The following is a 71,734-nucleotide window of genomic DNA, read 5'->3' on the forward strand; positions in this document are numbered from 1 at the left end:
CCTCCGTATATAAAATCATCTATCCCAATGGCAAGTCTGCGTGGTTCCACATAAACCAGCTTAAGGCTTATGGCTCTCAGAACAACCATTCACACCACATCTCACTCGCAGCAGTAGATGAACCTGCCCTGCCCACGAACGACCTATTCCAACCCTACCCCAACCAGTCCAGCCCATCCTCACACTCTACTTCGACTCGACCCCCAGAGGCAGAACTCCACCTCTCCCTTCCTCCGACCAGCAGCGACAGCGATAGCGACAGCGATAGCGACAGCCCCAGCACCCCACAACACGATTACACCCCTGCACCAGGCCCCACTCCCAGCGACTTTGAACAAGATTCCAGCGGCCCCTTTGAGGCCACGTACATTAAAGCCCCTGATACAGACCCATCAGCCGATGATTCTGGATTGCCCACTAGCACCTCCGACCTCGACACAAAACATTGGCACTGAGACAATTCGTACAGACTCATCCGGAATGATGAGATGGACCCCAATTCGCCCCAAGCAGCTTTGGCACGACTACTCCAGTTACGAGTATGGCAACCGGGAGAAGATGATGACTTAGAGTCTGACTCCCACCAAACGAATCCCTTTGCGACTCTGTTCGCTATAGAGCAATGAGGTGTCCTTTCTGATGGAACCTGCACGATTTTTGTTATGTTAATTTGTTACGTTAAATGTTTGTTATTGTGAATGTTGAATGTTGTTTGTGCACTTAAAGTTTTTTTCACGGCCCCACGCCACCACTCTTTTAACGCCCACTGGCAGTTAATGGAACTAGTTTGTCCGCAGACAACTGATTATAGCTACTCTCCTGATTTGAAGGTAGCCACAAAAAGCAACACCCACGATCACAAATTCTTACCGTTCGTGTCCGGTCACTCAGGCAGTGGAGTAACGGCACTGGTCCCCGCTCTGCCTGAGGACCCCCTGGTCAGCTACGCTTGGGAAGAGCACATACGGCACTGGTCACCATCCTACCCAGTGATTCCAGCCATTCTTACCCGCCGCGGCCCATACGCACACCATTCGGAACTTTTGGTTCAAAACCCTTTGGTTTGTTTTACGATGACCCTTAGGTTACTTTCCATATGCTATTTACATCCTCAAACACTGGGATGGAACATTCACCGCATCACCCACACAGGCTGCGACACTGTTCAGTATATTTTTTTTCTCAGATGTCTTGCCCAAAAATATTTGTTTTTTTTTTAAATGAGGGAGTCACAAAGGGTGACCAATTATAATAGGTAATCGGTAATAAAAGGACAGACAGACATACGAGATCTTAAGCAAGATAATAACAGATATTATGCTGTGTGTCCACAGAAATCCAGAACCACAGAAGGCACAGGAAGACCACGGAAGGATGAAGAGAACATGAAGACGGACATCATAGTCTACATTTGGGGGGATAGTCTACATCGCGGGATCCCTACAGTTGCGCGTGGACGTGACCCCCCTGACCCCTACCCCACAGTCCGTGATTGTTTTCCACCCCTGCCACACACTGTACCCAGAGACAGCAACTGATACATCAACCTGGTGTGACAAGTTCATCACCTGGTATTTCCTGTCCTATGTTGTAGAAGCACTACTAGTTATTGTGATACTCTGCAGTGCCATTCAGACACTGAGACTTAGGAAATGGCAGAGGAAAGCCACCCGCACTCCGGTATATAACTTCAGACCCCCTATTTTCAGACTTCAGCAAACCCCCCCACTCTCTTTAAGTGAATTAAAGTGCATCGACTTTTTTTGTTTGTCTGTTCTAATAAAAAAACTATGTAAAAATCTGTGCTTGACTGCCAAACCAGAGAGACCTGTATTGCTGCTACTGTATAGTTTAAAATGCTGTGCATGCTTTTCATTGATTAAGGATAGTTTAGTTAAGGATAGTTAGAGGTTCCCGTGTTTTTATTTTGTAATGCATGTCTGAATGTCATAGCGCCCCGTAGAATTTTATAATGATGTGTGGATAGAAAGCAATTTAGGTAAAGTTCGAATTCATAGGACAGAGTAGTGTAAAGCCTGTCCTTGCTTATGGGTGCCCGACTTAGCAGGAGAACAAAGAAGATGCAGTAATATGATCCTTCACGCTTCGCATTGAGGATCACAAGGAGGGAGTGTAGCCATCTGGGATGGCCACTTCCAGAATACAAAATGGACGCTCGCAAAGAATGTAGGGAACTGTGGACAATGTTAGGAAAACAAGCAGGCACAGTGCCTGGATGTATATTCGGGAAGCAGTTACCAGACGGAATCGAAACTCTGGGTCGATTAGCATATTGATGGCCCATCTCTGGTAAACAAAGGACTAACACTCAGGTAGTTGATACTGTTGCAGACATCCCGGCGCCATTTTCCCCAAACCGAAAGCACAAACAAAGCCAGGCCAACGGCCACCGAAGACACGCCCAGCCATCGGGGCACCCACCCCTTTTATTGGTCAAGATCAATACCAGTGATCAAGAAGCGGCCCAATTAATTGGGGGCCAGGTTTAAGGCCCGCCTGAAAGCGGGCGCAGCTGCTCCGGGTATAAGAAGGAACCCCACGAGATACGCTCTCTTGGACTTGGCTCACAAAGCGGAGAGACCCGTCCACCAGCATCACCAGAAGCAAGTAAGTTCAAGGTCAACGCTCGCTAGCAGACGGACGACCTTAGCTGTTCTCCTGTACCTCTTCGAACCCATCAACCTCAGATCCGAACAACGGCCATTGTTCCTCTGACTGAGTGGGCACCCGAAGTTACGTTTAGGCGTTAGCGTTAGAGATAGTTTAGTTTGTAGTACTTTGTGTAGATCCTACTGTGTGTGTAAATAAATAGTATTGACTTTGAACTAACTAACTGGTGTATTGGCTCTTTGATCAGTATTCGGGTTTGAACCTTGTGGCGGTATTGCGAGATACCTGGCGAATCTAAGTGTATGCAAATTCGGATTAAGGAAGGCGACCATATTGACTGCCATATTTATAACCAGAGAAACAGAGCAACACTTTGCCCCAGATGGTGTTGAGTTTCTTGAGTGTCGATGAAGCTGCACTCACCTAGGCAAGTGGAGAGCATTTCATTATAATTTTGACTTGTGCCTTGGAGATGACGGACAATTCATTTTTTCCCTATTAAGGGGCAATTTAGCGTGGCCAATCCACCTACCCTGCACATCTTTGGGTTGTGGGGGAGAACTCCAAATGGACAGTAACCCAGAACCGGGATCGAACCTGCGACCTTGGCGCCGTGAGGCAGCAGGGCTAACCCACTGCGCCACTGTGCTGCCCCACCACAGTATTAATGTGGCAAGTGTAGTTCAGATTCTGGCCAATGGTAATTTCCAGGATGTGAGTACCGGGGAATTCAGTGATGGTAACGCTATTAAATGTCATGGGGAGATAGAGTCTCTCTTGTTAGAGATAGCCATTGACTGGCAGTAGTGTGGTGTGAATGTTACTTGCTACTTGTCAGCCAAAGCCTGGATATTTTCCAGCTCTTTCTGCATTTGGACATGGACTGCCTCATTATCTGAGGAGTCACAAATGGTACTGAACATTGTGCAGTCATCAACCCCTCTTATGTCCTTGTGATGGACAGAAAGTCATTGATGAAGCAGCTGAAGATGGTTGGGCCTCGGACACTACCCTGAGGAACTCCTGCAGTGGTGCCCTGGAGCTGACATCCATCTTCATGCCAAGTATGACTCCAAATAGCAAAGGGTTTTCCCCCAGATTCCCATGCCACACTCCTCGATGCCATACTCGGTCAAATGCTGCCTTGATGTCAAGGACCAGGGCCGGCTCAAGGCACCGGCAACTCGGGCTGTTGCCCGGGGCGCCATGTGCTAGGGGGCGCCAGACTCGGGTCCCGTGCATGCGCAGTTGGGCCGGCGCCAACCAGCGCATGCGCGGTGGCCGCACTCCCCCAGTGTGGCCGCACTCCCCCAGGGCGGCCCCCCCCCCCCGGTCCGTCCCCTCGGTCCGCCCCCCCCGCTCGGTCCGCTCGCCCGCTCGGTCCGCCCGCCCTGCCCCCCCCTCGGGTCCGCCCGCCCCGCCCCCCCCCTCGGGTCCGCCCGCCCCGCCCCCCCCCTCGGGTCCGCCCCCCCCCTCGGGTCCGCCCCCCCCTGCCGGCCCCCCCCCCCCGCCCCCCCCCCCCCTCGGGTCTGCCCCCCCTCGGGTCCGCCCCCTCTCGGCCCCGCCCCCCTCTCGGCCCCGCCCCCCCTCGGCCCCGCCCCCCCCCCCAAAGGCGCCGAAGTTCAGCTTCCCCGGGGCGCCAGCAACCCTAGGGCCGGCGCTGTCAAGGACAGTCACTCTCACCTCACCTTCAGCTCTTTTGACCTTGTTTGAACCAAAGTAATGAGGTCAGGAGCTGAGTGACCCTGGCAGAACCCAAACTGAGCATCCATGAGCAGGTTATTGCTGAATAAGTGCTGCTTGATTGCACTGTTGATGACTCCTTCCATCACTTTGCTGCTGATGGAGAGTAGACTGATAGGGTAGTAATTGGCCAGTTGGATTTATCCTGTTTCTTGTGTACATGACATATCTGGGCGATTTTCCACACTGCTGAGTAGATGCTAGTGTTGTAGCTGTACTGGAACAGCTTGGTTAGGGGTGCAGCCAGTTCTGGAGCACAAGTCCTCAGTTCTATTGCCGGAATATTGTTCAGATCCACAGCCTTTGCAGTATCCAGTACCTTCAGCTATTTCTTGATTTCATGTGGAGTGAATTGAATTGAGGGAGGACTGGCATCTGTGATCCATAGAATCCATAGAATCCCTACAGTGCAGAAGGTGGCCATTCAGCCCATTGAGTCTGCACTGACCCTCTGAAAAAGCTCCCTACCCAGGCCCACTGCCCCGCCCTATCCCCATAAACCCCATAACCGCAGTTAACATGCACATCTTTGGACACAAAGGGACAATTTAGCATGGCCAATCCACCTAACCTGCACATCTTTGGAGTGTGGGAGGAAACCCATGGGAACAACATGCAAACTCCACACAGACAGTCACCCAAGGCTGGAATTGAACGTATGTCCCTGGCACTGTGAGGCAGCAGTGCTAGCCAGTGTGCCACGGTGCCGCCCATGCTGAGGACCTCTAGAGGAGACCGAGATGGGTCATCCACTCAGCACTTCTGACTGAATATTGTTGCGAATGTTTAAGCCTTGTTTCTTGCACTGATGTGCTGGGCTCCTCCATCATTGAAGGTGAGGATATTTGTGGATCCTCATCCTCCAGTGAGTTGATTAATTGTCCATCACCATTCTGACTGGATGTTGCAGGACTGCAGAGCTTACATCTGATTTATAGGTTGTGGAGTTGCTTAGCTCTGTCTATAACTTGCTGCTTATGCTGTTTGGCATGCCAGTAGTCCTGTGTTGTCGCTTCACCAGGTTGACACCTCATGTTTCAGTATTCATGATGTTGCTCCTGACATGCTCTCCTGCACTCGTCATTGAACCAGGGTTGATCCCCTTTTCTGTGTCCAATTAAGGGGCAATTTAGTGTGACCAATCCACCGACCCTGCATATCTATGGGATGTGGGATGTGACCCACGCAGACAATAATAATCGCTTATTGTCACAAGTAGGCTTCAATGAAAAGCCCCCAGTCGCCACATTCCGGCGCCTGTTCGGGGAGGCCGGTACGGGAATGGAACCCGCGCTGCTGGCATTGTTCTGCATTGCAGCCAGCTATTTAGCCCACTGTGCTAAACCAGCCCCTTGCTAAATCAGCCTCTGTGCAATATGCAAACTTTGACAGTGACCTGAGGCCGGAATCGAACCAGGGTCCTTGGGGCAGTGAGGCAGCAGTGCTAACCACTGTGTCACTATGCCACTCTATGGGAGGTATTCTCAAGGTAAGACCCAGATTTTGTCTCCATAAGGACTGTGTTATAGTCACTCCTATCGATACCGTCATGGACAGAGGCAACTGCAGCAGACAGGTCGGGGAGGATGAGGTCACGTTTCTCTTGTTGGTTTCCCCACCAGCTACCGCAGACCCAGTCTAAAAGCTATGTCCTTTAGGACCCGGCCAACTTGGTCTTTGGTGCTGCTACTGAGCCACTCTGGGTGATAGACATTGAAGTCTCCCACCCAAAATATATTCTGTGCCTTTGTCCCTCTCAGTGCTTCCTCTAAGTGATGTTCAACATGATATAGGGCTGATTCACCAGCTGACGGTGGACAATACATGGTATCAGCAAGAGTTTACCTTGCCTACGTTTGACCTGGTGCCATGAGACTTCATGGGGTTCACCGCGATGGAGCTTCAGGCATGTCCACAGTGGAGGGGAATAGAGAAGGGGGTTTCTGAGCATTGAGTGTCCCAATATGTGGACAATTCTTTTTGTTATATGTATGGACTCGATCTCCAGTATGAGTAGGATTATGGAGATGCTGAGTAAGTTTGGCTCTTTTTCGGGATGCAAGTTAAACATGGGGAAAAGTGAGGTGTTCCCCGGGAATTTCCAGGTACAAGGCAGGGGCCTGGAGAAGTTGCCATTTCACTTGGTGACGTTGGGTTTTCGGTATATGGGAATACGGGCTGGACTCTGCTGCGCCAGTTGAATGTGGCCAACTTGGTAGAGGGGGTGAAGGAGGAATTTAATAGCTCGGATATTCTCCTGTTGTCCCTAGCAGGGTGAAAATGAAAATGACAATCCTTTCGAAATTGTTATTTATTTTCTGGAATCTTCTGCTTTGCCTGCCTAAAACTTTATTTGGGAGAGTAAATAGGGTCATTTCAGCCTTTATATGGGCAGGTAAGGTGCCTTGGACTCAGAAAATAATTGCCCCTCGGATTCAGCTAACCTTTTTTCAGAGGGTCAGGGGGTCGGGGGTGGGGTTGACGAATTTGATTAACTATTATTCGACCGCACATGTTGCGAAGGTTTGGAAAAGGGTCATGGATGTGGGTCGGTTTTGGGGCGGATGGAGGAGGCTTCGTGTATAGGGACAAGACTCTGAGGCACTGGTGATGGCTCTGCCTCCATTCTCACCGGCCAAATACTCTGTGAGCCCAGTCGTGGATGCCTCATGAAGAGTTTGGAATCAGTTTATAATAATCTTTTATCAGTGTCACAAGTATGATTACGTTAACCCTGCGATGAGGAAGGCAGCCGGGTGGCGCAGTGGTTACCACTGCTGTCTCACGGTGCTGCGGTCCCAGGTTCGATCCTGGCTCTGGGTCACTGTCCGTGTGGAGTTTGCACATTCTCCCCGTGTCTGCGTGGGTTTCGCCCCCACAATCCAAAGATGTGCAGAGTAGGTCGATTGAACACACTAAATTGCCCCTTAATTGGAAAAAAATGAATTGGGTATTCTAAATGTATTTTTAAAAAAACACTGCAATGAGGTTACAGTGACAATCCCCCAGTCGTCACATTGCGGCGTCTATTCGGGTACACCGAGGGAGAATACGGTGGCGCAGTGGGTTAGCATTGCTGCCTCACGGCGCTGAGGTCCCGGGTTCGATCCCAGCTCTGGGTCACTGTCCATGTAGAGTTTGCACATTCTCCCTGTGTCTGTGTGGGTTTCACCCACGCAACCCAAAGATGTGGAGGGCAGATGGATTGGCCACGCTAAATTGCCCCTTAATTGGAAAAAATGAATTGCGTACTCTAAATTTATTTAAAAGAAAAGAAATATCACTCAATGATTATTTATTGTGATGTTTAGTACTTAAACTAGTTATGGTATACATTTAATACAGCACTTACATTTCCACAGTACCAGGTTAAATTACGACCCCCATTTAGAGGGATAAAATCTTAAAACTCACCAACTATCACTTACCTGCTCGCCTAATTAATGCCTCTGAGCTGCAGCTCCCAGGTATTGCTGTCTCCCATTCCCACTCTTGGACTAATCCTTGTTTTGTAAAAGACCAGAACAGAACCCCCTCCCTCGTTGTGCTGAACTCCCTCACTTACCAAATTCCACAAGTTATGAAATGAAAATGAAAATCGCTTATTGTCACAAGTAGGCTTCAAATGAAGTTACTGTGAAAAGCCCCTAGTCGCTACATTCCAGCGCCTGTTCGGGGAGGCTGGCACTCTGCCTTGCAGTACTCAATTGAGTTTGACTTTGTGCTACTTATCTGATTTATCGCTTAACCCACGATGCACTTTCAGGAGGACCTTCTCCCTATTCCTTGCTGCGTCATTGTTTTTCCAACATGGGCCATGATGATGGGTTTTACCACCTTCCTTTTCCAAGTTCCTTCTCAGCCTCTAAGAGCTAACTGACACCAGGTAAGCAATGCAACCATTGGAATTCTCCTTCTTGGTTGCAGAGGTTGCTGTTTATCACTCTAATCTATTGCGACATCAGTTCCATTCTGCTCAACCTCTCCTAAATCCCCACTACTGGGCTCCTTATCATTCAAGCCCTCCCTTTCCTGAATCTCACGCTCCTTTCGAGCATGAAAATGTTATGAATATACTGTCCAGAAAATCCTCATCCCAATGGGCCAGAGTCTCTCCAAGTGACACTCAGCTCAATAGCTGTTCACCTCATAGTGAGTTTGCTTCACTATAGCCCCTTAGATTTCACGGCAAAACCTGCAAGTAAGAGTGAGAAACCCTGGGGTAATATCCCCTTATTCCCTTCTCAATTTCTGTGGTGGCTTCAGCCTAAAACTCCAACTGCTGGTGACGCCTGGGTCATGGTCCCTTTAGATGGAAATCTATCACTTGGCAGAACGGATGTGTCACTCCCCACCCTCTCTAATTGGTTAGCAGCCAGCAGGTGAAATGATAATGATCTCATTCAGAGCCTGGGAAAATCCTGACAATTAATCAACTGGGTTCCCGATCCATATATGGTTCCATCATTGACAGGGTCCAAGTTATAAAAATTATACCCACAGAATTGAAATTATGAGCGATACAGAAACTAAACTGTGAGAGATGCAGAAACTATACTGAGAAATACTGAAACTAAACGATGAGAGATACTGAAACTGGACTGTGAGAGATATGGAAACTAAACTGTGAGAAATACTGAATCTAACCTGTGAGAGGTTCAGAAACTAAACTGAGAGAGATATGGGAATGAAACAGTAAGAGATACAGAAACTAAACTGACATATACAGAATCAAAATTGTGAGAGATATGGAAACTAAACAATGCGCAATACAGAAACTAAACTGTGCAAGATACAGAAACTAAATTGAGAGGCACAGGACTGAAAGTATGAGCAATACCAAAATTAAACCGTGAGATATACCGAAACTAAACTGAGCGGTACAGTACTGAAAGTATGAGCAGTATCGAAACTAAACTGTGAGATACATAATTGAAATTGTGAGCGATACAGAAACTAAACTATGAGAGATACAGATTCTAAGACAGTGGAGATGGACACTAAACTGAGAGATATATGGAAACTAAACTGTGCGCAAAACAGAAACTAAACTATGAGATATACAGAAACTAAACTGAGAGGTGCAGGTCTGAAAGTAGATTATAGAACAGTACAGCACAGAACAGGCCCTTCGGCCCTCGATGTTGTGCTGAGCAATGATCACCCTACTCAAACCAACGTATCCACCCTATACCCGTAACCCAACAACCCCCCCCCCCACCTTACTTTTTTTTTAGGACACTACGGGCAATTTAGCATGGCCAATCCACCTAACCCGCACATCTTTGGGCTGTGGGAGGAAACCGGAGCACCCGGAGGAAACCCACGCACACACGGGGAGGACGTGCAGACTCCGCACAGACAGTGACCCAGCCGGGAACCGAACCTGGGATCCTGGAGCTGTGAAGCATTTATGCTAACCACCATGCTACCGTGCTGCCCTGCAATACCAAATGAGCACTGAGCAATACCAAAACTAAACTGTGAGATATACAGAATCAAAACTGTGAGAGATATGGAAAGTAAACTATGTGCAATACAGAAACTAAACTGTGTGAGATACAGAAACTAAACTGAGAAGTACAGGACTGAAAGTATGAGCAATACCGAAACTAAATTGTGAGATATACAGAAACTAAACTGAGAAATACAGACTGAAAATATGAGCAATACTGAAACTAAACTGTGAGATATACAGAATCAAAATTATGAGATATATGGAAACTAACCTGCAATACAGAAACTAAACTATGCGAGACACCGAAACTAAACTGAGAAGTACAGGACTGAAAGTATGAGCAATACTAAAACTAAACTGTGAGGTATACAGAATTGAAACTGTAAGGGATACAGAAACTAAACTGCGAGAGATACAGCATCAAACTATGAGCAATACTGAAACTAAACTGAGAGATGCGGAATTGAAACACTGAGAGCTACATAAACTAAACTGTAATATACAGAAACTAAACTGTGAGACATACAGAAACTTAACTGTGATACAGAATTGAAACTGTGAGAGATACAAAATCTGAACTGTGAGAGATACAGAAACTAAATTGTGAGGTACAGAAACTAAACTGTGAGGTACAGACATTAAACTGTGAGAGATACAGAAACTAAACTGAGTGATACAGAATTGAAATTGTGAGAGATATAGAAACTAAACTATAATTAGATAGTTCTGAGAGATACAGAATTGACACGACGAGCAATATCGAAACTGAACAGTATTAGTTCAGAGATACAGAATCGAATTGCAAGCAATAGAGAAACTAAAATGAGAGATACAGAATTGAAACTGTGAGTAACACATAAACTAAACTGTGAGAGATACAGAATCAAAATTGCGAGAGATGTAGACACTAAACTGAGAGATATGGAAACTAAACTGAGATACAGAACTGAAACTGTGAGAGATACAGTATTGAATCAGTGAGAGATACAGAATCAAAATTGTGATATGTACCAAAACTAAACTATGCACAATACAGATCTAAACTGTGAGAGATACAAAAACTAAACTGAGATGTACAGGATTGAAAGTATGAGCAATACCAAAACTAAACTGAGAGTTGCAGAATTGAAACTGGGAGTGATAAGAAACTAAACTGTGAGAGATACAGCATCAAAACTGTGAGCGATGTAGACACTAAACTGTGAGAGATACAGAATTGAAACTGCGAGAGATACAGAAACTAAACTGCAAAACACATAAACTGAACTGTGAGCGATACAGAAAATAAACAGTGAGATATACAGAAACTAAACTGTGAGAGATACAGGATTGAACCTGTGAGAGATACAGACACTAAACTGTAAAACACATAAACTGAACTGTGAGCGATACAGAAACAAAACTGTGAGAGATACAGAATCAAAAGTGTCAGAGATGTAGACACTAAACTGTGAGATACAGAATTGAAACTGTGAGAGATACAGACACGAAATTGTAAGATACAGAAACTGAACTGTGAGCGATACAGAAACTAAATTGTGAGATATACAGAAACTAATCTGCAAAAGATACAGAATTGAAACTGAGAGATGCAGACACTAAACTGTGAGAGATACAGAATTAAATCTGTGAGCAGTGCACAAACCAAACTGTGGGAGATACTGGGTGAGATTCTCCATTAGCTGATGCCACAATCGGGTAAGGCGATTCAGTGGAGAATCGTTTCCAACACCAAAATCGCAGCAGGCACCGATTTGACACCAAATTGCAATTCTCCAGCACCTCAAGAGTTGTGTCAATGCGTTCCAGAATGCATGTACAGTGGACACCATTTGCATATCATTAGCGGGCCGACCGGGTATTCTCCGGGGCCTCCGTGATTCTCCTCCTCCAATGGGCCGAGTTCCCAATGGCGCGGTTCACTTGTGCTTTTAAAAACCATGAAACCGACATGGTGGCTGCTGAGGGAGAGAGGGGGTACAGAAGGTGTCCAACATCGCCATAGTGTGCTGACAATGGTGCCGCTGGCTGGGGCATCTGCCAGGGCTGGGGAGAGTAGTGCGGGGTGGCTGGGAGGTGGGCTGTGGGGTGTGGGTTGACAGGCATGGAAGACCATTGTCGCAGTCTGCAAGGCAGCCGTGCAGCTGCGCACACTGCTAACAGCCCACTTTGAACTTAGTGCTATGGGTCGTATAGGTGTCCCCCCTGGGTGCCCGCTGGCCCCGGCTGACCCATCAGCTGTATGGCCGCACTCCAGCACAACCAGTGCCATCTTGTTGGTTGGGATGAGTGTGTGGGGGGAGTGTAATGATCCGGCAGGTATGTTGCACTGTCCCACTGCTCAGCTGAAGTCTCCGACGGCATGCCCAGTCCAGAAGGTTCTCAAATGGCAGGCACTGCCTCTATACACAAGGCTTGATTCAATGACTCCTTCCCACCTCCTCCCTCCACGGCCTATTGGCTCCCCATTCTCCTCAGCTGCCTCCTGATCCTCTGGAGCAGGTTCTGCTGCTGCAAGGGCGCCCTCGAGCAGCTCCAGCTTGTACAGCCGCAGTGCATCCCCCAGGGCTGTGGTGACTAGGATGAAGGTCACCATTTCTGGTTGGATTCCAAAGTCCATTATCTGTAGGGGGTGAAAGTCAGACATGTTAGCATGGTGCATACCCCCGTGCCCAGCCCAGTCTAATAGGCTACACAGTGCCCCTGGTCTGCCCCCGCATGTTCCCCCCCCCCCCCCCCCCATTACTACACCCACACCCAGTAATTCCCCCAGCACTCTGTCCTTCACACCCCTGGCCCCATCACTGCCCAGCACCGTGGTGTCCTCTGGCCATGGCATCCATCCCTGCAGCCAGGGGTACCATTGGCTGGTGTTACCTATGCCAGTGGTACACTCCGCAGCCCCCGGCCGGCATCCTCCTGTAGGTGTTTCCCTTGGGTTGGCCGCATGCTGCCCCACTGGTGGTTGGAGGCCGCTTGGTGGGGGGATGGTTGGTGGGGTGTAGAGTGTGGAGTGGAATGCAGTGGTGGTGGGTGGGGAGTGGTGTGCAGGGGAGGTGGGGTGGAGGGTGAGATATGGGATGTGGGGGATGCTGAGGTGGGTACACCCATATGGGCATTGTCACTCTTCACAACCACAGGCCATGTTGGGTGGTCAATGGGGTACGTAACAAGATGGCTGCCTTGCAGGCTGTGACAATGGTGATCCATGGACCCAGTCGCATGGGGAAGTCTCACCCCATGGTCTCAATCCCCTGGTCCCCTGGTTCCCCCCCCCCCGCTGACCCCCCCCATGAGCCTGGCATACATCTCCCCCCCCCCCCCCACCCAGCTGGCCCAGCCCGTGGCAGGTCCTACAGCACACGGTCATGCCTCTGCAGTCCTACCTCTTCTCTCTCTCTCATTGGCCATGGTGCCTGTTTCCCGATTTTTAAAACCTTCAGTGAAACACTCCATCGGTAACACCCCCCATTGGAGGCGGAGCACTGCGGACGCCCCGGAGAATACCGGGTCAGGCCCGTTAATGATATGTGAATGCTGTTTACTGTACATGCGGTGAAGAACACATTGACGCTGCTGTCGAAGCTCCAGAGCACAGTATTCTGGCAGGCGCTCAGTGCGCCATGATTTTGGCCTCAGGACTGATTCTCTGCTAATCGCCTTTCCCGATTTCGCCGTCAGCCGACGGAGAATCCGCCCACTGAAATTAAACTGTGAGAGATACAGAAATTAAACTGTTAGAAACATAGAATTGGAACCATGAGAGATGCAGAATCTAAATAGTGTGGGATACAGAATCTAAACTGTGAGCGATACAGAATCTAAATTGTGTGGGGTACAGAATCTAAATTGCATGGGATACAGAATCTAAACTGTGAGAGATCCAGAATCTAAATTGTGTGGGGTACAGCATCTAAATTGTGTGGGGTACATAATTTAAATTGTGTGGGGTACAGAATCTAAATTGTGTGGGGTACAGAATCTAAATTGTGTGGGGTACATAATTTAAATTGTGTGGGGTACAGAATCTAAATTGTGTGGGGTACAGAATCTAAATTGTGTGGGGTACAGAATTTAAATTGTGTGTGGTACAGAATCTAAATTGTGTGGGGTACAGAATCTAAATTGTGTGGGGTACAGAATCTAAATTGTGTGGGATCCGAATCTAAATTGTGTGGGATACACGATCGAAATTGTGTGGGATCCGAATCTAAATTGTGTGGGGTACAGAATCTAAATTGTGTGGGATCCGAATCTAAATTGTGTGGGGTACAGAATTTAAATTGTGTGTGATACAGAATCGAAACTGTGAGAGATACAGAATCTAAATTGTGTGGCGTACAGAATCTAAATTGTTTGGGATACAGAATCGAAACTGTGAGAGATACAGAAATTAAACTGTTAGAAACATAGAATTGGAACCATGAGAGATGCAGAATCTAAATTGTGTGGGATACAGAATCTAAACTGTGAGCAATACAGAATCTAAATTGTGTGGTGTACAGAATCTAAATTGCATGGGATACAGAATCTAAACTGTGAGAGATGCAGAATCTAAATTGTGTGGGGTACAGAATCGAAATTGTGTGGGGTACAGAATCTAAATTGTGTGGGGTACAGAATCTAAATTGTGTGGGGTACAGATCTAAATTGTGTGGGATCCGAATCTAAATTGTGTGGGGTACAGAATCTAAATTGTGTGGGGTACAGAATCTAAATTGTGTGGGGTACAGAATCGAAATTGTGTGTGATACAGAATCGAAACTGTGAGAGATACAGAATCTAAATTGTGTGGGGTACAGAATCTAAATTGTGTGGGGTACAGAATCTAAATTGAGTGGGATCAGAATCTAAATTGCATGGGATACAGAATCTAAACTGTGAGAGATCCAGAATCTAAATTGTGTGGGGTACAGAATCTAATTTGTGTGGGGTACAGAATCTAAATTGTGTGGGGTACAGAATCTAAATTGTGTGGGGTACAGAATCTAAATTGTGTGGGGTACAGAATCTAAATTGTGTGGGGTACAGAATCTAAATTGTGTGGGGTACAGAATCTAAATTGTGTGGGATCCGAATCTAAATTGTGTGGGGTACAGAATTTAAATTGTGTGGGGTACAGAATCTAAATTGTGTGGGGTACAGAATCTAAATTGTGTGTGATACAGAATCGAAACTGTGAGAGATACAGAATCTAAATTGTGTGTGGTACAGAATCTAAATTGTGTGGGGTGCAGAATCTAAATTGTGTGGGATCCGAATCTAAATTGTGTGGGGTACAGAATCTAAATTGTGTGGGGTACAGAATCTAAATTGTGTGGGGTACAGAATCGAAATTGTGTGTGATACAGAATCGAAACTGTGAGAGATACAGAATCTAAATTGTGTGGGGTACAGAATCTAAATTGTGTGGGATCAGAATCTAAATTGTATGGGGTACAGAATCGAAACTGTGAGAGATACAGAATCGAAACTGTGAGATATCTCACAGAAAAGATCCCGGGTGAGCGATACAGCAACTTACTGAGAAATGCAGGAGCTAAACTCTAACAGCGAAACAACACTAAATTGAACGGGAAGAAACAGAAACTAAAATGTCATACAAAAACGGTGCAGATACTAAACTAGGATGTAAATGGAAACTAAACTGAAAGCGAAGACAAAATAAACCAGAGACTCGGAAATGCTACTGGGACAAACAGAGAAACGAAACTGAGCGACACTTTGAATAAGAAAAGGACAAGAGAGAGAAATATTGGGACTAAATTGTGACTTGTTTTAAAAGGATGGATATGGAGTGAGGAAGAGAAAAATAACTGAAAGAGAAAAGGAAAGATGGGATCCTAATCAGAGAAATGTGGGTGAGAGAGGAGAGAGCAGGAGACAGAGAGAGTAAAGTGGATGAGAGAGAGAGAGAGAGGGGTAACGCAAAGCTCTCGGCCTCACATCTGGAATCCCCATCCATCTCCTCCCGCGACAGGAAGTTTTCACACTTCACGATACATTAACTTCAGCTCTCCGATTCCTTGGGAACAGGAGGCAGGCAGGAAGATGAACAAATGCTCTCTAATCTGAAGACCTGCACCCAACTGACCCCAGCTCCTGTAGAAAGAAAACAAACAGGAATCTCCCCAGCCCACAGCCAGAGCTGAAAGTCACTGTGGCAAATATATTCAACATCCGAAACCATCAGCAAATGGACATTTCTTAAAGAAAAAATAAATGTTGTCTTCACCGTCCCTTCGTTTAATTGAATCTTGATTTTTTTTAAAAAAGAGAATTGATCCAAATGCTGCTCGTCTCACTGGCAACACCCAACAGCCAGGTTAAAGGTCTCGCCAATCTTTTAATTAACTTTCTATCTCCGCTTTCAAACCTCATCATTCCTCACTTAGGAAGTTCCTTCTCAAATGTTAAACTTTATGATCCGTCCTTGTAATGAATTGGAGCCCCCTAGAGGCATAAATTGTCTGAAGACGGGGGGGGGGGGGGGGGGGGTAAGATGAAGGCTCGGAGCAAACTGCACATGGGGAGAGCGAGAATGGAAGGAATTAACGTGGGTAAGAAAGTGAGGGGAGGGAAAAAGATCGAAGCTGAGAAGTTCGAGAGGAGGGAGAGAGAGGGGGAGTGAGGAAGAGAAGAAAATGAGAAGACGCAAAACTGAGGAGGGAACAAGTGGGGCGGGGGTGAAGCGAAGGGAGGAGTAGCTATGGATAGCAGAGGAAAGGAGAGTAGGACAGAGGATAAAGCAGTGGGATAGAGAGGGTGGATTTAGTTAGAGATTTAACATCCGCATTGAAGTGGCAGAACGGGCATTAATCTAACACATCCCAGTGATGGCTCTGAAACTTGGTGCAATGTTACAATAGAGGAACAACTGTTCCTCTGAGCTGCTGCTACCTGACTCCAGCCTTGTTCTGATGCAGCTACCAATGATATGCACAAGTCTCGCTGTCTCTCCCAGGCTGGGTTTCATTGCACTGAACTTTATTCTAGCCTTTATATACTCTGCTCTTTCAGTGTTTACATCGTTCTCCAGTCAGCTGGTGTGTTTAATTCAAACAAACGACCCTGTCCTCCCCTCCCTCATTCTTCTGGTGTCCTCCGCCCTGGTAATCAGTCCCTGCCACCCTATGTGTTTCTCTCCCCCTCTCTCCCCATGTTGGACTGATGTGTGCAACGACCCGTCCACATTGGGGCCACACAACGGATATCCGCTCTTTGTCCAGATCCGCCACACCTTCTCAAGTGTTGCGATTTGTCTGGGGTCCCAAATGAACCGGGAGATTGGAATCAGCCGACCACAGCCCGCGTGTAACCAAAGTGCTCCCGTTCAGCTGTGCCAAAGCATTTGTATCTTCTTGTGTAACCTTGGTTAATCTGAGTCTGGACGCTATAGGAGTGAAAGTCCGCCTGGAAGGTTGCTTGGAAACGATTGCGGGGTCGCAGAGATGTATCTCCCTCCTCACTCTGCTCACAGGAAACTTCTGCCCAGCGACTCCCCAGTAACACTGTGTGTGTGGCACTGACAGCATCAATGGCATATATTCTGCTGACAAAGAATGTGATATGGTCCAAGGATGTGAGGAGTTTTCCCTGATGGATTTAGTTGTCTTTGAATCAGATTTAAAAACCCGGGGTCGTTTCCTGAGCCACAGGACGGACCTCACTAACATTATCTTCGGCGCCAACCTCAATCATTCGTCATCAAACCTGACCTACTACCAAATCATCTAATCCCAGTACACCGTATGGAACTAACCCAAACAGCTATCACAATTGTAATGTATCAAATCTTTTAACCCTCAACATATTGTATTAAACCGCCGAACCGTCCACTCTAACAAACAAACCAGCTCAGCCAATATACACCGGCAAATGTGTTGGGCCTGAGGACTCAACACCCCTGCTCGCCCTTGGTGACAGATCCTCCAATCACAATCTCCGTTCTCCTCACGTTTCCCCCGCCACTTGGCCTTGTGAGGTTGCAATGTTGGTGTCCAGTTTGCGCCTACTCCTCAGTCAGCTTCACCGACACTGCAATGGGGCCCAGCCCCCCCCCCCCCCCCCCCCCCCGCCGCCCCCAAGACACACACACATATTCTTCAGTGCAATAATTAGGAGCAGAAGTGGACCATAGTCCAGCACAGGCCTGCTCCGCCAATCAATAAAATCGTGCATCTTCTGTCTCCAGCTATCCACCAGTGATTACCTGACAGGCCCAGGGTTGTCTGCCTCCGCCTTAAACTACCCAGAAATGGAGCATCCACAACCCTCTCGGGTTGCAGAATCCCAAAGATTCGCAACACTTCCAGTGAGGTTATCTCTCTCCATCTCAATCCTAAATGATCGGTCCTTTATCCTGGCCCCCGTGACTACATCTTTTAAACTTATACCGAGACACAAAATCCAGGGAGAGGCTGCATTGAAACTATAACATGGGAACGAGCGTATCTCAGGGTGTGGAATGGTCACCAGCTCCAGAAAGACAAACACATGAGGAATCAGATTGTGACAGGTCAGAACGGGCTATGTGGTATTTTCTGGTCGGCTGATGATCAGTTGGAACCAGTTCCACCCCTGGACCGGTCTATTCTCGTGACAGGGTTTTTTCGTAGACGATATAGAAATGTGAAAGAAGATTTCAAATCTGTCTGCACCAGAAAGAAGATTGCTTGAATGAAGAAGGCATGTACCTGCTCTGTGACTGGTCTGTGGCGAGTTTTTAAAAAGACATGAAATGGAAAAGGACATGTCTAATAATAATGACATCATTAGTGATGCTCTCTAACCCTAACCGCTACGAATAAAACCTTAACCCTGTCCACTCATCCTAATTCTAACCTTTGAACCCAATGCTCACCGTTAACCCTAATCGGTCTCCTAATCAGAAAGACCAATCTTTGATTCTAATCCAAGGCATTGACTCTGATCCTTATACTAACTATTGAATCCTATCCCCAATCCTCAATTCCAACCACCAGCCTTACTGGCCAATCCCTTACAATCGTACAATAAACGATTGCATTAAACTATGAAACCACCGAACCCACAAAATTATGTATGAACGCGCAAACTATTGAACCCAATCCGACTAAACAAAAGGGGCCCGAATCCGTATTCTGCCAAAAAATCTAGTCAGTTGAATGTGGGTTCATTGGGGTCTTAAGTCAAACTGTTCAAACTCAGTCCAACACTATACCATTTTTTGTGATCGATAAGCTCTTGGGTGTAATTTAACATCGTGTCAGCCCATCCGCGTCAAACATGTGCCACCGAAATGCCTGAAAGTAGTTCAACGCTGGATTAACTTTGAACCCCCAGCCGAAGCAGCTAAATTCTGGGCCAAATTATCCGAACCTATCCTATCGTATCAAAGTGAATCCAATCCAAAACTATTCCCAAATGGATATTGCTCAATGGATATAGTGTGTAAACCCAACCAGCTGCTGACCCCAAGCAATATTTTCGAACAAAGCACCTGAACAAAGCCGTGCCAATAATTTGAACCCATTCCGACCAGTGGACCGAATAGGAACTCACAAATAGACTGTCACAAAGTGTCTCACCTCAACCTCCAGAAATAAGGCATATAATCCAGGTAACCTACCCACCATCCAACAATGCGCCCAGACATCGAAACCATCTCACCCTCACCCTCCTCGGTTACTACCAGACTGGCTGACCAGAAGCCCCGAACCCCAACAAACTGCGCCAAACTTCATACCCACAGAATCACCGCCACTCAGTATAACAAGCACTGGACCAGACAGCGCAGCAAATCTGTAAACCCCATTTTACAGCGGGTGGCCTCAGCACCCGGCCCATTACGGAGTCAATTCAGCGCCAACCCGGGACTGCCCAGCTTTGGAGGTTCAGGTGGGATCCAAAGTGCCCCAGGAACACCGTTGAGATGAAAAAGGATCGAGAGAGAGAAATGAAGAGAACCACTACACATTTGCAATATGTAGAATATAAATGGAATATCCTTTAATGCCCACTGCTGGTAGCAATATGGGTGGGGGGGGGGGGAGGGGGGAGTGGATATGAACGATTAGAAAATTGCGTTCAGGAAAGGCGGGATTGGGGGAATAAATATTTGCGCTGATCCCCCTGTCACAGCAATGTCCTCTTTGCACTGGGAGCAAGTTTAAAGCGGAACAAATCTGGTTATTGTATAAAAACAGAGGGAGAATGTGGCCGAGTCTGAGAGGAGGGATATATAATGGCTTTTACTGTCATTCAGTCAGGGTCAGATCATAATGATTATTATTTTTGGTCAGCAGACTGACAATTAACTAAAAACAGACTTCCTTAATGAAACACGTTCCATAAGGTGATAATTAGTGGGAACTAGGGGAAATGCACTGACTGCGCTGTGTTGCTGCCGCAGAGCGGAATGGGCCCGGCTATGGGCAATCACCTTTTCACATGTCGATTCTCCTATTCAATCACTGGGAATCCTGGACTGGACATTCTCGCGAGCTAAATATGCTTTACGTAGATTTTGGAATCCGTTACTGGAAATGGAAAGACAATATATTGAACTATTTTCAACGCCGTTCTTTCTTAAAACCGTATTTATTAGTGTCATTGTAAATATGCTCATTGTAGTTTAAGACATTACATGATTCTATTGTGTGTTGATACATATTTCCGTCTCAGTGAGCCAATGTGCCATCCTTCCCAAATCCAATGTACTGAAGGAGCCAGCGCCTGACTTGAATTCCTCCTCAACTTCCGCTCCCTTTATTTAAGCCCTCAACGTGAGTTAACATTGGAAAAGATTACATTTAAAACTCAATTAGATTTGATTCATTTCCAACAAGCGAGATGGCAAGCAAAAAACCTGGCTGCGTGTAACACAGCACTGCCCGGTTTAATACGTTCGATCCGTGCATTTCCTCCACATTACTTTCAAGTGTTTGCTTTCCAACACCGAAAAGTTATTTTTTTCTCTCTCTATTGCTAACTGTGAAATGTACAAAAAGAAACAATTTGGATGCCTGCAATCGTTGTGAGGAGGCAGAATAGCTGAAGGAAAACGAGCAAGATCATTGGGCGTTAAACATTTAATAAGTGCAGCGAGTTTAAGTCTGAAAGAGAAAGAGTCTCTTAACTAAAATTCCAGATAAACCTTTATCACAGGGAGACAGCGCCTAATTATTTAAATGGACTGTGGTACCCGGCAGCAGCTATTAAATTATTATTCTCTGTATAAATGCATAGCTGTGTGTGTGTGTGTATGAGTGTGTGTGTAACTAACGTGTTTATTGCCAGCATTCCCTATCTCGAACCTTACCATCATGTTAATACGCGCAATAACCTTCATAAATGTTTACGACTCGCACGCTTAGACAAAACTGTTCTTTTTAATAAAAAAAAGTAAATCCTCACCTCCACACTACTTATTGGCGCGCAGCACAAACGGGGGAGGAAATTTGCATTATTTTACGAGGGGAGCTAATTTTCCAGTCATAATCATTTATTATTGGCTTGCTCCTGCTGATGTTCTATTGATCAGTCTCCGGTTTAATTGGTGTTTTTATGACGATTCCCTCAGTTCCCCAGGTGTCCCCATCTCCTAGTAACCTACAGCATGTATGAAAACAAATACTCTCCCTGCCCGTCTTTGTTTAATAGTTAAGAATGTGTAAGCGTGAAGTCTCTAAATGATGTTTGCCTACAAATTCGCCGCCAAACAAACGCCCATGAAATAAATAAATAATCACTGTTTTCAAAGGACAGCCAGGGCCGTGGCTGCAACCCGAGAAAGTGGAGATTAAAATTCAGAGAATCAGGTGTGGAAAATCGAAACAAATTTCCAGGATTCCGGAGGCAGTGTGGGTGCTGAATTTCATCCGGGATAACATGGGAACCATCCCCTCAATAAGGCAGCATTTCGCCTTTTTTTTTTAAAAAGAAAATCACACAGACTAACCTCTCCAGAACGGTATCGGAGGAGATGATGGTTTTTAATTTATTGCGAAATTAAAAACTGGTCAGTCCCTTCTGGACCCTGAATGTAAGTTTAATGACTGGCTCGTTTGGAGCTTTCCGTCTCCGCCCTAATACTGGAGTAAAATGTATGTATATATTATATACACACACGCGGCACTTTTTAATTCATTATTGAATCAATTACAGTTTGCAAATTTAAATCGTTTGGATTAATCGCTTCTCCGTTTGACACAGTTTCACGCAAGTTTTTTTGTTAAATGTAACTTCCTATCAAACTGGAGGGTACGGGTTTTAAAGAAGCACTTTCATTGGCAATGTACATTCAGTGTAAAAAAAATCACTCGAATATCTCACAACATTTCTGCCAAAATATGTGTAAATTCGTGTAGCTTTCAGACAGACCCTCAGCCCGAAGTTGCATTATAATATAAGCAGGGCTGTTATAGACTAAATGTACAGTTCATTTCCAGAGTCCTTGGAGACTTTCCCCAGAAGCTGTGTGCAATATCAGTGCAAATAAATTATATTCTTAATAAGAAGCTATCGTTAGGTTGGCAAGGTGCGCGCCAGACAAGCTTTGAAGTGAGGAGGGACAATCTAAAATCAGACTGCGAAAAGTATTCAGGACTAATTAAATAGTTGAATCAATTTGGATCTCAAATTTTTTAAAAAACTTAAGTGTTTAAAAATTTAGAGGGGGGGCCTGGGGGGGCAAAACCTTGCGGACAGCACCGCAACCTTGGACCGCTCGGTAACAACATCTTGTTAGTCGCAGGAAAGGCTGGTTAGTTTGGTTCGACTTCAAACTCTCCTGTAGAGTCGAAGTGTCTCGCACCCATTTGCAGTTGTATTATTTTAATCTATATGAATTTGTCTCCGGATTAAATGTGGTTAGGATTTTTTTTTTTGTAATTTACACTCTGCTCTCCGATCGATCCGACACCTCTTATTGAGTACGTGGTAATTTTTCACGCTAGCAGCGAGGCGCTGAGATAAACCCCTCTCATTAGAGGCGGCTGCGAAGGATTGCTAATTTGTCCAAACTGTCAGAGCCGTGTACAACCCCGGGTTAAAAATAAATCACAAAATAAACTGCACTTTCCAAACCCGAGCAATTCATCATTCTGTAAGGATGTAGGGGTTCTAAACAAAAAATATGCTTCTTCGGTAAACACTCTGAGCGGTGGATGGGGGGGGGGGGGCGAATAATAATAAAAGCGTCTAATTTGCTTCAACTAATTTGGAAATGTGTTGCAAATGGGGCTCTTGAAAATTACGTTCATAATTAATTGTGCAAATTTGTTTCTATTAAATAAAAATAACACGTACTGAAGAACTCAATTACCATTAATTAAGCTTGATATCCTAATTTGGAAATTCTGTAATACAAACCAGCCGTTTTGGAACCGGTTGTGAGAGAGAACACTGCAGCCCTTGGGCTCAGCTCAGTCCTCGGAGATTTGAAAATCAGAAAACGAGATGGAAGCGCACAAGGTGCTAAATTAGCTCCGTGATCTGCACTTATTGCATGCACACTCCCCATTACTGCGCCTTTCTGTGTGCAACTTAATATTCAGGGCATGGCGCCTCGTCTAGATAGCAGATTTATCAAATGGGAAAATGAATGTATGATGATCAGTTAAATTGAAAATCAGCGCCGGGATGACAGCTCGACCTGACACCTCCGTAATTAGAAAGAAAAATGATGGCGTCCGATGCATAATAGAGCAAAAACAATTTGCACTGTCCCATAATGATCCAGCGTTCAAATTGAAAATTTCTCTTGGTATAAATTGAATTCATAAAGTATGATTCATCGCGGACACATCTCCCGGAGACTGCGAGCTAGATCGATTGATAGTTTGTCTAGAAACAGCTTCCTCCTCGGGCTCAGCAAAAAAAAAACCCTATTGAGCTCAGAGCAGCACCAACATTGGACTAAACTGCTTAACTAAATCACTAATTCACCTTAAGGACATGTGTCTGCTAGCGACCGATACTCGGCCTCATTCACAACCGCAATCATTATAGCTGTAAATAAATAAAACATGAGCTATATGGACAAAATGAACAGCTGCAAATTGAAGAAAGGAGGCAATTTATTGCTGCAAGGGAAATATTTCACGTTATTTAAAACAACATAGCATTTTAAACGCCGGGGCTCTCCACCAACCCCCCCCCCCCCCCCCCTTTCCCCAGATTATATTTTTCCACCTTTTGGTAACAAACGGATACAGAAATGGCAAGCGTGACCTATTAAGGTCAGGGATTTGAGGCGAGACCAGTTTTAAGGACACCGAGACAATCATTTTCCTATTAACTGAATTTGTACAGAATGCAATTTCTGCCCAGAGAGTCTTAAGTGACGTCCGTCTCGACACAAATTCTCTCTCTTTTTTTTTTATCTAATTATTTTTTTTCCCCTCTCTCCAAAAGCTGATGCATCCTGCAGAGCAAATATCACAGGCACCGAGCGGAAATTATGTAAATATTATTAAAGAGAACGGGAGCTCAGAAATTCATCTGCGCGCACCAGAACTAAGCCTGCCTTATTATTATATTCAATTTATTTGCAAATAAAAGGGCCGATGACCAGAAGGGATGAGCGATATTTAAGTAGGCTGTAAACATAATTCCACTGTGCACAGACTCCACAAAATTAATGGTTTTAATAATTGGGATTTTAATTCCCAGGGAACTGATGTAGTTTACATTGCATAAGTGTCCTGTAAATTGAAGGGGATTGGCGAGGGAGGGGTGATGGGTGAGAAGGAGGAGGAGGGGGGGGGGGGTGGCAGAGGAATAGGGGGTGGAAGAGAAATGGGGGGGGTGAGAGGAATGGGGGGGGGGGGTCAGGCTGGTTGCGAGTTTCTGGCAAAGTTTATTTCCATATACCCACCTCCCTCTCTTCCCCCCTCCCTCCACCTCCCCTTTTTTTGCCCCCTCCTCTCCTCTCTTCGCCCCTCTTTCTATCGGTACAGCTGTCCTGAATCTCACAAACTCCCCCCTTGGGTCTCCTCCCTATTAGAACAAATGTGTTCTTCTTTTGTTGAGACGCGTTTGCTTTCCCTGTTCTATTACAGGCGACACATGATCAATAGGATGATAACACCAGAACATCAATATAAGCGACAGAACAATGAAGGATATCATCGAACATCTATCTTAATATAGCCTGCTACAAGATACATGACAAAGAAAAACCTCATGAAAATTCCAGCCCACGATTTTCCATTTCACATCCAATTCAGCACCGCCAAATATGCACACACACACACACACACATCTCGTCCTATTATTTTCCAATTTCAATTTTTTGCCCGAGCCCTTTCATGCTAATTCTATTATTGGAGGAACTTGTGTGATTTCATATCACTATAAAAATCGGTAATGTGTAATAACCCTTTGGGCTAAACCCGACCTCGGCTGCCATCGGGAAAATAATCACTTTCATATCAGTTCGCGGCAGGAAGCGGGCAGGACCGCGGCCCCTCCGGCTTCGCCACAGATTCACAGCATTTTAATGAATAAAGGTCTTATAGTAATAAACACAAACAGAGAGTCTACCCAGAGCAGCTCGGCTGCTGTACAGATATTAACACTGACAGATCACAGACTAAACAGGGTGGGTTTTTTTTTAAAACAGAAACATTTATTTATAAAAAACGTTACATCATATATAAATATTTGATACATTTGTTTGGGTTTTACACAATGAGAGGAGAGGATTATTGGTTTTTATACATTGCCAGACACCGGCGTTAACCGTGTGTGTACGAGATAAACTGTTTTGGCTGGGTTTTCGGGAAAGAGGGCGAGGTTCATATCTGAACTCATCTGCTGGCCGGTGAGAAATCGCACAGACATCCACCTGCATAGCAAACAGACTAAATAAACTGAAATGACATGTTTATCTAGTGAATTATACGCGGAAAGTCCTTGTTTTCCACCTTTCTTGTCCCTCTGTTGTCTTGTGTCTGCTTTGCAGATGTGCTGAAGCTGCTTCAGTCCATGTCCACTTCTTCACATTCTGTCATGTGCTCTGGAGGGCAGTTTGTTTTTACTGGCTCGGGTGAGTCCGGGTTCTGTTGGGTCAGTTCATCGGGACTTTCCGAGGCCAGAGCTTTACTGGGCTCGGGCTGGCTGAGGTTGGCGTCGGGGTAGTTGGCTGTTGTGGCGCTGGGAGTTGAGCCGGGGTAGCTGGTCTGTGCGGGGCTCGGATCTGACCCGGGGCAATTGGTCTGTGTGGAGTTTGAATTTGTCCCGGGGTAAGTGGAATGGGCCTGGTCTGTTTCCGCCGCTGTTTTGTCAGGCCCAGAGGGGGACGGAGGCTGGACGGGGGATGTCCTGATACTGGTTTGGGGCACAATGAATCCCAAAGGCTGGGTGATGGGGTACAGAAGGAAATGTCCTTTCCCAATGACTGCTCTGGGGTTGGGCAAGGTGGGGAAGTCATAGTGAGCCTTGCGCCGCGGCATGGTATCAGAAAGAAGGCTCTCCACGCTGAAAGGGTTGTTCCTTTGGTCGCACTTTGTCAGATTGGGAGAACGACCGTTTGTGCACAGGTAACTTTGAGGTTTGTCCCGGTTGCAGTCCAGATCCGACGATCTACTGGGATTACTCTGGGACGCGGTTCTTTGGTGGTGGGAGAGCTTTCGCCCCGTTGCTTCACAGTTAGCGCCGGTGTGGTCTCTGCTGCTGTTGGGGGAGTGCTGGCTGGGCTGGGCACGGAATGATGATTCCTTGTCCGTCTGCAGGTTGGCCACACTGCTGTCCGAATCGGAGCCGGACGAGGCAATGCTGCAGTCCCCCTCGGAGTGCAGCAGCTTGTTCTGAGATTTCAGCAGTTTCTTCTCTTGCTTTCGTTTCTTCTTCTCCATTTTTTCCATCTCCCTCCGGGCAATCTCCTCGGGGTCCATCGGCTCCCCGCTGCAGGTCGTAGGGTGCGAGTTGTGGGCAGGCCGGCCCGGCCCCTTCTTGGTGTTCTCCTTCTTCCGCCATTTAGCTCTGCGGTTTTGGAACCAGACCTACATGCCGAATAACGAAAATGACATTACAATGCAATCTCACAGCAAGTCCCCCCTCACTTCGCACAGTTTCAGCAATGTTTTTTTTTGTTCCTCTCTCTTTTGAATTTCCTGACACTACAGACAGATACATACCCAGCCCCACTGTAACCTCCCAACGGCTGGATTTTAGTGGCCAGTTAAGGATTTTATTAACAAATTTAAAAAAAAGATAATCTTGAACCGTTTGTTAAATCTCGTTAACCCGCCAGTTTTGAAATATTCGTAGCACCAAACGGTTAATTTCCATTTCAATTTCTCTCAAACAAAGCAAAAAATATCCCAGTCAAATATTGGCCCAATTTTACACCACATTACGAAAAACTTCGAAAATTTAGCCCAGCTCACTTTCTTTTTAAAAAAAAAGAACCTTGCTGCTTGCGTGTATACTGGTAAACTTTCCAAGGTTGGGATTGAAGAGATTGTTGGGAGAGGAGAGAACAGCAGGTTGGAATCGAAGTTTAAAGTTGTCTGTTGATGACCCGGGGCAGCATCGAACAGGTAACCAACTCCGGCACCTGTGTGTGGCAAGAGGAAGTTTTGGGAGTCATGCCCCCACCCCCACCCCCCTGTGTAAATAACATCTTGTTTACACAATCAACACGAAAACCTGAATTAGGTTAATTGACAAACGAATTGCATTTAATCTCGCGTGTAATTCTATCAATTAAATCGATGCTTCGCGATTTCAACTGAAGCAGTTTATTTTGCAAACCCCGCGGTGGAGATGGAATCAAAGCTTGAATCCGCCCCTCAACTTATCAGTCTTCACCTAATCAAAAACCGCGGGGGGGTGGGGGGCGGTGGACGAGAGAGCACAATGGAAGCAAACCGATGTGGTTATTCTAAAGGGAGTGCATATCCAGAGCGACTTTAATAATCGGACAGTTCCTCGTAACCATGGTTTAGTGTGTAATTCTAACTTGCAATTTAGCACTTCAATGTTTCCTTTTCCTACTCGCTCCTACAGGAAATTATTAATAAACTCAGTCATCCTCTTAGTTCCTGACAGAGCCCAATATTGCCACCTTCTACCCATTCTGCACAACACACACACACACGCAGGAAAATCAGCATTCAATTATAAACACAACGCGTTTCCGTTATACACAATCGAGGTTTTTTTATTTCAAAATTACAGAATTTGAACAAGGTTTTATTTTGTGGAAAAAAAAGGTTCCCTCTGATCATCAAAAAAACCCACTCGTGTCTTTTTTATTCTGTCCCTTGTTAAACGGGAATTAAACTGCCCTATAATCGTTTTACAAGGAGTTCTCTTTGTGTCGGTTCCAACTGTTCTGTCAATGGGAAGTGCCCATTACCGTCTTAAGGGAAATAAACATGCTGGAGTTATCTAAACCTCACTTAACTACCTATCAACAAATTGGATAAAGTGCTTAAGAACAGGGAAGGGTCAGGAGCGGCTATGCCTTTGGTATGATATGTCTGGTCAACCTGTGCCACACTCCTGTTATACCTGATTGTGACAATAGAATTCTAATTTTAAACCCATTTATTTAACTTTACACTCAGCCCTTCTGCTTGTTTTTTTTGGGAGGGGGGGGGGGGGGGGGCTGATTAGTTGATCCCCCCTGATTTCTACATGCCCGGGAGTTTCATAACACATTTTAACCAAGTTCCACATTTAAAAGAAGAATCCCTCCCCCCCCAAAAAAAACATATTTCACGTACACAGAGCTTAGCCTGTTGCAAATGTTGAGAAAGTATACCACCTGATTATTTCCATCCTCCCACTGAAATGTTAGATAGATGGCTTCTTCCCATTATAATGCTGTTTACACAGCTTTCCGTTTAAGAGTTTATGTCCAGGCCCACAAAGGTAAACACAGCAGGAATTCTAACAACAAAAAACACATTCGCAACACCAAACACTCCACTATCGGTGCGGAATACTTGGACAGCCTGTTGTGTGTTTTAACCGTTCCTTGTTGCCACAAGGGGCTTCTTTTGTTTTACATTTATACACAAACACTTCATTTTCTAAAACACAAAAATGGCAAACCAATTTACCAGACTCAAAACATTAGCAAATGATGTTGTTTTTAAAACAGGGGTCTGAAGCTACAGTACACTTGTTGTTTTCCCTTTATGAAGCTCACATCCTAACACCATCTTCGACTGCATTTAATATGGAAATGATAATAACATGAATTGTGCTTAAAATGTGAAAAATACGAATTACACGCATTTTAACGTTGACAGCAGCCCGTTCGAACTGCGAGATGTCACAACATTAGGATAAATATTGAATGGTGTCAGCTAGATTATTACAGTGCAGCCTTTCGACACCCACTGGGCTTTTGTTATGATGCGGGTTTTATCTTGATGTCTCATTTTAATGTATTTATTTATTTTTTACCTGAACCCGAGATTCCACCAGGTCGAGTCTCAGTGCCAGCGCCTCTCTCATGAAGACATCTGGATAATGGCTCTCGTTGAAGGCTTTCTCCAGCTCCTCCAGCTGCCAGCCGGTGAAATTGGTCCGCGTCCTTCTTCGCTTACAGCCAGGGGTGTCCTTTTCGGGGTCCGACGAATCTGTGACAAGAAAAGGAGTGTGTGTTGTTTGGAGGGGGATGGGGGGAGTGGAGAGGGGAGGAGGTAAAACAAAATAAAGGGAGAAGGAAAACAGTGATTAGAATAAATAAAATAAAGACGGTCAGATAGTAGGAAGTACATGAATTCCTCGCTGGGATTATAATACGAGACGGAGACATTACAATCCAATAAGGCCTTCTAACCATTGTTACCTGCACTTTTTTTTCTCAAAACTGTACTCCTTTCCACGAAATTAGTGCAAATTAAGATGACGTGCATTTTTTTTAATTGCAGGAACGAAACAGACCATAGTTATTTTTCCTCGCACTCTGCAAATAACCCCAATGAAATCGACACTGGCTGTTTGCGATTTCTAAGTGTGTTTGAATTGGTTGAAGTGCAGGTGCATTGTCCCACAGTGTATTGTTGTTCACGGCTTTTTGTTTTTAACGCCAGTCCGGGGATCGATGCAGTTTCTCTCGCAGCGATTCCAGAGATGGGGTTGATGAAAACAATATGTGCAGCTTTTACAGTCACAGACCTGAGCAAGGAGCGCTTCGTTCCCACAGCATCGACTTACCCATTCCCACGGCTATAGAGCTCCCGCACACACATGTCCATCTCTTCCATACACACTCAAAACAAATACAACTGAAGCCCCAGACATTCCGGGTCTAGTCTAGCCCTTTGCCGGTATATAACCAGCATGTATTTTCAAAATACCTGATATACACACAGTATCCTGGTTACTCTCCTTGCTCTGGAGTTACCTAGCTATTTATTGTACTCGTCTACGTCCAAAACGACCTTTTTCCGTTTTATTTTCAAATAAATCAATAATCCCCTTGTATTATTAATTTTTAATTAGTTTCTGCTGTATAATATAATTATGTTTGTCGTTATCTCTTTGCCCCCTTCCTCTCTCTGTGGCAAACCTTTAGGTCCAGTTCTTGGCCTGGCTGAGGGCCGAACTCTCTCTCTCTCTCTCTCACACACACACACTCTCTCTCTCTCTCCTCTCTTCTCTTACCTGACAGCTTGAAGGACTGGCTCTCCCCGTTCACGTTACAAGCCGAAGGCATCAGAGGGGACGGATTGACCACCGACGCCGTGCAGGAGCCGCTCAGTAATCCGTCTATGGTGAAGGGGACGCTGGCAGACTGGAGCTGATGGCCCGCGAGTTCGTACACATGGTGATGAGTGAGGGGGTAGTGGAACCCTACCATACTGGCCAACGTGCCTCCAAACTGAGCATGGTGGTGCTCGAGAATCCTGCTATCCATCATTTCCCTGCAGGGGGAAAAGGGGGCCAGGGACAGAGAGAGAGAGAGAGGCAGAGAGAGGAGGTGGTGGTGCGGGGAGGGGGGGGGGGGGGGGGGGGGGGGGGGGGGGAGAAAAATCTTGCACTTAAAGGATTTGGGTGAACTTCAAAACGTATGCAGGAAAAGTAGAAACCCGGTTGACATGCTAGTGGACGGGGAGGATGTGTCTTTACTTTATGAACATAAAGGATCCAATAATTAGCCCAGGCTTTGGGAATTTGGGACCAATAAGAAACGTTAATCGCGTCTGACGTCAGAGACGTATAGTCGGTGTGTGTTGGTACCAGTGGGTATTAAGACCGCTTGAAAGCGTTTCCATATCGATCGCTAATTATACATGACATCCACCTCAATAAACAATATATGAGCTGTCAAAACAATGCTGGAGGATTTGACGAGCACGGGCCCAGGCTCCCGCAGGTTGATTGCTACCTGGTTAAATACTAAACAGAGTACAGAGTAAACATATGCAATTTCTCAGCACCCACTACACAACACACACTAATAGATTTCCTCTCTCTCTCTCTCAAACATTGACCATCGTGTTGTCCAAGATTTTTTTTCCTCAAAGGGAGAACGATTTCCTTGGTCTGCTTTTAAACTGATGTCGGGCCAATTACAGGGACACGTTGAGCGGCGAATGGACTGATCGGATAATAGAGGATTCATCAGCTGCTGTTTCCAGAGCTGTCACAATGCATTTAAAAGAACATGATATTTCATCTTCGGCGTTTGCTTTTGCACTGCTCTGTCACTATGAATATTTAAAGCTATCCTGACGGTGCCTTATATAAAAAAAGAGGGATCTTTAAAACTGTCATCCGCTCTTTATTGAAAATATCGACAACAATAAGTAAATATTGAATTATTAATCACAGGACGGTGCTAATTAAGCACAGGTCACACCAGTGCACGGGTGCAAGGAGTCGTTTTTTTCATTATTTTCTTCCCAGGCAAGGGGGCGAAAAAAAAACAGGCACTTTCTCTGAACCGGTGATTAATGTTAATGAGTCTGAGTCCTGCTTTGTTCTAATTAAATTATATTCCCCACTGAAGTTTTCTAAACTCGCTCTCAATCGCCGAGCTGCAGACAACAGGAGAGGGAGAGGGAGAGAGAAAAAACAATTAGACAAAGAATCATTACAAAAAAATAAGAACAGCGAAATAAAACAAACATGAGTTCGTTCGGGTTGTTTCATGCAAGGGCGGCACAATTCTTAAGAGTAGAAAGTTTCAGGAAACTCCTCAAGTTGAAGACCACCCTAGTTAAAAAAGTAATGGGATGGGATTGGCGGGTGGGGGGGAGTCTACGATGCACTTGTCCCGGGCCAAGTCTTAAATGTCACTGTCTTAAACCGCCAAAAAGTTACTTCTTGTTGTAAGTGTTGCTTTGATGTAATGGGTTATTTATTGATACATCTCCCCTATTTCTGTTTGTAGAACACTAGGTTGTCTATAAACAAACGGAAATCCCAGTCATAACACATTACACCCAAATTATTTACCAGATTTTACCACCTCTTTCATTCAATGTGAAAACAACCCGAATGGGTCCTTAAAATGCTGATTAAATTAGAACTGTATGCCTTTCAGCGACAAATATTAAACTGCGCTTTCCATTTACACCTAGCACGTCCTATCGTTCTCTTCATTTTAACAGCTTTTAAAGTAAAATTCTTGTGTATTATACCGAGTTTGGGAAAATTAATCTGTGCCTGTTTTTCAGGGGCACAGATTGAATTCCGTAAATTGATAGTGTTCGTTTTGTTTTGCAATTGCGTCTGTTTGTTGTGTCAGGGGTAGAAAAGTTGTTTAAATATTATTGCAAAGGGCAGTAATCTGTTAACTGTCTCCTGTTCATCACCGGCTCCAGCCTGGAACACGGGAAGCTGACCCCTTTCAGACTGGGAGCGACGCTGGGAAAGCCCAGGCTCGTATTTCCAGCAGCGAAACTTTGGGATTGTTTGGAGATGAGGACAGGGACATGGAAAGAGGGAGGGGGGAGAGAAGGGGGGAGGGGAGAGGGGGAAGGGGGAAGGGGGAGGGAGGGGAAGGGGAGGGGGAAGGGGGAGGGAGGGGAAGGGGAGGGAGAAGGAAGGGAGGGGGAAGGGAGGGAGAAGGAAGGGAGGGAGGGGAGGGGGAAGGGAGGGAGAGGGAGGATGGGAGGGAGGCGGGGAGGAGGATGGGAGGGAGGCGGGAGGAGGGAGGGAGGCAGGGAAAGATCGTGGGAGGGAAGGGGAAAGGGATGGGGAGAGAGAAGGAGGGAAGGGGAGAGAGAAGGAGGGAAGGGGAGGGAGAAGGAGGGAGGGAGAGGGAGAAGGAGGGAGGGGATGGAGGGGGAGGGAGTAGGAGAGAGAGGGTAGGGAGTAGGAGGGAGGGGGTAGGGAGAAGGAGGGAGGGAGAAGGAGGGATGGAGGAGGGAGGGAGAAGAGGGGAGGGAGGAGGGAGATGGGAGGAGGGGAAGGTGGGAGGGGGAGGCGAGGGTGGGAGGGGAAGGCGGGGGTGGGGGAGAGGGTGGGAGGAGGGGTGGAGGGAAGGGGTGAGGGAGGAGGAGCGAGGAGGGAGGGAGATGGAGGGGAGGGTGGAGGGGCATGGAAGAGAGCGAGTGGAGAAGGGGGGTGGGAGAAGGGGAGGGGGGTGAGAGAAGGGGAGGGAGCGTGGGAAATGGCGGAGAGGGAGGGGGAGAGGGCGGGGGAGGAGAAGGGAAGAAGAGCGGGAGGGAGGGAAGAGGGAGAGGAAGGGAGGGGGCGCGAGGAAGGGGCAGAGCGCAAGGGGGTGTGAGTGAGGGGGAATGAGGGAGTGCGAAGGGGAGGATGGGAAGGGGGTGGCAGGGCCAAGGGGGCAGGTAGGAGAAGAGAGGAACGGGGATGGCAGGAGGGAGGGAAGGAGGGGGAGGGAGGCAGTGAGAGTGGGAGGGAGAGAGACTGGGAGTGAGGGAGGGAGAGGGAGGGAGAGAATGAGGGAGAGAGAGATGGTGGGATGGAAAAGTGGAGAGCGGGAGAGAGGGAAGACAGGAGGAAGGAGAGAGGAAGAGATAGAAGGGAAGGGGGAGGGAGGGGAGAGGGGAGGGGAGAGTGAGGGGAGCGGAGGAGGCAGTGGAGGGGAGGGAGGGGTGGAGGGACGGGAGGGAGGGGAGGAGGGTGATAAGGGGAGGAGGGAGGGGCGGGGAGGGAGGGGAGGAGGGTGGGGAGGAGGGGAGGGAGGGGAGGAGGGGAGGGAGGGGCGTGGGGGAGGGAGGGGAGGGAAGGAGTGAGGGAGGGAGGGAGCAGAGGAGGGAGGGAGGGAGGAAGCAGAGGGGGGAGGGTAAGAGTGAGGGAGGCGGGGGCGAGGCATGGATAAATCGTGGGAGGGAGGGAAGGGAAAAGGGAGGGGAGGGAGGAGGAAGAGGGGAGGGGAGAGTGGGAGGGGGAGGGAGAGGGAAGGAGGGAGGGAGGCAGTGAGAGTGGGAGGGAGGGAGAGACTGGGAGTGAGGGAGGGAGAGGGAGGGAGGGAGAGGCCAGGAGAGAAGGAGGGAGAGAGAGATGGAGGGAGGGAGAAGTGGAGAGAGGGAGAGAGAGAAGAAAGGAGGAAGGAGAGAGGAAGAGAAAGAGTGGAAGGGGAGGGAGGGGAGGGGGAGGGGAGGGAGGGGATAGGGGAGGGAGGGGTGGGGAGGGGAGGCGGGAGGGGAGGGAGGAGGGGAGGGAGGGGAAGGAGGGGAGGGAGGTGAGAAGGGAGGGGAGGAAGGGGAGAGAGGGGAGGAGGGAGGGGAGGAGGGGGCGGGAGGCACAGGGGGAGGGAGGGCAAGAGGAGGGAGGGCAAGAGGAGGGTGGCGGGGAGGAGGCATGGAGAGATTGTGGGAGGGAGGGAAGGAAAAAGGGAGGGGAGGGAGAAGGAGGAAGGGGAGGGAGAAGGAGGGAGGGAGGAGGGAGAGGGGAGGAGGGGAGGATGGGAGGGGGTGGGAGAGGGTGGATGGGGGAGATAGAGGGTGGGAGGGGGAGGAGGGAGGGAGAGGGTGGGAGGGGGAGGGAGAGGGTGGAAGGGGCAGAGAAAGGGTGGGAGGGGCAGAGAGAGGGTGGGAGGTGGAGAGAGAGGATGGGAGGGAGGGGAGGATGGAGGGGAGGGTGTAGGAAAGGATGTGAAGGAGAGGGTGGGAGGAGGGAGGAAGAGCAGGGAAGAGGGAGAGTGGAGGGAGGGGAGGATGGAGGGAGAGGGTGGGAGGTGGGGAGGAGGGACGTGCAAGGATGCGAGAAGGAGGGAGGGAGGAGGAGCAAGAAGGAGGGAGGGAGATGTAGGGGAGGATGGGAGAGGGTGCGAGGAACGAGGGAGAGAGAGAGGGGAGAAGGGAAGGGAGGGTGGGAGATGGCAGGGAGGGGGAGGGAGGGGAGGGGGAGAGGGAGGGGGAGAGGGAGGGAAGATGAATGAGAGGGAGGGATGAGGGAGAGGAAGGGAGCAAGTGAGGAGCAGGTAGTGCGAGTGGGAGGGAGAGAAGAAGGAGGGAGAGAGATGGATGGAGGGAGGGAGAGGTGGAGGGAGGGAGAGAGCGAAGAAAGGAGGAAGGAGAGAGGGAGGGAGAGGGGAAGAAGAAGGGGAGAGGGACGGAGAGAGGAAGGGAGGGAGAGAGGGGGAGGGACAGTGAGTGAAGGAGGGAGGAATGGAAGGAGGGAGAGTGGGAGGAAGGGGGAAGAGAGAGGGAGGGAGCGAGAGAGGAAGGCAGGGAGTGAGGGAGGGAGGGATAGAGGAAGAGAGAGGAAGGAAGACAGGGGAAGGGAGAGAGGGCAAGAGGGAGGATGGGAGTGAGTGAGATAAATTGGGAGGGTGGGAACTGTGTTAGAGGGAGGGAGAGAGAGCATGGGAGGGTGAGAAAGAAAGGAAGTGTCGGAAAGAAGGTGGGAAAGAGGAAAATGGAGGGAGAGAGGAAGAGAGAGATGGATGGAGGGAGAGAGGCAGAGGGAGAGAGGAGGAGGGTGAGAGAGAGGAGGAGGGTGAGAGAGAGAGAGAGCGAGAGGGTGGATGGGAGTCAGTCAGATAAATGTGAAGGGTGGGAAATATGGAAACAAGGAGGGAGAGAGAACGTGGGAGGGAGAGAAAGAGGGGGAGGGATGGAGGAAGGAAGAAAAGAAGAGAGGGATGAGAAAGGGAGAGGAGATAGAGGAGAGAGGGAGGGATAGAAGGAAGAAGAGAAGGAGGAAGAGAAGGAGAGAGGGAGGGAGTGAAGGAGGAAGGGGGAGTTTGAGAGAGAGGATGGATGGAGTGAGGCAGATAGAGAGAGAGGGAAGGAGGAAGCGAGGGAAGAAGGAAGGGAGGGATGGAGAGAGGGAAGGAGATAGGGAGGGAGAGAGGGAGGGAGAGATCATGGAAGAGAGTGATTGAGAGAGGGAGGGAGAATGAAATGTGGAGGGAGGGAGGAAAATGTGGAGGAAGAGAGAGAAATGTGGAAGTAGAGAGGGAAATGTGGAGGGCGGGGGAGAGAGGGAAATGTGGAGGGAGGGAGGAAAATGTGGAGGGAGAGAGGGAAATGTGGAAGTTGAAAAGGAAATATGGAGGGTGGGAGGGAGAGAGGGAAATCTGGAGGGAGGAAAATGTGGAGAGAGGGAATTGCTGAGGGAAATCTGGAGTGAGGGTGGGGAGAGTGAGGGAAGGAGAGAGAGACGGAAGTTAATGTGAAAGGAGAGAGGGAGGGAATTGTAGAGGGAAATGTGGGGAAGAGATAGGGAGGGAGGGTGAAAGAGAAGGAGAAAGAGAGGGAGGGAGATAGGGGTTGGGAGAGAGGGCTAGAGGTGAATATGGAGGGAGGGAAATGTGGGGAGAGGGAGGGAGTCTGGAGTTTAGAAGGATGAGGGGGGAATTATAGATCATAGAATTTACAAAGCAGAAGGGGGCCATTCGGCCTATCGAGTCTGCACCAGATCTTGGAAAGAGCACCCGACCTAAGCCCATGCCTCCACCCTATCACCATAACCCAGTAAGCCCATCTAACATCTTTTGGACATTAAGGGCAATTTATCATGGCCAAAGCACCTAATGTGCATATTTTTGGACTGTGGGAGGAAACCGGAGCGCCCGGAGGAAACCCACGCAGACACGGGTAGAATGTGTAAACTCCACACAGACAGTGACCCAAGCTGGGAATCGAACCTGGGATCCTGGAGCTGTGAAGCAATTGTGCTAACCACTGTGCTAACCACTGTGCTAACCACTGTGCTGCCGTGCTGCCCAAGGATCATATTGAAACTTACAGAATGCTGTGAGGCCAGGATAGAGTGGACATGGAGAGGATATTTCCACTTGTAGGAAAAACTAGAACCAGAGGACACAATCTCAGACTAAAGGGATGATCATTCAAAACAGAGATGAGGAGGAATTTATAATAATAATCTTTTATTGTCACAAGTAGGCTTACATTAACACTGCAATGAAGTTATTGTGAAAAGCCCGTAGTTGCCACATTTTGACGCCTGTTCGTGTACACAGAGGGAGAATTCAGAATGTCCAAATTACCTAACAGCACATCTTTTGGGACTTGTGGGAGGAAACTGGAGCACCTGGAGGAAACCCACGCAGACACGGGGAGTACGTGCAGACTCCGCACAGACAGTGACCCAAGCCAGGAATCGAACCTGGGACCCTGGCGCTGTGAAGCAACAATGCTAACCACTGTGCTACTGTGCTGCCCATTTCTTCAGCCAGAGGGTAGTGAATCTGTGGAACTCTTTGCAGCAGAAGGCTGTGGAGGAAAAATCACGTTGAGACAGAGATAGGTAGGTTCTTGATTGATAAGGGGATCAGGAGTTAAGGGCTCAAGACAGGAGAATGGGGATGAGAAAAATTTCAGCCATGATTGAATGGCAGATCAGACTCAATGGGCCGAGTGGCCTAATTCTGTTCCTATGCCTTATGGTTTTATGGAAGGGAGAGAAAGAGGGGCACGGAGGGAGAATGGGAGCGAGAGAGGGAGGGAGGGTGAGAAGGAGGAAGGGAGGGAGGGATGGAGAGAGAAAGGAAGAGAGAGGGAGAGATGGAGAGGGGTGGGAGGGAAAGAGATAGAGGGAGAGAGGGAGGGAGAGAGGGGGTAGAGAGAGAGAGGGAATGATTGAGGTAAATTTGGAGGGAGGGAAATGTGGAGGGAGAGAAAGAAGGAGGATGGAGAGGGAATGGGAAGGAGTGGGAAAGAGGGGGAGGAGGAAGGGAAGTGGGAGCAAGTGGGAGGGGAATGGGAGGGAGAGAGGGTGGGAGGGAGGGAGGGAGAGGGCTGGAGGGAGGGAGAGGGCGAGAGGGAAGGAGGAGAGAGCTAAATATAGAGGGGGGATGTGGAGGGAGGGAAATGTGGAGGGAGGGAAATGTGGAGGGAGAGTGGGAGCAAAATGTGGAGAGAAGGTGGAAAATGTGGAGGTAGCGAAATGTGGAGGGAGAGTGGGAGCAAAATGTGGAGGGAAGGCAGAAAATGTGGAGGGAGCGAAATGTGGAGTGCATGTGTGAGGGAAATGTGGAGGGAGCGAGGGTAAGAAGGAAATGTGGAGTTAGGGAAGGAGGGAGAGGGAGGGGAGAGGGAAATATGGAGGGAAATGTGGTGGGCGTGAGGGATGGAGGGAGGGCGGGAGGGAGGAAGGGAGTGAGGGAGGGAAATGTGGAGGGAAGGAGAGGGTGGGAGGTAGAGGGAGAAGGAGAGAGGGAAACAGGGAGAGGACAAGTGTTGGTTTAGGGAGGGAGAAACGCCTGTAAAATATCAGAGGGCACAGTGGGGTAATGGTACTTTAGGGTTAGAGAAAGGTGTCAGAGAGACAGGACCGTCCAAAGTGTTAACTCGGAGGGAATATTTTTTGAAGGAGTCTTAATGGGGAAAAGTTTTGTCAGTGTTGCTGAAATGTTAAATATGTCGGGCGAGGAGCAAATCACACTTCAGATAAAGCTTTGATCCAATAAAAGCAGCAAGCACACGGAAATCCGCGCTGGGAAATGTGGACACGGTTCTCAATCTAACCGGATGGGAAAGGGGTCGAGAGTACACCATCTTCATAGAAATAGGGGGGGTTGCATTATGTTGGAATTATGGAAAAAAAAACACACACACAAATAACATGTTTTTGAAAGCCTGTCACTTCTCACGCTGAGCAGGCACAACCTGGCAGAGCATTAGGTTGGTTAATTGAAAAAGAAAACGGTGGCGATTTGCAAAAGTCCGAAGCAGATCAGGAACATTACGCCAATAATAGAATAATAAAAAAAGAGACCAAGTTTCCAGTTTGACTTATGAGAGACGGAGTAATAAGAACGGAGAGAAGTATTAATGCTGGAGGTCGGGGAGGCCAAGGGCCGCACTTTTCACCGTAATTTAATTTAACTTTCTATAAATACTAAATGTAAACTGTAGCCACTGGACCCAAATTTGCCCGTAGCAATAAACGCTTCATTTTATGTTTGAGCTTTGTGGGCTGCAATTCAGGAGACGTGTCTGTGAATACAGGGGAGGTTTAATCAAACTCAGGCAAATGGGACTTTTCTCTCTTTATTACAAAGAATTAATTCGACTTATTTGACCAATTTCTGAAGCTGACAGAATGTTAATTTGAGCTGAATTCTCTTCCCCCGCTCACTAGCTGACCCCTGACTCGTGATTGGCGTGTTGTAATAACCTGTATCTTTCAACATAAGCCCTGATAATTGTTACCTTATTACCATGCAAATTGTTAATTAATATTATTATGAAGAAGCATATAATCCATTCGTCACTTGACCTCCAGTCCACACTGCAACCGGCTTTCACAATCTGAATCTGTAAAATTTTAATCGCGGAAGGTTTAATGTTTCTAACAGTCTTTGTAAAATAAAAATCTCTTAAAGCGTTTGAGAGCACGCTTTAATGGAGAGCGCTGTCGTTTGATGAGACTGTCTTTGTGTCTGTAGTACTACAGTCAATCTGCACAAATTATGGAAATCGTTTTATTTTTTTTGATTTTATACATCAAAATTCTATAATTGCCTGCATGACATTTGCTTATAAAAGCGTTTGCATTGAAGGGACCCTTCAGCTGTGATTTCCAGGCGCAGGTTTCTTGTGCACTTGCCAAGGCAAAACAGACCGGCAAACTCGATGAAAGCAAGCCCTTGACACAAAGTCCTCGGAGACATTGCATTTAAATACGTTTTCTTACACGAGAGTGACATTGTCAGATGCTAGCTTTAATTAACTTGATAATAAGACGTACACGCGGTGCATTGAGGACAGCGCGCACCGCCATGTTCCTCTTTATCTCGTTAAGGTTATCTATTCCAACCGCTTGTCTCCTCTTTTTTTTTTGGCGCTGTTAGCAATGAAATTGGTAGGTGATTATAATCCCACTACCCAGAAATATTCCAGGAGAAAGAAGCTTGTCCCATTTATTCCCCTGAAACAAGTCACTACTTCCAGTCTCCTCTCGCGACTCCCTTCCTTTGCCGGCCTAATTTGGGTGTCCCTTTGTTGGGGTCTGTCTCTAAACAACCCTACAAATTAATCACTTTATCCGGGTGATATCATTCCAGAGATATCAAACAAACGGGCAGCGGGGGTGGAGTAAACATGACACACACACACACACATTCACACACAGTCCTGACCAACCTGGGGGCAAAAATGTCCCCCCCAACACCCACCCACAAGAAACCCATCATTAAAACTGAGCAACATTTAGCAACCCACACACGGGCTGTTAATGGTTTTTTAATTCTCAGACCTCAGAGTTGCTTTTATGGGGAAAATCATTTAATGGGATATAAATGCAAAGCAAAACAGCACCCAGACGGGGTTGGATACAGCGACAGAATCAATACAAGGAGAGAAAAAAAAAACACACAGGCCAACTCCACAAACTAAACTGCCGAGACTAGGCTGATGTCAATATTACTTTAAATTGCACAAAATCAAATTTATTTTTAATTAGCAAATTAATAGGCGGCAGTTGAGGGTTTTAATTACTCAATTAACTTCACGCAAGTTAATTTTTAACTATCTAAATTAACTTGCACATTACTCGATTTGCTGATAATTATGGAATTAAATCTAAATTAATTGTCGCAGGTGATTTGATCCGGCGCTAGAGTTGGATGGGATCGCAATTAAACAGTAGTGTCTCTCTCTCTCTCTCCCAGTCAGTCAGTTCTTGATATATATCACAATCCGAGCTTCTGAAATGTATTTCTTAAGAGGGGGGGTTGAAAGAGACAGGAGGAGATTCTTTCGAAATTCCCATCAGATCCAGGGACGCTGCTTAATCTTGACAATTAAAACTCCTGCCCATCTAATTATCTATAGACTGTACATACTGTCAACGGAGACACCGAGGCGATTGGGCTGGAGGTTTTTTTAATTCACTATATTTCAGTTGGAGAGCAGAAAGGTAATTCGCGTCAAATTACCTCTCTCGCGTTGCTGACATACTAATACCCTTCAAATCTTTTTTTTTCCCTCTGCCCCCCCCTCCTCCCACCCACCCACCCACCAATCCTTTAGCCTCGTTCATTCAAAACTGAATGTTAAATGAGCGCGGAGTTTTGTTAATAATATCCAAAGTTCCATCAGAATAATCATTTCATTTCAATTAAAACTGACTTATCACCTTTCCTAAAACGTGCTTAATATGCCAAAAATTATCAATGCTTGATCGAGCCCAAATCAGCAGTCTAATTGTAATCTGGTTGATCGGCTGCTCGCCGCGGCTCTCTCCGCTTACATTAACACACGAGAGAGGCGCTCGGAAATAGAACTAATTTGCCCGCATCCCCGGGGAAATTGCCTTCGCCATATTAACATCTTAAAAATATAGTAATGATATAATTTGAGAAATGGTGACGCCAATTTGCAAGGAGCCTTTGTACAGAATCATTTGCATTTCAGCTTCTGCCTCTGTAAGCTAATCACTCCAGGATTGATGGACTCTGGATTTATATATAATAAAACACACTCTCCATTAGAATATATATATTCATTTTTTTAAAACTCAGGAATTCAACAGGATTGGGATTGTAGTGAAGCAGCTTTCTGGAGGTAGAGGAGTGACTGTGAGCTGGGAACATTCCCAGAGTGTGTTCTTTCAGGATTGAGGATTGAGGGATGGGGTACCCCTGAGCTGCACTAACCTCTTATTCTTGATGGGGTGGCGATAAAGAAAAAACAATCAAATGTGACTGGTTTTGCGAGAGTGCAGGATGAACACTGAGTCCATGCCCTGGTCACTATTCCCCTGCCCTGTTCCTTCCCCATTCTTTATCTCCCTTACCCCCATCCCCCTTTCATTCTGCCACTCCCTCTTTCACCTTCTTCCCTGCCTCCTCAAACTTTCCTTCCTTCTGTCTGTTACCCCCACTTATTTTTTCATTTCATTTCCTGCACTTTTTCCACTTTCTTTCTCTCCCTCCCGTGGTCCCCTTTCTCTACTCTTTCACTCACTAACGTCCTCCTGCCCCACTTCATGTTCTCCCTGATCACATTCTGAGAGAGGGGAAGAGGCGCAGTTGAAAAATTGATCTCCTCTTTTATAGGTGAAAGTCGGGGAGGGGGGTGACTGCTTTATTCCACTTCTGAATGAAATCAGAAACACGACTTGTAGACAAAGTACGAATAACAAACTTTATCCAGGCCTCTGAGTGTAATCTGTGCTGTGATGCCCTCTTGTGTACAGTTTGCAGCTGGTATGAAGTGTGGTTCCTCTTGTACGTGTGTCAGACTGTCTCTCTCAGATTGAGTTGTGGTGTATCTCTGTCTGAGTTTGTGCTTCAGCGAGTCATTGTGTGAGTTGTGGTGAATCTCTGTCTACCTGCGTGTTTGAGTGTGCTATTGTGTGAGTTGTGGTGCATCTCATTGTGAGTATGTGTTCAGTGTGTTTCTTCGTGTGAGCATTAGGGATAATGCATCTGTCTGTGTGACTTAGTGTGTCACTTTGTGAGTTCTGTTTTAGCACTGTATAAGTGTGTATTTCAGTGTGTTACTGTGAGTGTGGGTTGAGGTGTATCACTGTCTGAGTGTGTATTTCACATGTTACTGTGAGTGTGAGGTGTGTTACACCACGTAAGCATGTACTTCATGTATTATTGTGAGTGTGAGGTGTGGTGTACCGCTACCTGAGTGTGTATTTCATGTATTAATGTGAGTGTGAGGTGTGGTGTATCACTGAGTGTGTATTTCAGTATGTTACTGTGAGTGTGAGGTGTGGCATACCTCTACCTGAGAGTGAATTTCAGTGTGTTACTGTGAGTGTGAGGTGTGGTGTATCACTGGCTGAGTATATATTTCAGTGTGTTACTGTGAATGTGAGGTGTGGTGTATCACTGGCTGAGTATATATTTCAGTGTGTTACTGTGAGTGTGAGGTGTGGTGTATCACTGGCTGAGTATATATTTCAGTGTGTTACTGTGAATGTGAGGTGTGGTGTAACTCTACACGAGAGTGTAATGCAGCGTGTTACTGTGAGTGTCAGGTGTGGTGTATCACTGTCTCAGTGTGTATTTCAGTGTGTTACTTGAGTGTGTGGTGTGATGTATCACTGGCTGAGTGTGTATTTCAGTGTGTTACTGTGAGTGTGAGTTGTGGTGTATCACTCTCTGAGTGTGTATTTCATGTGTTACTGTGAGTGTGAGTTGTGGTGTATCACTATCTGAGTGTGTATTTCATGTGTTACTGTGAGTGTGAGGTGTGGTGTATCACTGTCTGAGTGTGTATTTCAGTGTGTTACTTGAGTGTGTGGTGTGATGTATCACTGTCTGAGTGTGTATTTCAGTGTGTTACTGTGAGTGTGAGGTGTGATGTATCACTGAGTGTGTATTTCAGTGTGTTACTGTGAGTGTGAGGTGTGATGTATCACTGTCTGAGTGTGTAATTCAGTGTGTTACTGTGAGTGTGAGGTGTGATGTATCACTGTCTGCGTGTGTATTTCAGTGTGTTACTGTGAGTGTGAGGTGTGGTGTATCACTGTCTGAGTGTATATTTCAGTGTGTTACTGTGAGTGTGAGGTGTGGTGTATCACTGAGAGTGTATTGCAATGTGTTACTGTGAGTGTGAGGTGTGGTGTGTCACTGTCTGAGTGTGTATTTCAGTGTGTTACTGTGAGTGTGAGGTGTGGTGTATCATTGTCTGAGTGTGTATTTCAGTGTGTTACTGTGAGTGTGAGGTGTGGTGTATCATTGTCTGAGTGTGCATGTCAGCTTGTTACTTGAGTGTGAGGTGTGGTGTATCACTGAGTGTGCATTTCAGTGTGTTACTGTGAGTGTGAGGTGTGATGTATCACTGTCTGAGTGTGTATTTCACTGTGTTACTGTGAGTGCGAGTTGTGGTGCATCTCCGATCTGAGAGAATATTTCACTGTGTTACTGTAGCGTGAGGTGTGATGTATCACCGTCTGAGTATATATTTCAGTGTGTTATTGTGAGTGTGAGGTGTGGTGGGCGAGATTCTCCCAAAACGGGAGAAATCGTAAAGCTGCCGTAAAACCCGGGCGGGTTTACGGCAGCGCGCCCCTTCCCGACCGGGGACCGATTCTGGTCCCCGGTCGGGGCTAGCAGCCCGACGGCGTAGGCTCCGGCAAGACGGGCTTAACGAAAATCGTTAAGCCCGCTTGCCAGGAGTTAGCGCCGGCTGACGCGTCATATGACGTCAGCCGCGCATGCGCAGTTTGGAAGACTCAAACCCGCGCATGCGCGGGTGACGTCATCGCGTTTTTGCGTGAAACCCGCGCATGCGCGGGCCGGGTTGCCCCTCAGCCGCCCCGCGAATGGATACTGCGGGGCGGCGGAAGGACAAGTAGTGCGCGGGCATCGGGCCCGCTGCCCGCGATCGGTGCCCACCGATCGCGGGCCCATGGCACCCTTGGCACGGCCCAATCGGTGCCATGGTTATTAATAGCGAGTTTGTGAGGCCGGTTTTACGAACGGCAAGACCAGGTGTGTTTGCCGTTCGTAAAAACGGCAGAAAGGGCTGGGACTTCGGCCCATCTAACAGCTGAGAATCGCTGCCGGCCGTAAAAAAACGGCGGCAGCGATTCGGGTCGGGACTTCGGCGGGGGGAGGGGGAGGGGGGGGGAGAATAGCGGGAGGGCGGCAGAAATGTCGGGAAGGCCCTCCCGCTATTCTCCCACCCGTCATGGGGGGCGGAGAATTTCGCCCGGTGTACCTCTATCTGAGTGTATTTCAGTGTGTTACTGTGAGTGTGAGGTGTGGTGTATCACTGAGTGTGTATTTCATGTGTTAATGTCAGTGTGAGTTGTGGTGTATCTCTATCTGAGAGTGTATTTCAGTGTGTTACTGAGTGTGAGGTGTGATGTATCACCGTCTGAGTATATGTTTCAGTGTGTTACTGCGAGTTTGAGTTGTAATGTATCTCAATCTGAGAGTGCATTTCAGAGTGCTGATCTGAGCGCGGGTTGCGGTGTATCACCGTCTGTGTGTGCATTTCAGTGGGCTACTGTCAGTGTAGAGTGTGGTGTATCACTGTCTGGGTGTGTATTTCAGTGGGTTACTGTCAGTGTAGGGTGTGGTGTATCACTGTCTGAGTGTGTATTTCATGTGTTACTGTGAGTGTGAGGTGTGGTGTATCACTTTCTGAGTGTGTATCTCGTGTGTTACTGTGAGTGTGAGGTGTGGTGTATCATTTTCTGAGTGTGCATTTCAGCTTGTTACTTGAGTGTGGGATGTGGTGTATCACTGAGTGTGTATTTCAGTGTGTTACTGGGAGTGTGAGGTGTGGTGTATCACTGTCTGAGTGTGCATTTCAGTATGTTACTTGAGTGTGAGGTGTGATGTATCATTGTCTGAGTGTGTTCGTCAGTGTGTTACGTGAGTGTGAGGTGTGGTGTATCACTGTCTGAGTGTGTATTTCAGTGTGTTACTGTGAGCGTGAGTTGTGTTGTATCACTGTCTGCGTGTGTATTTCAGTGTGTTACTGTCAGCGTGAGGTGTGGTGTATCACTGTCTGAGTGTGTATTTCAGTGTGTTACTGTGAGTGTGAGGTGTGATGTATCACTGTCTGAGTGTATATTTCAGTGTGTTACTGTGAGTGTGAGGTGTGGTGTATCACTGTCTGAGTGTGTAATTCAGTGTGTCACTGTGAGTGTGAGGTGTGATGTATCACTGAGAGTGTATTGCAGTGTGTTACTGTGAGTGTGAGGTGTGGTGTGTCACTGTCTGAGTGTGTATTTCAGTGTGTTACTGTGAGTGTGAGGTGTGGTGTATCATTGTCTGAGTGTGCATGTCAGCTTGTTACTTGAGTGTGAGGTGTGGTGTATCACTGAGTGTGCATTTCAGTGTGTTACTGTGAGTGTGAGGTGTGATGTATCACTGTCTGAGTGTGTAAGTCAGTGTGTTACTTGAGTGAGGTGTGGTGTATCACTGTCTGAGTGTGTATTTCAGTGTGTTACTGTGAGTGTGAGGTGTGTTGTATCACTGAGTGTGTATTACAGTGTGTTACTGTGAGTGTGAGGTGTTATATATCACTGTCTGAGTATATATTTCAGTGTGATTCTGCGAGTGTGAGGTGTTTTATATCACTGTCTGAGTGCGTATTTCACTGTGTTACTGTGAGTGCGAGTTGTGGTGCATCTCCGATGTGAGAGAATATTTCACTGTGTTACTGATACGTGAGGTGTGATGTATCACCGTCTGAGTATATATTTCAGTGTGTTACTGTGAGTGTGAGTTGTGTTGTATCACTGTCTGAGTGTGTCTGTCAGTGTGTTGAGTGTGAGGTGTGATTATCGCTATCTGAGAGTGTATTTCAGTGTGTTACTGTGAGTGTGAGGTGTGATGTATCACTGAGAGTGCATTTCAGAGTGTTACTGGGAGTGTAAGGTGTGGTGTCTCACTGTCTGAGAGTGTATTTTAGTGTGTTACCATGAGTGTGTGTTGTGTATCTTGTCTGAGTGTGTATTCCATGTGTTAATGTCAGGGCGAGTTGTGGTGTATCTCTATCTGAGAGTGTATTCCAGTGTGTTACTTGAGTGTGAGGTGTGGTGTATCACTGCCTGAGTGTGTATTCCAGTGTGTTACTGTGAGTGTGAGGTGTGGTGAATCACTGTCTGAGTGTGAATTTGAGTGTGTTACTGTGAGTGTGAGGTGTGGTGTATCACTGTCTGAGTATATATTTCAGTGTGTTATTGTGAGTGTGAGGTGTGGTGTACTTCTATCTGAGTGTATTTCAGTGTGTTACTGTGAGTGTGAGGTGTGATGTATCACTGTCTGAGTGTGTAAGTCAGTGTGTTACTTGAGTGTGAGGTGTGGTGTGTCACTGTCTGAGTGTGTATATCAGTGTGTTACTGTGAGTGTGAGGTGTGGTGTATTACTGTCTGAGAGTGTATTTTAGTGTGTTACTGTGAGTGTGAGTTGTGGTGTATCACTGTCTGAGAGTGTATTTTAGTGTGTTACCATGAGTGTGTGTTGTTGTGTATCTTGTCTGAGTGTGTATTTCATGTGTTAATGTCAGTGCGAGTTGTGGTGTATCTCTATCTGAGAGTGTATTCCAGTGTGTTACTTGGGTGTGAGGTGTGGTGTATCACAGTCAGAGTGTGTATTTCAGTGTGTTACTGTGAGTGTGAGGTGTGATGTATCACTGCCTGAGTGTGTATTTCAGTGTGTTACTGTGAGTGCGAGGTGTGGTGCATCACTGTCTGAGTGTGTAAGTCAGTGTGTTACTTAGGTGTGAGGTGTGGTGTATCACTGTCTGATAGAGTATTTCAGTGTGTTACTATGAGTGATGTGTGGTGTGTCACTGTCTGAGTGTGTATTTCATGTGTTACTGTGAGTGAGAGTTGTGTTGTATCACTGTCTGATGTGTATTTCAGTGTGTTACTGTGAGTGTGAGTTGTGTTGTATCACTGTCTGATGTGTATTTCAGTGTGTTACTGTGAGTGTGAGTTGTGTTGTATTACTGTCTGAGTGTGTCTGTCAGTGTGTTGAGTGTGAGGTGTGATGTATCGCTATCTGAGTGTGTATTTCAGTGTGTTACTGTGAGTGTGATGCGTTGTGTGTCACTGTCTGAGTGTGTATTTCAGTGTGTTACTGTGAGTGTGATGCGTTGTGTGTCAATGTCTGCGTGTGTATTTCAGTGTGTTACTGTGAGTGTGATGCGTTGTGTGTCAATGTCTGCGTGTGTATTTCAGTGTGTTACTGTGAGTGTGAGGTGTGATGTCTCACTGTCTGCGTGTGTATTTCGTGTGTTACTGTGAGTGTGAGGTGTGGTGTATCTCTATCTGAGACTGTATTTCAGTGTGTTACTGTGAGTGTGAGGTGTGATGTCTCACTGTCTGCGTGTGTATTTCAGTGTGTTACTGTGAGTGTGAGGTGTGATGTCTCACTGTCTGCGTGTGTATTTCAGTGTGTTACTGTGAGTGTGAGGTGTGATGTCTCACTGTCTGAGTGTGTATTTCAGTGTGTTACTGTGAGTGTGAGGTGTGGTGTGTCACTGTCTGAGTGTGTATTTCAGTGTGTTACTGTGAGTGTGAGGTGTGGTGTGTCAATGTCTGCGTGTGTATTTCAGTGTGTTACTGTGAGTGTGAGGTGTGATGTATCACTGTCTGAGTGTGTATTTCAGTGTGTTACTGTGAGTGTGATGCGTTGTGTGTCAATGTCTGCGTGTGTATTTCAGTGTGTTACTGTGAGTGTGATGCGTTGTGTGTCAATGTCTGCGTGTGTATTTCAGTGTGTTACTGTGAGTGTGATGCGTTGTTGTCAATGTCTGCGTGTGTTTTTCAGTGTGTTACTGTGAGTGTGATGCGTTGTGTGTCAATGTCTGCGTGTGTACTTCAGTGTGTTACTGTGAGTGTGATGCGTTGTGTGTCAATGTCTGCGTGTGTATTTCAGTGTGTTACTGTGAGTGTGATGCGTTGTGTGTCAATGTCTGCGTGTGTATTTCAGTGCGCAGGACTGGATAACGGTCAAGGTGCGGGCCTCAGGTCTAACTATCTGCGCCAACGACTGCTGGAAAAGGGGGCCCAGGACTTAGAAACGACTGTGGAAGCTGCTACCACGATGGAGGTCTCCTTCCACAGCCTTAACTCGTTCCCCGCGGACCCCGCGACATAATCTTGGGCCCCCGACCAGCGACTCCCCCAGGCCTGTGCTATGCTGCCGCCCAGCCACCATGCTGCCCCAGACAGCCACTATGCTACTCCAGCCAGCCACTATGCTGCTCCAGCCTGCCATTTCTGCGGCCTGAATCAGCACCCGCAGCAGCACTGCCCGGCCCGCAACGTGACCTGCAGCAGCTGCAGGCGAAAAGGGCATTATGCAAGAGTGTGTCTCACTAAAAGGGCCCCAGCATCCAACTCCCCAGCGACTCAAAGTAATCGCTCCCCTCACTCGCAGGCCCGTGGGGCCTGAAACGCTGCGGCCTATGCCACGACTCCGCCCCCTCCAGTCACGTGCGATCCATGGGGCCGCCATCTTGGACGCCATCTTCCTCGCCGCCCGCCACGTGCGATCCACGGGCCCTATCGGCATCTCAGCTCTCGGACAACTCTGCGGAGGAATTCGAATTCGACTATGAACTCAGAGGGCAGTCATCACGGGGCCACTCCAGCACAGCTGATCGAGCCGCCGACTACCCGCAACTCAGCGCGGTCACCCTGGACCAATCACGACCAAAGAATCTACAAAACTCGATGGCAGAGGTCCATATCAACGGGTACAAAATGCCATGCCTCTTCGACTCCGGGAGCACGAAGAGCTTCACACATCCAGACCTGGTAAGACGCTGTTCGCTTCCCGTTTTCCCCGTGCAGCAAACTATCGCGCTCGCTTCAGGCTCCCATTTGGTCCAGATCCAGGGGCGCACCGCCGGGACACTCACAATTAGAGGCGCTAGCTACTCAAAATTCAAACTCTACGTTTTGCCAGAACTCTGCGCGCCACTCTTATTAGGCCTAGACTTCCAATGAAACCTCAAGAGCCTCACCCTCAGCTTCGGAGGGCCCCTGCCCCCACTCACGATCTGCAGCCTCGCTACTCTGCGAATTGCCCCCCTCCTCTCTTCGCCAATCTCACAAAGGACTGTAAACCCGTAGCCACTCGTATCAGGTGGTATAGCCTGCAGGATAGGGTATTTGTCAGAGCAGAGGTCCGAAGGCTTCTCAGTGAGGGGATTATAGAGGCCAGCAATAGTCCCTGGAGAGCTCAGGTGGTGGTCGTTAAGAACGGGAGAAAATTCCGTATGGTGGTCGACTATAGTCAGACCATAAATAGATTTAAGCTCGAAGACGCGTATCCCCTCTCCAGGATTGCAGACATGGTAAACCAGATCGCCCAGTACCGGCTCTTTTCCACAGTGGATCTGAAGTCTGCATACCACCAGCTCCCAATCCGCCCGGAGGACCGCCACTACACGGCATTCGAGGCCGATGGCCATTTCCTCTAGGTCCCTTTCGGCGTCACTAATGGGGTCTCGGTGTTCCAACGAGCAATGGACCGAATGGTGGAACAGTACGGGCTGCGGGCCACGTTTCCGTACTTGGACAATGTCCCCATCTGCGGCTATGAACAGCAGGACCACGACGCCAACCTCCACCGTTTTCTCCAGACGGCACAGAAACTGAATCTCACGTACAACAAGGAGAAATGCGTTTTCCGCACAACCAGACTAGCCATCCTCGGCTATGTCGTGGAAAACGAAGTCCTGGGCCCAGACCCGGACCGTATGCTACGTACTCTTAGTACTCCCCCTCCCCCATTGCCCCAAGGCCCTCAAACGGTGCTTGGGCTTCTTTTCCTACTACGCCCAGTGGGTCCCTCAATATGCGGATAAAGCCCGCCCACTCTTTAGGGCCACACGATTTCCCCTGTCAGCCAAGGCACGCAAGGCCTTCGACGGCATCAAGGAGGACATCGCCAAAGCGGCCATGCGGGCGGTGGATGAATCCACTCCATTTCAGGTTGAGAGCGACGCCTCAGAGGTAGCTCTTGCAGCCACGTTAAATCAGGCAGGGAGACCAGTTGCATTTTTCTCCCGTACCCTCTCTGCTTCAGAACTCCGACACTCTTCAGTCGAGAAAGAAGCACAAGCCATTGTGGAGGCTATCCGTCACTGGAGGCACTACCTCGCAGGTAGGAGGTTCACCCTCATCACTGACCAAAGATCGGTTGCCTTCATGTTCGACAACTCGCAAAGGGGCAAAATTAAAAACGACAAAATTCTGAGGTGGAGGATCGAACTCTCTACCTACAATTACGATATGAAATATCGACCCGGGAAGCTCAACGAGCCTCCGGATGCCCTATCCCGCGGGACAGCGCGCAGATCAACCGATTAAAAGTCATCCACAATTAACTCTGCCACCCGGGGGTCACCCGGCTCGCCCACTACATCAGGTCCCGAAACCTGCCTTTCTCAAACGAGGAGGTAAATGCGGTCACCAGGGACTGCCCGATCTGTGCGGAGTGCAAACCGCACTTCTATAGACGAGACAGGGCCCACCTAGTCAAGGCTTCTAGGCCCTTTGAACGTCTCGCGATTGATTTCAAAGGGCCACTCCCCTCAACTAAGAAGAACGTTTACTTTTTAAACGTCGCAGACGAGTTCTCCCGTTTCCCATTCACTATCCTGTGCCCCCACATGACCTCACACACAGTCATTAGGGCCCTGCATAGCATCTTCACCCTGTTTGGTTTCCCCCAGCTACGTACACAGCGACCGGGGTTCGTCCTTCATGAGCGACGAGCTGCGTCAGTACCTGCTCGACAAGGGCATTGCCTCGAGCAGGACTACCAGCTACAACCCCAGAGGGAACGGGCAGGTGGAAAGGGAGAACGCGACAGTCTGGAAGACCGTCCCACTGACCCTCCGGTCTAGAAAGCTCCAAGTTTCCCAGTGGCAGGAAGCCCTCCCAGACGCGCTCCACGCTATTAGGTCCCTTTTGTGCACGGCGACCAACCAGACCCCTCACGAGAGGCTCTTAATTTTTTCCAGGGGCACTACCACGGGGGTCTCACTTCCAGCATGGCTGAGGACGCTGGGCCCCATACTTCTGAGGAAACACGTCAGGGCGCACAAAGCCGACCCCCTTGTTGAAAAGGTGTGCCAGCTCCACTCCAACCCCCAGTACGCATTCGTCGAGTTCCCTGACAGCCGTCAGGACACTGTATCCCTCCGGGATCTGGCACCCTCCGGATCCAGCGCCCCCTCTACCCCCACAGAAGGATCTCTCACCCTACACCCCATGCTGCCGCCCCCTTGTGCTCCCGAGCCCACGAGCTCGCTCCACCAGTTCCACGCCCCTGCACCGCAGCGCCCCCAGTCCCCGGTCGAACCAGGAGAGTATGAAGCTCGGATACAACCCTCCCTGGAGTCCGCCATCGTACCCCAGCACACAACACCCATCCAGCCACCGCAAGAGGCTGCAATCCTGGTGCTCCGCAGATCACAACGGACAATTCGACCACCGGACAGACTGACGTTGTAGACCACCACCCCCGCCGGACTTGATTTTTTTTTGCAGGGGTGGATGTGGTGAATGTAATATATGGGCTGTTTAGCACTGAGCTAAATCGCTGGCTTTGAAAGCAGACCAAGCAGGCCAGCAGCACGGTTCGATTCCCATAGCAGCCTCCCCGAACTGGCACCGGAATGTGGCGACTAGGGGCTTTTCACAGTAACTTCATTTGAAGTCTACTCGTGACAATAAGCGATTTTCATTTCATATATGTATATATGATAATTCACACTGTCTTTGTAAGCACAGTAGCACTATCCTACCACTAGGGGGCGTAGCTCTGGGAGTACTCAGGAACTTGGACTGGGCTCCACCCTTGGCTCCGCCCACAACTCCTCCCCCTAGTCCAGCTGTATAAATACACTTGTCTAGATTCAGCCTGAGTTCACTAAGAGTTCATCAACGGGTAACAGGCTGGCTCTGAAGTAAGTCGATTAAAGCCTAGATTCATATCGGAAACACGTGTCTGGTGAATTGATAGTTCCATCAGTGTGTTACTGTGAGTGTCAGCTGTGGTGTATCACTGTATGAGTGTGTATGTCAGTGTGTTACTGTGAGTGTGAGGTGTGGTGTATCACTCTCAGTGTGTATTTCAATGTGTTACTGTGAGTGTGAGATGTGATGTATCACTGTCTGAGTGTGTATTTCATGTGTTAATGTGAGTGTGAGGTGTGGTGTGTCACTGTCTGAGTGTGTAGATAGAACAGTACAGCACAGAACAGGCCCTTCGGCCCTCGATGTTGTGCCGAGCAATGATCACCCTACTCAAACCCACGTATCCACCCTATACCCGTAACCCAACAACCCCCCCTTAACCTTACTTTTTAGGACACTACGGCAATTTAGCATGGCCAATCTACCTAACCCGCATATCTTTGGATTGTGGGAGGAAACCGGAGCACCCGGAGGAAACCCACGCACACACGGGGAGGACGTGCAGACTCCGCACAGACAGTGACCCAGCCGGGAATCGAACCTGGGACCCTGGAGCTGTGAAGCATTTATGCTAACCACCATGCTACCGTGCTGCCCACCGCACTGTATTTCAGTGTGTTACTGTGAGTGTGAGGTGTGATGTATCACTGTCTGAGTGTGTATTTCAGTGTGTTACTGTGAGTGTGAGGTGTGATGTATCACTTTCTGAGTGTGTATTTCGTGTGTTGCTGTGAGTGTGAGGTGTGGTGCATCACTCTCTGGGTGTGCATTTCAGCATGTTACTTGAGTGTGAGGTGTGGTGTATCACTGAGAATGTATTTCAGTGTGTTACTGTGAGTGTGAGGTGTGGTGTATCACTGCCTGAGTGTGTATTTCAGTGTGTTACTGTCAGTGTGAGGTGTGATGTATCACTGTCTGAGTGTGTATTTCAGTGTGTTACTGTGAGTGTGAGGTGTGATCTATCACTGTCTGAGTGTGTATCTCATGTGTTACTGTGAGTGTGAGGTGTGGTGTATCACTGTCTGAGTGTGTATTTCAGTGTGTTACTGTGAGTGTGAGGTGTGATGTATCACTGTCTGAGTGTGTATTTCATGTGTTACTGTGAGTGTGAGATGTGGTGAATCAGTGTCTGAGTGTGTATTTCATGAATTAATGAAATTAAATGAAAATTGCTTATTGTCACGAGTCGGCTTCAAATAAGTTACTGTGAAAAGCCCCTAGTTGCCATATTCCGGCGCCTGCTTAGGGAGGCTGGTATGGGTCTTGAACCGTGCTGCTGGCCTGCCTTGGTCTGCTTTAAAAGCCAAAGATTTAGCCCAGTGTGCTAAACCAGCCCCTATGTGTTACTGTGAGTGTGAGGTGTGGTGAATCACTGTCTGAGTGTGTATTTCAGTGTGTTACTGTGAGTGAATGGCGTGATGTATCAGTGTCTGAGTGTGTATTTCAGTGTGTTACTGTGAGTGAATGGCGTGATGTATTAGTGTCTGAGTGTGTATTTCAGTGTGTTACTGTGAGTGTGAGGTGTGATGTATCACTGTCTGAGTGTGTATTTCAGTGTGTTAGTGTGAGGGGTGGTGTATCACTGTCTGAGTGTGTATTTCAGTGTGTTGCTGTGAGTGTGAGGTGTGATGTATCACTGTCTGAGTGTGTATTTCATGTGTTACTGTGAGTGTGAGGTGTAATGTATCACTCTCTGTGTGTATTTCAGTGTGTTACTGTGAGTGTGAGGTGTGGTGTATCTCTATCTGAGTGTGTATTTCAGTGTGTTACTGTGAGTGTGAGGTGTGGTGTATCACTGTCTGAGTGTGTATTTAAGTGTGTCACTGTGAGTGTGAGGTGTGGTGTATCACTGTCTGAGTGTGTATTTCATGTGTTACTGTGAGTGTGAGATGTGGTGAATCAGTGTCTGAGTGTGTATTTCATGAATTAATGAAATTAAATGAAAATTGCTTATTGTCACGAGTCGACTTCAATGAAGTTACTGTGAAAAGCCCCTAGTTGCCATATTCCGGCGCCTGTTTAGGGAGGCTGCTATGGGTCTTGAACCGTGCTGCTGGCCTGCCTTGGTCTGCTTTAAAAGCCAAAGATTTAGCCCAGTGTGCTAAACCAGCCCCTATGTGTTAATGTGAGTGCGTGTTGTGGTGTATCTCTATCTGAGAGTGTGTTCCAGTGTGTTATTGTGAGGTGTGAAATATCACTGTCTGAGTGTGTATTTCAGTGTGTTATTGTGAGTGTGAGGTGTGGTGTATCACTTTCTGAGTGTGTATTTCAGTGTGTTACTGTGAATGTGAGGTGTGAAATATCAGTGTCTGAGTGTGTATTTCAGTGTGTTACTGTGAGTGTGAGGTGTAATATATCACTGTCTGAGTGTGTATTTCAGTGTGTCACTGAGTGTGAGGTGTGGTGTATCACTGTCTGAGTGTGTATTTCATGTGTTACTGTGAGTGTGAGGTGTGGTGAATCACTGTCTGAGTGTGTATTTCATGAATTAATGAAATGAAATGAAAATTGCTTATTGTCACAAGTCGGCTTCAGTGATAAGCCCCTAGTTGCCATATTCCGGCGCCTGCTTAGGGAGGCTGGTATGGGTCTTGAACCGTGCTGCTGGCCTGCCTTGGTCTGCTTTAAAAGCCAGAGATTTAGCCCAGTGTGCTAAACCAGCCCCTATGTGTTAATGTGAGTGCGTGTTGTGGTGTGTCTCTATCTGAGAGTGTATTCCAGTGTGTTATTGTGAGGTGTGATGTATCACTGTCTGAGTGTGTGTCAGTGTTTCACTGTGAATGTGAGTTTTTGTCTATCGATATCCAAGTGTGTATTTCAGTGTGTCACAATGTGAGTGTGAGTTGTGGTATATCCCTGTCTGAGCGTGTGATTCAGTGCTTCACACTGTGAGTTGTGGTTGAGTCACTATGTGAGTGTGAGTTGCGGTGTATCTCTGTCGGAGCGTGTGTTTTGTAGTGTCACTGCGTGAGTGTCAGTTGTGCTGTATCTCTGTATGATGAGTGTTTTGGTAGTATCACAGTGCTAGTGTGTGTTGTACTGTAACTCTGCCTGAGTGTGTGTTTGAAGTGTAAGTGAGTGTGCATTGTACTGTATCTCTGTCTGAGTGTGTGTTTTGTAGTGTCTGCACAGGTGTAAGTTTTGGTGTATCTCTGTCTGAGTGTGTGTTTTGTAGTGTCTCTGTGCAGGTATAAGTTTTGGTGTATCTCTGTCAGAGTGTGTGTTTCAGTGTGTCACTGTGTGAATATGAGTTGTGGTGTATCTCTGTCAGTGTGTGTTTCAGTGTGTCACTGTGTGAATATGAGTTGTGGTGTATCTCTGTCAGTGTGTGTTTCAGTGAGTCACTGCGAGTGCGATGTTTACCATATCCCATAGTGAGTGGTGTGTTTCAGTGTTTTACTGTGTAAGTGGTTTATTGGTTCAAGTGGTGTATCGCTGTCTGGTGTGTGTTTCAGTGTGTCACTGAGACAGTGTGAGTTATGGCGTATCTTTGTCTGATTGTGTGTTTCAGTGTATCACTGTGAGTGTGAGTTGTGCTATATCTCTGGCTGAGTGTGTATTTTATAGTGACACTGTGTGAGTGTGAATCGTGCTGTATTTCTGTCTGAGTGTGTGTTTTATAGTGTAACTGAGTGTGAATTGCGCTGTATCTCTGTCTGAGTGTGTTTTGTAGTGTCTCTGCGCTGGTATATGGGGCAGGATTCTCTCAGCCCGGGCCGGAGAATCCCTGCTGTCATAATATACACACAAGTATATGATGGTGCACAGACAGGCATTGATTGACACACAGGATGACCAATGAACACACAGAACACAGCAGCCAATCACCAGACAGGACACGGCCACTATAAAGCCAGACGGCACTAGTTTTCCCGCTCTCTTGGGATGCAGCCTCTGAGACAGTCAGAGCCCGTGAGCAACAACTAGAACATACACCATGTGGTAGTAAGATAGTCTGGTCAGGTTAGCCTCAGGTCTCCAGTCAAGTCAGCATAGTGTCAACCCACAGTTAAAGTATGTTTAATAGTTAAGAGTTCAATAAAATCGAGTTACATTTCTTCAAGTGTTGGAAGCCTGTCTCTCTCACTGCTGCAGTAAACGCAGTCCCCGCAGACCCAGCTTATCCAACACATCGCCCGCGACCGGTGCAAATCGCACAGGGGAGAATCGGCGTCATTGGCGCCAGTCCGGGGCCATACTACGCGCCCCCCCCCCCCCCCCCCCCCCCCCGCCGATTCTCAGTCCGGGATGGGCTGAGCGGCCATGGCAAAACACCCGGGACCCGCCGGCACCATTCTAATCTGTTCTCAGCCGACGTGACTTCGGCGTGGAAGGGTCCGGGGGCGGCCTGTGGGGGGGGGGGGGGGGGGGGGGGGGGTGCGGCCTACCTTGTGGCCTGACCCGCGATCGGGGCCCACCGATCGGCGGGCCGGCCACTCTGGCTGGGGGCCCCCTTTCTTCCGCGATGGCCCCTGTAGCCCTGCGCCATGTTGCGTTGGGGCCAGCGTGGAGAAGGGAGATACTGCGCGTGCGCGGGTTTGTGCTGGTGCCACTGGGCATGCCCGTACCCCGCGGCACCCACTTGACGCCAGGATCAGCAGCTGGGGCGGCGTGGGCCACTCCAGTGCCATGCTGGCACCCTGTAGTGACCAGAATTGCTGATCCTGAGGCCGTGCTGATGCCGTTGAGAAACGCGATGGCCTTTCTGATAGCGTCAACACTTAGCCTCAGGATCAGAGAATCCCGCCCATGTTTTGGTGTATCTCTGTCTGAGTGTGTTTTGTAGTGTCTCTGCACAGGTATAAGTTTTGGTGTATCTCTGTCTGAGTGTGTGTTTTGTCGTGTCACTGTGCGAGTGTGAGCTGTGTTGTATCTCTGTCTGAGTCTGTGTTTTGTAGTGTCACTGTGCGAGTGTGAGCTGTGTTGTATCTCTGTCTGAGTGTGTGTTTTGTCGTGTCACTGTGCGAGTGTGAGCTGTGTTGTATCTCTGTCTGAGTCTGTGTTTTGTAGTGTCACTGTGCGAGTGTGAGCTGTGTTGTATCTCTGTCTGAGTGTGTGTTTTGTCGTGTCACTGTGCGAGTGTGAGCTGTGTTGTATCTCTGTCTGAGTCTGTGTTTTGTAGTGTCACTGTGCGAGTGTGAGCTGTGTTGTATCTCTGTCTGAGTCTGTGTTTTGTAGTGTCACTGTGCGAGTGTGAGCTGTGTTGTATCTCTGACTGAGTGTGTGTTTTGTCGTGTCACTGTGCGAGTGTGAGCTGTGTTGTATCTCTGACTGAGTGTGTGTTTTGTAGTGTCACTGTGCGAGTGTGAGCTGTGTTGTATCTCTGACTGAGTGTGTGTTTGTAGTGTCACTGTGCGAGTGTGAGCTGTGTTGTATCTCTGACTGAGTGTGTGTTTTGTAGTGTCACTGTGCGAGTGTGAGCTGTGTTGTATCTCTGTCTGAGTGTATGTTTTGTAGTGTCACTGTGCGAGTGTGAGCTGTGTTGTATCTCTGTCTGAGTGTGTTTTTGTAGTGTCGCCTTGCGAGTGTGAGCTGTGTTTTATCTCTGTCTGAGTGTATGTTTTGTAGTGTCACCATGTGAGTGTGAGTTGTCCTGTATCTCTGTCTGAGTGTGTTTTGTATTGTCACTGTGTGCATGTGAGTTGTGCTGTATCTCTGTATGAGTGTGTGTTTTGTCGTGTCAATGTCTAAGTGTGAGTTTGATGTATCTCTGTCTGAGTGTATGTGTCAGTGTGTCACTGTGTGAGTGTGAGTTGTGATATATCTCTGAGCGTGTATTTTGTAGTGTCACTGTGAGTGTGAGTTGTGGTCTGTCTCTAAGAGTGTGTTTTGTAGAGTCAACATCTAAGTGTGAGCTCTGATCTTTATCTGTCTGAGTGTGTGTTTCAGTTTGTCACTGTGACTGTGAGTTGTGGTATATCTCTGCCTGAGTGTGTGTTTTGTAGTGACACTGTGTGAGTGTGTGTTGTGGTATACCTCTCTCTGAGTGTGTGCTTTGGTTGTGTCACTGTGTTAGTGTGAGTTGTACTGTAATTGGGGCAGCACGGTAGCATAGTGGTTAGCATCAATGCTTCACAGCTCCAGGGTCCCAGGTTCGGTTCCCGGCTGGGTCACTGTCTGTGCGGAGTCTGTACGTCCTCCCCATGTGTGCGTGGGTTTCCTCCGGGTGCTCCGGTTTCCTCCCACAGTCCAAAGATGTGCGGGTTAGGTGGATTGGCCATGCTAAATTGCCCGTCGTGTCCTAAAAAGTAAGGTTAAGGGGGAGTTGTTGGGTTACGGGGTTACGGGTATAGGATGGATACGTGAGTTTGAGTGGGGTGATCATTGCTCGGCACAACATCGAGGGCCGAAGGGCCTGTTCTGTGCTGTACTGTTCAAAAAAAAACTGTGCCGAGTCTGTGATTTGTAGCATTTCTATGCAAGTATTGGTTTTGGTGTATCTCTGAGTGTGTGTGTGTTTTGAGGTTTCTCCACACAGGTATAAGTTTTGGTAGTGTCTCCATACAGATATAGGTTTTGGTGTATCTGTGTCTGAGCGTGTGTTTTGTAGTGTCTCTGCGCAGGTGTAAGTTTAGGTACATCTCTGTCTGAGTTTGTGTTTTGCCGTGTCTCTGTACAGTTATACGTTTTGGTGTTTCTCTCTTTGTGTTTCAATGTGTTTTCCTGCATGTGTATGCATTGCAGTATTTCTCTGCCCGAGTGTTTCTTGTGCGTGTAATTTGCAGCTGATCTAAGTGTCACTTTTATGTTGCTTAGCGTCTTGAATATAATCAGTTTTACTGTGTCTGACTCTCTGTGTTTGAGTTCCAATATATCTTTCGTGAGATTTTTAGTGTGTTTCCACTGAAGTGCGAATGACCTAATTTCAGTTTGTGTCAATCACAGTCTGATTTGTAGTGTGTGTTGCGCTGTGCAGGTGAATTTCACTGTGTCATTGAGTGGGTGTTATTGTGGCAAACACCTCCACCCTGATGGCCCTGTGAGCTGTGGCCTTCTGATAGTGCACTCATTCTTAAATGCTCCCATGCTTCCCTATCTACCTCAGCAGTGTCCACCAACTGGGTGATCACTTCATCTGCACCAATCACACTGTCTCTCATGTTGTCATTTACAAGGCCCAAACAGGAGGGTGGTATGGAAAACTCAGCTTGGCAGAGCAAAGTAAGTCATTGTTACATTTGCAGCACTACACACAGATTTGGTGGGGTGGCAGTGGGGCCAGGTGACTCCACGCCTGCGAGAGTGGTGTGAATACATCAGCTTGAGGGGGCTGTGTACATCAGTGTGAGGGGGGTGTGTACATCAGTGTGAGGGGGGGTGTGTACATCAGTGTGCATGAAGGGGGTGTGTACATCAGTGTGAGGGGGGTGTACATCAGTGTGAGGGGGTGTGTACATCAGTGTGAGGAGCTGTGTACATCAGCATGAAGGGGGTGTGTACATCAGTGTGAGGGGGGTGTACATCAGTGTGAGAGGGGTGTGTACATCAGTGTGAGGGGGGTGTACATCAGTGTGAGGAGCTGTGTACATCAGCATGAAGGGGGTGTGTACATCAGTGTGAGGGGGGTGTACATCAGTGTGAGGGGGTGTGTACAGTGTGAGGGTGGTGTGTACATCAGCATGAAGGGGGTGTGTACATCAGTGTGAGGGGGCTGTGTACATCAGTGTGAGGGGGTGTGTACATCAGTGTGAGGGGGTGTGTACATCAGTGTGAGGGGGCTGTGTACATCAGTGTGAGGGGGCTGTGTACATCAGTGTGAGGGGGGTGTGTACATCAGTGTGAGGGGGGTGTGTACATCAGCATAAAGGGGGGGTGTACATCAGTGTGAGGGGGCTGTGGACATCAGTGTGAGGGGGGTGTGTGTACATCAGCATGAAGGGCTGTGTACATCAGTGTGAGGGGGGTGTGTACATCAGTGTGAGGAGCTGTGTACATCAGCTTGAGGGGGGTGTGTACATCAGCTTGAGGGGGCTGTGTACATCAGTATGAGGGGGGCTGTACATCAGTGTGAGGGGGGTGTGTACATCAGTGTGAGGGGGGTGTGTACATCAGTGTGAGGGGGGTGTGTACATCAGTGTGAGGGGGGGTGTGTACATCAGTGTGAGGAGCTGTGTACATCAGTGTGAGGGGGGTGTGTACATCAGTGTGAGGGGGGTGTGTACATCAGCATGAAGGGGGTGTGTACATCAGTGTGGGGGGGGTGTACATCAGCATGAAGGGGAGGGTGTGTACATCAGTGTGAGGAGCTATGTACATCAGCATGAAGGGCTGTGTACATCAGTGTGAGAGTCTATGTACATCAGCGGGCGGAGCTGTTACATCACTGTGAGCAGCTTGTACCTGTCAGTGTGATAGTCCTGTGAATTTCTATGTGAATATCAATGTGTGGGTTTTGTGCATGGATATATGTGGTTTTTGTCTGTCAGTGTGAAGGGGCAATGTATATCAGGGTGGGGGATTTGTCTATATTGGTTTTGGAGGTCAGTCTGCATCAGTGTGAGGGTGCGTTGTATATCTAGATGAGGGGTTTATGTAATTATTGCAAGCCAGTTGTGCATATCAGTGTGTGAGGTCTCTGCATACCAATATGAAATTGTTGTGCATAACAGTGTAAGGGAATTGTGTATATCTGTGTAAGGGAACTGCGAATGTCAGTTTGTCGGGTTTGGATATATCATCTTGAGGGGCCTGTATACATCAATATTAGGGGGCTGTGTATATATGTGCTAAATCAGTGGGAGAGGTCTGTGTATATTGGTGTTACAGTGCGATTCTGCATATTATATATTTGTGTCCATGAGGATGACAAAATCAATGTATTTGAAGTATTTCTAAGTGTCTCAGGTGTTTATAAAACACAATGTTTGCATCTATTGTGCTCAGAGTGCTTCACTTAGTGTATTTGTGTGTTAATTGTCAGTGCGGTTGGGGTATTTAACTCTATACATAATAGTTGCAGTATCTAAGGGTGTTCTTATCAGAGTGCAAATTTGTTTGTGTCAGTAAAATGTTTATATGGACAGCTATTCAATCCAGTGTGTGAGGCTGTTTACATCAGCATGTTAAGATGTTGCTATTAGTGTGTTAAGTCGTTTGTAGCAATGGGTTAAGGTGTTTTTATCAATGCATTAAAATATCGGTCTATTTATATCCGTGCTCAGGTGGTTACGTTAGCTTATTTATATTAGTGTTGGTTTTTGGTTAGGATTAGCTGTGGATGGCTGGGGCGGCCATTTTGGATGGGCCCAGGTTAGTGAGGGGACGGATTGTTGGGCGGGGTTTGGGTTAGGTGGCGATGGCGGACCTTAGCAGAAGGGAGGTCAAAAACCCTCAGTGAGGATTGTAACTTGGAATGTGCGCGGGTTAAATGGTCCGATTAAACCGTGTTGGGTGTTTGCGCACCTGAAGCGTTTGCGGGCAGATGTGGTTTTCATGAAGAGACAGTTCTACGGGTGAAGGATCAGGTGCGGTTAAGGAACGGATGGGTGGGGCAGATGGTCCACTCGGGGTTTGATTCTAATTCGCGGGTGTTGCAATATTTCTCATGAAAAAGATGGCATTTGTGATGGCCAGAGAGGTGCAGGACCCTGGGGGTAGGTTTGTGATGGTCAGTGGGGTTTTATCAATAGTATTAGTGAATGTATATGTGCCCAACTGGGACAACGCATACTTTATTAAGAAGCTGTTGATGTCCATCCCGGACTTGGATTCCCATCAGATGATCTGATTTTAATTTGTATTGGACTCTTGGGTGGATAGATCAAGTCCCAAGTTAATGGTTAGGTTGGGGGTGGCGAGGGAGTATTTATGGATCAGGTAGGGGGAATGGACCATGGAGGTTTAGGCACCTGGGAGAGAGGGAGCACTCCTTCTCCTCATATGTTCATTGGGCATACTCCTGCATCAATTTCTTTGGAGGGGAGGGGTGGGGGCAGGCGATACTGTCGGGGGTCATGGTGGGAAAGTATGCAGGGATCATAATTTCAAACCGTGTGCCACGTTGGATGGACTTGAGGTAATGAGACGGGACATGCGCAGAGACCGGGGTAGAGGTTTGATTCAATGCTTTTGGCAGATAAAACGTTTGTGATAAGGTGGCATTGACGATAAAGAATTACCTCCATCAAAACGGGGAGGTTTCTGCAGCCATGTTCCGGGACGTACTGAAGGCGGTGGTTCGGGGGGCAGGTTATTTCTTATGAGGCTTGCAGGGATACGATTGAGAGGGAGGAGAGGCAGAGGTTGTTGGAAGTTACTGCAGATGTGGATCACAGCTATTCAGTGGCCCTGAGTACGGAGTTGTTGGCGGAAAGGAAGAAATTGCAGGGGCAGTTTGATCGTTTGACAGCAGCGAAAGTGGTGGACCAGCTTCACCGGTTAAGTGGGGTTCAGTTTGAGTATGGGGAAAAGACTAGTCACCTGCCAGCCCACCAGTTGAGGCAGCAGGCAGCGGCATGGAACATTGTACGATTGGGGAGGGGTTCGTAACGGCGCCAGTAAAGGTCAATGAGGCATTTGAGGCCTTTTCCGGTGAGGACGCGGATATGTGGCACTTTTTGGACAGTTTGGTGTTTCCAGAGGTGGAAGAGGACAAGTGACAGGCATTGGAGGCACCATTGGGACTGCAGGAGATAATAGAGCTGATGGGGTTGATGCAATTGGGAAAGAAAGGCACCGGGGCCAGATGACGTCTCGGTTGAATTTTCTAAGCAGTTTTTGGCAGAGTTGGCACCTCAGGCGCGATTCTCTAACCCCCACGCCGGGTGGGAGAATAGCGGAAGGGCCTCGCGACATTTTTCACGCCCTCCCGCTATTCTCACCCCCCCCCCCCCCCCCACGCCACGAATCGCCGCTCGCCGTTTTTTACGGCGAGCGGCGATTCTCCGAGGCCGATGGGCCGAGCGGCCGGGCCTTCACGCCCATTTCGACACGGCAGCAAACACACCTGCTCGCTGCCGTTGTGAAACGGGCGCCAGATGCCCGTTTGGGACATCTGGGGACCCGATTGGCACGGCAGTACCACGGCCGTGCCAAGGGGGGCATAACGGACGCACTCTTTCCCCTCCGCCGCCCCGCAAGATCAAGCCGCCACGTCTTGCGGGGCGGCTGAGGGAAAAGACTCCAACTGCGCATGCGCGGGTTGGCGTTGTCCAACCTGCACGTCGGCCGCGTCAGCCGGCGTGACGCTTGACATATCTGCCACCATGACGCATGGGGCCCCGCTCCTAGCCCTGCCCGGGGGGAGAATCGGCCCCGGAAGTGGACGTGAAGGCTGCCGTGGGTCACGGCCTGTCCCACGGCAGCCTTTATGATTCTCCGCATTTGCGGAGAATCTCGCCCCTCATCTTTTGAGTATGTTTAACAAGTCATTGGCGAAGAGGGAGTTGCCGGCTGTGCTGGAACAGGTCTCTCTCTCTGTAATTCCCCCAAAATGATAAGGATCCAACAGAGTGTGGGTCCCACAGGCCCATCTCATTATTGTATTGTGTTCAGGGCCAGGGTTTAGAGAACCCCAAAGTGTATCATGGAGTTCACCTGACCCACAACTTTTAATAGATTGTGGTATGTGGAGCACACGGCCCACTCTACAGGGGTGGTATAGCAGAAATGGAAAAGTATTTTTTAAAGCAAAACAATGTTTATTCTATGAACTCAAGTGAGCTTTTTTAAAGCATACAGTGTACATGTTAGCAACCATTAATTCAAATACAACCCGCAAAGAATACAACACTAAGTAATCCTTTAAGCTTTCCTTTTAACATCCATACGACTTAAAAACAAAACCTTTAACAGAAGCACATCAGGTTAAAGTCACTACTGAAAACATTTATAATTCTGAATTCACCAAATGATCAAGAGATAGTCTTTTCATAGCAGAGAAAACAGCAGTACAGCTGTTGTGTCTGGCTTGTGCTCCAACTCTGAAAACAAAACAAAAACACACCCTGCAGCAAACAGCCTAAAACAAAAGTAAAAAGCTGTCAGACATCCCAGCTCCACCCACACTCTGACATCACTGATAAACACCCATTTCTTAAAGGTACATTTCTTAAGCACCCATTTCTTAAAGGTACTCTCACATGACAATAGAGATGTGAAAGTATTGGCCAAGCTGTTGGCGAGGCGATTGGAGGGGTGCATGCCGGCTGTAGTCTCAGAGGATCAAGTGGGGTTTGTTAAAGGACGGCAGTTGACCAGAAATATGAGGAGATTATTGAATGTGGTTATGACCCCATCACAGAGTAGAGTACTGGAGGTGATTGTATCAATGGATGCAGAGAAGGCCTTTGATCGGGTTGAGAGGCAGTGCCTGTTCGTGATTCTTAGGAAGTTTGGGTTCAGGCCGACATTCATTGCATGGGTACGGTTATTATGTGCAAGCCCCAAGGCGAGTGTGGGGATGAATACAATGAATTGTGGGTATTTTAGGTTGCATAGGGGAACACGACAGAGAATCGGCAGCCCAGCGCCGGAGCGGCGTGGCGGGATTCTCGCGCCCCACCGGCGATTGTCCGACCCGCTGCAGGCTTGGAGGATCCCGGCCAAGAGTTTTGCACTGGATTTCTCAGAGAGATTTCATCATATCAGAGAGAGAAATTCAAAGACTCTTCTTCCAGCTACTGAATTGAACACAAGGTTACAATCCAGCCTTACTGGGGTGAGAGACTTCCCAGTGAAATCAGAACCAATCACCGTGGGCTATCGTCAAAACCCAGCATCTGGAGCCAGTTCAATGGCTGCCAGTTAAGTCTATCAATCTGAGTCATCACTGATGTCAGTCAAATCGTTCTAGAATCTGCTTGTTTGAATTAAAGGCTGCTTCATGCAGACTGCTTTCTTAAAGTCACAGGACACTGTTTCTGCTTGAGTTAAAGATACAGATTGCCTTCAAGAAACATGTCCATAAGCCATCCACCGGTCAAAATTGTAATAGCAAAAAACAAAAGAAAGGGGAAAACAGGAAACAAAATGAGTTTAAACAGGAGGATCATTAAAAAATAAAAATAAAAAGTTAAAATTATGTCCTACGTGTTCACCGAAATATTCCAACCAAGCAACTCCAATACAGTTCAAATGCCACTTACAAATAAAGTTAACACAACAGTTTGCTTGCGGTTTCCGGTGTAGAGACCTTCAGAGTGAGACCCTTTCAAGAACAGATCCAGTACACATCTGTCTTGTCAGACCGTTCTGCTCAATCTAACAGCATTTGGCACAACAGCAAACTACAGAGAGACATGGCTCCTCCCATTAATTACAACATCTGTATCACATTAAGATGTCCCATGACTTCCTTAGGACTAAAACAATCCTTCAAATTATCTATACCCAGTGGCCAAGTGGTTAGCATAACCGCCTCACGGCGCTGAGGTCCCAGGTTCGATCCCGGCTCTGGGTCACTGTCCGTGTGGAGTTTGCACATTCTCCCCGTGTTTGCGTGGGTTTCGCCCCCACAACCCAAAAATGTGCAGAGTAGGTGGATTGGCCACACTAAATTGCCCCTTAAGTGGAAAAAATAATTGGGTAATCTAAATTTATAAAAAAAAAAATAAATAAATTATCTATACCCAAGGGAATCTCCTGCACCGTTCTGCTCAATCTAACAGCATTTGGCACAACAGCAAACTACAGAGAGACATGGCTCCTCCCATTAATTACAACATCTGTATCACATTAAGATGTCCCATGACTTCCTTAGGACTAAAACAACCCTTCAAATTATCTATACCCAAGGGAATCTCCTGCAATCAAAACAATGTTCCATTAGGCATCTCACTGTAAAACGATAAATGGTTAAAATCAATCATTACCTCATCTTTTATGATACCTTAATTGCAGCTTTAGTAGACACACTGCCTGTATGTATTCTAAACCAGGGGTTTTAATAACATTACTGCGACGAATATGCAATATAATGGGCAGGAGTCTCCATTTGGGAGACTGACGCAGGGTCTGAATTGTGCACAATTTGCATTCCCATTGGGGGAGCTATTCAGTAAGAGAGTCAGCACACACAAATGGGTCAGCACTCTGCCGGCGCGAATTCCGAGCAATACCCAGCCCAGCAGGCAGAATGACCACTGGAGCTGGAGTTAGCATGAAGAGCCCGGCAGCTGAAGCTGTTTTGGAGCACTTACCACACACTATCTGTAGCCACCAAGGTGGCTCATAGACGTTCTGTGAGAGTGTGTGTGTGTGTGTGTGTGTTAGCATCTCACTGTGCATGTGAGAGTGTGTGTGTTAGCATCTCACTGTGTATGTGAGAGTCTGTTTCTTAGCATCTCACTGTGTATGTGAGAGTGTGTGTGTGTCAGCATCTCACTGTGCATGTGAGAGTGTGTGTGTGTTAGCATCTCACTGTACATGTGAGAGTGTGTGTTAGCATCTCACTGTACATGTGAGAGTGTGTGTGTTAGCATCTCACTGTGCATGTGAGAGTGTGTGTGTTAGCATCTCACTGTGTATGTGAGAGTGTGTGTTAGCATCTCACTGTGCATGTGAGAGTCTGTGTGTTAGCATCTCACTGTGTATGTGAGAGTGTGTGTTAGCATTTCATTGTGCATGTGAGAGTCTGTTTCTTAGCATCTCACTGTGTATGTGAGAGTGTGTGTGTGTCAGCATCTCACTGTGCATGTGAGAGTGTGTGTGTTAGCATCTCACTGTGCATGTGTGTGTGTGTTAGCATCTCACTGTGCATGTGAGAGTGTGTGTGTCAGCATCTCACTGTGCATGTGAGAGTGTGTGTGTTAGCATCTCACTGTGCATGTGAGAGTGTGTGTATTAGCATCTCTGTGTGCATGTGTGTGTGTGTTAGCATCTCACTGTGCATGTGAGAGTGTGTGTGTCAGCATCTCACTGTGCATGTGAGAGTCTGTGTGTTAGCATCTCAGTGTGCATGTGAGAGTGTGTGTTAGCATCTCACTGTGCATGTGAGAGTGTGTGTTAGCATTTCATTGTGCATGTGAGAGTCTGTTTCTTAGCATCTCACTGTGCATGTGAGAGTGTGTGTGTTAGCATCTCACTGTGCATGTGAGAGTGTGTGTTAGCATCTCACTGTGCATGTGAGAGTGTGTGTTAGCATTTCATTGTGCATGTGAGAGTCTGTTTCTTAGCATCTCACTGTGTATGTGAGAGTCTGTGTGTGTCAGCATCTCACTGTGCATGTGAGAGTGCGTGTGTTAGCATCTCACTGTGCATGTGAGAGTGTGTGTGTTAGCATCTCACTGTGCATGTGAGAGCGTGTGTGTCAGCATCTCACTGTGCATGTGAGAGTGTGTGTGTTAGCATCTCTGTGTGCATGTGTGTGTGTGTGTTAGCATCTCACTGTGCATGTGAGAGTGCGTGTGTTAGCATCTCAGTATGCATGTGAGAGTGTGTGTTTGCATCTCACTGTGTATGTAAGAGTGTGTGTGTGTTAGCATCTCACTGTGCATGTGAGAGTGTGTGTGTTAGCATCTCACTGTGCATGTGAGAGTGTGTGTGTTAGCATCTCACTGTGCATGTGAGAGTCTATTGTTAGCATCTCACTGTGCATGTGAGAGTGTGTGTGTTAGCATCTCACTGTGCATGTGAGAGTGCATGTGTTAGCATCTCAGTGTGCATGTGAGAGTGTGTGTGTGTTAGCATCTCACTGTGCATGTGAGAGTGTGTATGTTAGCATCTCACTGTGCATGAGAGTGTGTGTTAGCATCTCACTGTGCATGAGAGTGTGTATGTGTTAGCATCTCACTGTGCATGAGAGTGTGTGTTAGCATCTCACTGTGCATGAGAGTGTGTGTGTGTTAGCATCTCACTGTGCATGTGAGTGTGTGTGTTCGCATCTCACTCTGCAGGAGAGTGTGTGTGTTAGCATCTCACTGTGCATGAGAGTGTGTGTGTGTTAGCATCTCACTGTGCATGTGAGTGTGTGTGTTCGCATCTCACTCTGCAGGAGAGTGTGTGTGTTAGCATCTCACTGTGCATGTGAGTGTGTGGGTGTTAGCATCTCACTGTGCATGTGAGAGTGTGTATGTGTTAGCATCTCACTGTGCATGTGAGAGTCTGTGTGTTAGCATCTCACTGTGCATGTGAGTGTGTGTGTGTTAGCATCTCACTGTGCATGTGAGAGTGTGTATGTGTTAGCATCTCACTGCATGAGAGTGTGTGTGTTAGCATCTCACTGTGCATGCGAGAGTGTATGTTAGCATTTAATTGTGCATGTGAGAGTGTGTGCGTTAGCATCTCACTGCATGTGAGAGTGTGTCTGTTAGCATCTCACTGTGCATGTGAGAGTGTGCATGTTAGCATCTCACTGTGCATGTGAGAGTGTGTATGTGTGTGAGCATCTCAGTGTGCATGTGAGAGTGTGTATGTGTGTGAGCATCTCAGTGTGCATGTGAGAGTGTGTATGTGTGTGAGCATCTCAGTGTGCATGTGAGAGTGTGTATGTGTGTGAGCATCTCAGTGTGTGTCTGAAAGACTGTGGGGTGGATTCTCCATCAGCGGAATCGACCATTTCGCCGGCAGTGCACTCATGCCCACGGATTTCCCGAAATCGTGAGGGTTCCACAATGGGAAACCCCATTAGCCGGCTGGCGGGACAGAGAATTCCACTGCTGGCGGGGGAGCGCGCCACACCAGCAGGACAGAGGATCCCGTTGCTGGCGGGGGAGCGCGCCACACCAGCAGGACAGAGAATCCCGTTGCCGGCGGGAGCGCGCTGCTCCAGCAGGACAGAGAATCCCGTTGCCGGCGGGAGCGCGCTGCTCCAGCAGGACAGAGAATCCCGTTGCCGGTGGGGGAGCGCGCGAACGAGCAGGACAGAGAATCCCGTTGCCGGTGGGGGAGCACGCCGCACCAGCAGGACATAGAATCCCGTTGCCAGGGGGAGCGCGCCACACCAGCAGGACAGAGAATCCCGTTGCTGGTGGGGGAGCGCGCCGCACCAGCAGGACAGAGAATCCCGTTGCCGGCTGGAGCGCGCTGCACCAGCAGGACAGAGAATCCCGTTGCCAGGGGGAGCGAGCCGCACCAGCAGGACAGAGAATCCCGTTGCCGGTGGGGGAGCGAGCCGCACCAGCAGGACAGAGAATCCCGTTGCCGGCGGGAGAGCATCGTACCAGAAAACGGGTGCGTGGAGAAACTGGCCCTGGATTTAGATTTTCACTGTTAGTGTGAAAATGTGTATGTTAGAATTTCACTGTGAGTGTGAGTGTGTGTTAGCGTTTCAGTGTGCGTGTTAGCATTTCACTGTGTGAGTGTGTGTTAGCATTTCACTGTGTGTGTTAGCATTTCACTGTGTGTGTGTTAGCATTTCACTGTGTGTGTGTGTGTTAGCATTTCACTGTGTGTGTGTGTGTTAGCATTTCACTGTGTGTGTGTGTGTTAGCATTTCACTGTGTGTGTGTGTGTGTTAGTATTTCACTGTGTGTGTGTGTGTTAGCCTTTCACTGTGTGTGTGTGTGTTAGCCTTTCACTGTGTGTGTGTGTGTTAGTATTTCACTGTGTGTGTGTGTGTTAGTATTTCACTGTGTGTGTGTGTGTTAGCATTTCACTGTGTGTGTGTGTGTTAGCATTTCACTGTGTGTGTGTGTGTTAGCATTTCACTGTGTGTGTGTGTGTTAGTATTTCACTGTGTGTGTGTGTGTTAGCATTTCACTGTGTGTGTGTGTGTTAGTATTTCACTGTGTGTGTGTGTGTTAGCCTTTCACTGTGTGTGTGTTAGCATTTCACTGTGTGTGTGTTAGCATTTCACTGTGTGTGTGTTAGCCTTTCACTGTGTGTGTGTTAGCATTTCACTGTGTGTGTTAGCATTTCACTGTGTGTGTGTTAGCCTTTCACTGTGTGTGTGTTAGCATTTCACTGTGTGTGTGTTAGCATTTCACTGTGTGTGTTAGCATTTCACTGTGTGTGTGTTAGCCTTTCACTGTGTGTGTGTTAGCATTTCACTGTGTGTGTGTTAGCATTTCACTGTGTGTGTTAGCATTTCACTGTGCGTGTTAGCATTTCACTGTGTGTGTGTGTGTTAGCCTTTCACTGTGTGTGTGTTAGCCTTTCACTGTGTGTGTGTTAGCATTTCACTGTGTGTGTTAGTATTTCACTGTGTGTGTGTTAGCATTTCACTGTGTGTGTTAGTATTTCACTGTGTGTGTGTTAGCATTTCACTGTGTGTGTTAGCATTTCACTGTGCGTGTTAGCATTTCACTGTGTGTGTGTGTGTTAGCCTTTCACTGTGTGTGTTAGCATTTCACTGTGTGTGTTAGCATTTCACTGTGTGTGTGTGTGTTAGCCTTTCACTGTGTGTGTTAGCATTTCACTGTGTGTGTTAGCATTTCACTGTGTGTTAGTATCTCACTGAGTCTGAAAGTGTGTTTTAGCATCTCACTTTGTGTGAATCTGTCTGTTAGCATTTCACTGTGAGTGTGTGTGTGTGTTAGCATTTCACTGAGTGTGAAAGTGTGTGTGTGTGTTAGCATCTCACTGTGTGTGTGTGTGTGTGTGTTAGCATTTCACTGAGTGTGAAAGTGTCTGTTAGCATCTCACTGTGTGTGTGTGTGTGTTAGCATTTCACTCAGTGTGAGTGTGTGTTAGCATCTCAGTGTGTGCATGTGAGAGTGTGTATGTGTGTGAGCATCTCAGTGTGTGTCTGAAAGACTGTGGGGTGGATTCTCCATCAGCGGAATCCACCATTTCGCCGGCAGTGCACTAATGCCCACGGATTTCCCGAAATCGTGAGGGTTCCACAATGGGAAACCCCATTAGCCGGCTGGCGGGACAGAGAATTCCACTGCTGGCGGGGGAGCGCGCCACACCAGCAGGACAGAGAATCCCGTTGCCGGCGGGAGCGAGCCGCACCAGCAGGAGAGAGAATCCCGTTGCCGGCGGGATCGAGCTGCACCAGCAGCACAGAGAATCCCGTTGCCGGCGGGAGCGAGCCGCACCAGCAGGACAGAGAATCCCGTTGCCGGTGGGTGAGCGAGCCGTACCAGCAGGACAGAGAATCCCGTTGCCGGCAGGAGCGAGCCGCACCAGCAGCACAGAGAATCCCGTTGCCGGCGGGAGCGAGCCACACCAGCAGGACAGAGAATCCCGTTGCCGGTGGGGGAGCGAGCCGCACCAGCAGGACAGAGAATCCCGTTGCCGGCGGGAGCGAGCTGCACCAGC

At 47.8% G+C, this 71,734-nt stretch overlaps 1 protein-coding gene across 1 annotated transcript; it reads right to left on the minus strand.

Moving 5' to 3' along the window:
- Positions 1-25,479: 25,479 nt before the first annotated feature.
- Positions 25,480-30,749, minus strand: uncx (UNC homeobox). The gene is made up of 3 exons (XM_038821165.1): positions 30,446-30,749; positions 29,240-29,415; positions 25,480-26,820 (listed from the first exon to the last, which is right to left on the minus strand). Exons 1-3 carry the CDS (start codon positions 30,699-30,701, stop codon positions 25,798-25,800), a joined length of 1,455 nt encoding a protein of 484 aa, XP_038677093.1. The 5' UTR covers positions 30,702-30,749; the 3' UTR covers positions 25,480-25,797.
- Between the last annotated feature and the right edge of the window lie 40,985 nt (positions 30,750-71,734).

Source organism: Scyliorhinus canicula, chromosome 15 (assembly GCF_902713615.1).
Source record: "Scyliorhinus canicula chromosome 15, sScyCan1.1, whole genome shotgun sequence".
Lineage (NCBI taxonomy): Eukaryota > Metazoa > Chordata > Chondrichthyes > Carcharhiniformes > Scyliorhinidae > Scyliorhinus > Scyliorhinus canicula.

Bases quoted from the DNA above. Each gene is read 5' to 3' on its own strand.
- uncx (XM_038821165.1), bottom strand. From the start codon at position 30,701: ATGATGGATAGCAGGATTCTCGAGCACCACCATGCTCAGTTTGGAGGC. The intron at 29,416-30,445 runs GTAAGAGAAGAG...TTCTTGTCACAG, and splicing joins CCAGTCCTTCAAGCTGTCAG to ATTCGTCGGACCCCGAAAAG. The intron at 26,821-29,239 runs GTAAAAAATAAA...TTCGGCATGTAG, and splicing joins TGGTGGAATCTCGGGTTCAG to GTCTGGTTCCAAAACCGCAG.